The following is a 72,089-nucleotide window of genomic DNA, read 5'->3' as shown; positions in this document are numbered from 1 at the left end:
ATGAAATTACCATACAATCATGTCATAATGATAAAAATATTCTACGCAATTCTTATAATTACCTGGGTAAGTCAATAATTGATCATACAATATGTTATCGTAATATCATTTATATTAACCATACAATGTACTTCGCCACACGATTTGAAAATTTCAACATGATAATATGACAGTGTAAATGCATATAAGCAGGAAGGTTAAAAAACCATTGAATGAAAACCGAATTTTTGTCACGAGGAGGAGGAAGAAATATCAAAGAAATTCTTGATTTTATCATACTGAATTTTACCTTTCCCATATTAGTGTGACTCCAAGCGTCTGCTGACAAACCTCCAGAATTCTTAAACTGCAAAATATATTTATCTGACCGGTAAATTGTGTTCAAGAACATGACGTCACGAATTCAGTTCTTATATCCTAGATTGTCCAATCTGATGTACATATTTTTACTATAAACCCACATAGTTTTAACCAACATTGCACTATCCGTTTCTATAAACATTTATGATTTAGATACTCAAAAGCGACAGCAATGAAAGACCCGACTCTGAATTAAGCTTTATACATCTTCATTAATATATTCCACAAATGACTTTAGGATTCCTAAAGTTTTAATTGTCAAACAATAGTAGTTGAAAAATGAAATGGGTTAACCATGCTATATAATTTAAACATATAAGAATAAAATTTGTACGATCAGAAGATTTTTTTTGAGCGCTTTTATAAATCCGTTACATACAGAGTACTCGTATACAAACAGCAAGTGAAATTTGAGGTCTCAATTATCAATTCAGTGTGTAGTCTAGATATCTATTTTTCTATTGACCCACACGGATTTTAAATTTACTGTAAACCCACCAATTTTTGACCGGAAGTTCCACTGTCAACTGACAATCCAGAATATCTACCGATCCCTGAAATTGAATAATGACCAGTATAGCAGCTGGATAATGAATACCAGTATAGCAGCTGGATAATGAATACCAGTATAGCAGCTGGATATGGTAAATTTCGAACTAGTTTTTTTTTTTTAACTGTTATATGTAACAATTTGTAGAAATTGTTGATTTTCATATAGAATACAATACAGGGATATCTTGAGAGTATTCCTCTAAAATCTTTAAACTCGATAATTTTGAAATTGTGGAACTTTCGGTCTAGTGTTGTGTTAAGTCTCAAATTCTGTACAGACCCGTCTCGCTTCTCTTTTGTTTTTCTCCAGCGTCCGACAGACTTTTTTTCAAAGTGACCTGAATAGTGTAAAGTAGCATGAGAAGAAAAATATGTAAATGCATTTGAATGGAAAGGTAGAATAAGGGTCACTTATGACCCCTAGGAAAAGTCAGCATAGACAAAATTGTAGATCATTTTGATAACTCAAATAAAGTCTATCTCAAAGTATGGATGTTAACGTATGATAACGCTCATAGGAATGTCACAAAATTAATGAAAAATCAGAATTTCCTCATTTAGGTAAAATCGACAAATATGAAGAATATATTGCTTCAGAAAATATACAACATAGAATTGCTTTACTCTCAAACTTATGTAATTTGTACACATGTATCAGCTGCAACTCTGGTATAAAAATAGTACATAAACAAACGTGTGTTCTATGTTTTCCGAAGAAATATACAACACGTACAATGTATGTATGCAAAAAACAAAATAAATAATATTTTCTTCTGAAATCCTAAATTTGCTCAAATATGTGTCTGTCTTGTGACTTCAGACACAGTCATAATTGTGATTATATATATCTACTAAGGCATCATCAAGAAATATGATTTACTGGTTTCACAGTTTTAAATCTATTTGGAAAGAAAATAGGAACCTTATACTACCTTGCCCTTACAAAATTAAAAATACACACTTTTAACATCAATTACCACTGTTAAATGGATTCACAATCTTTATCATGCATGAAAATGATATCAAATAAACGTAACCCCCTTAAGTATGTGAGAATAAAGTTCATCATCGACATTTAAAGTACAAGATAAAAAATTCAATTGGGGTATTTCCCTACAAGTGATCATGTAGACTAAAAATAGGACTTACTCGCGGTGGCCTATTTTCTACAGCGCTTACACTCAGCGGGTTGGTGTGCTTTGGCGGAGGTGGAGGAGCTATATCAAACAAAATAATATTTTTTTCATTATTGGAATTCATAATTCTAATTTATCTAATGAGAAGACTGAATAAGAATTAACAATATTTTAGCCGATGACATAAAAAATTAACCCAATAAAAAAAAGCATAACATAGTAAGTAAGTTAATTTTTTTTTAAAGTCTGCACTGTGTACAATACAGAACAAATAATATGAGATCTACAGAGCTCTTAAACTGACTATCACTGACGAAATAAAATGCTAAAGATCGCAAAGGTAAGCATGCAGAACATATGATTATACATATTTACACGCATACTATATAAATAAACATTTTCAAAAGTTAAGAATTAAATACAAATCAAACAAAAGCATTTGCCTATAGAATTTAAGCACTAAATTTAAACCACAGCAGTAAGAATTGTTTAGTAGCACTCTACATGTAGCTGTTATCAGTAAAAAAAAAAATAAGGAAACAGATAACAATGGAAGGTGAAGATAACGAACAGTGATCAATTTCATAACCCCTATAAGCAATACAAAATAGATAGCTGGACAAGCACGGACTCCTGGACACACCAGAGGTGGGATGAGGTGCTTAGGAGGAGTAAGCATCCCCTGTCGACCGGGCACACCCGCCGTGAGCCCTATATCCTGATCAGGTAAACGGAGTTATCGGTAGTTAAAATCAGCGTGCCAAGAACGGTCTTACAAGCGGTATAAAACACGTCAGGCAGCATTTGACCCAACGATAGGTTGAATTGAAGAACTAGATCGTTATAAAAAAAATTGATATAGGTAAATAGCAGTTTATAAGAAAAGAAAAGAAAACCAAAGAAAACTTGCTTTAAGCAAACAATAATTTAGTTACAAAATATGCAAAAAATGGTTAAGAAAAAAAAAAAGAAACATGTCTTTGAATTTGTCAGCGAAGACATTAGGTTATCCGTATATTTGTTCCAGATTGATATTATAAATGTACATACCCATCCTTTTTATCACTCTTCTATCTATAAAAGCAGATCATAGGGACGAGTTAATTTTCTTAAATCTTGCTTCATGCGATTTCTATTTACACATTGTACAGGGGATGGAATAAGCACGGGGTTTACAACTCGAGTTCGTAATTCACAGACAGTAAGTACTCGAGTTCGTGATTCACAGACAGAGGGTATGCCGAGTGTAACGTTTGTGTTGTACGTAAAGGAGTTGGCAGAATTGAACTGCTTAAATCTATATCAAGAAGAGGAATCAAAATTGTGATGAGAAGCCTTTATTGAACGAAGTGAATATATATTGTCAGTTATGTGCAGTGTCTTTACCATTAATAAGGTTGTCGATTTAGATGATGACGAAATCTTGGAACATCAGTCATACTAAACTGATCTATTTTATCTAACAACATCAATTATTAATTCAATTTCCTGGATCGAATCCTATGCTTTCACACACATTTACTCATAAACATTTACATATACCTTTTACATATGTATGCATTTACACAAACATATCTACACATACACATTTACCTAATTTTACATGCACATTTGCACCTACACGCCTACACATACATATTTACAAATGCACATTTACACATACACAATCACAGATATAATTTGCACATGCACATTTACACACACACAATAATGAATTGCACTTACTTTGGAGATTTTCTGACTCCTTCTGGGATGGAATCAAAGGATCTAAATCCTCTGACAGTTTGGTGTACCCCATTCTCTGAGCCAGCTGACACGGAGTCTCGTTTTCTTTGTTACGTATTGTTATGGCGCTACCAAATCCATGCATTCTTTTGATAGTGTGGCAGAATTGTGAGAGTCCAAACTTTGCACCAAAATGTAATATGGTCGGCAATTCCTCGTTGCGTTTTTGACCTGTTTCAAGGTATTGTATAACATTTCATTAATGAAATAAATACGCTGCACTTTTTTCGTGTTGATATAGAAAATCTAATTTCAACTTGATTCTTCTAAAAACCAATCGATTGAAAACAAGATAAAATCTCGAGTCCTTATCAATAAAAACAAGATTCTCTTCTATCTTACCATGAAAATTGTGAGAAATAATTAAGTGTCACATTATAGATTTTAAATTTATTGAGTGCAAAATTTACAATAGGATAAAATTTACAATATGACAAAAGTCTAACATTCTGCTTGAATTCTTCTGGCCACGAACTGTGATCCTTATTTAGCTGATCTTGTTGGGGTTTTTTTTATTTGGGGGGTTGGGGTTGGTTGTTTGATTGTTGTTGTTTTTTTTATTTTGGTTGGTTTGTTGTTGTTGTTTTTTTGTTTTTGTTTGTTTGTTGGTTTTTGTTTTTTTGCTTTATGAGGCAGATTTTATTTAAGAGCTCCACCTGTGGCCTTAACTCGACATTTAGATACATGAATCGACGATATTTTAAATATTAACAATACTCATTTTTATTTTATATGTCAATTCGATATACCTCTGTGAACTCAAAATAAAAGCTATCACTGAGTCTCTTCCACATCTGCTTCATACAAGGCTACTGACAAATATGTTGATGTTACAGGGGTATCAACAGTCTCGTTTAAAATCCTATAGTAGTTATAATGATTTAATTTGTAAAAAAAAATATATATATCATTAGATCGAATGCTGTTTGACGTGTTTCATACCAATTGTTAGGGTGTTTTTACATCTTGATTTTGAGGCACCTGATGCCACCTCCGGTGTCCCCACGGATCCGTGTTTTCCGTACTTTGACGTAGATTTATCACTGTTCTTTATCTTCACTGTTTTATTCGAACACTGAAAAATGAAACTTACCGATCAGAAATCGATCATCAACGTTAGAACTGGGCACATCATCATCATCCATTCTTTCTGCGAGGTACTTGTCTAGACTCTCTCTGTCTTCACCCGAGAGCTTCAAAATCTGGCACAGAAACTCAGTGGAAGAAACGATATCGTCCATCTCGTTGTACAAGAACTCGAACTTATTGCCAACATTCAGGTAGGTGGTCCCTTCGTTTATGCCATCCACGAACACGTTGATTTGTACTTTTCCATCATGTATTCCTGCAGTCATGTGTGAGGTATACTAATATTTAAACATGCTGAAGACAAGATTTTCCTAATATATCTAATTTGTTCTGCATTCCAGTTATGGTAGAATGATGGACAATTATCAACAAGAAAATATTAGCCAATGAGCATGAAACAAATTTGGGATTTTATATACACGTTTCTTTTTTCATTATGAATTTTTTAGATTTTTAAATTGACATACCATAAGGTGAGAAGGAGAATGTGTACGGATTGTGGTATTTAGCATCAATCTTTCGGGTTTCAGCGTGAACAACCACTGCAGACGACCTGTCCTTTTCAGTTTTGAAAAGTATGAAAACTCTGTTTCTGTCCTGAATAATAACATTTATATATCTATATATATATCTATATCTATATATATATATATAGAGAGAGAGAGAGAGAGAGAGAGAGAGAGAGAGAGAGAGAGAGAAGTACAGTGTAGTCACCTTTATAGATAGCTTCAAAGAGATAAAATTGTGTAAAGAATTAAAGCCTTACGGTGGCAATTTGAGATGGCTCCAGACGATATTGCAATCTCATTGGGAATGACAGTTCCGATGTCTCATCAAGTAAATGCAAAATTTTCATCATAGTGGTCCGTGTATGTGACATTCTGAGAGTTTGCCAGGAACTGAACTCTGGTATCTTGGTCTCTATGACCGAGTTAACGCTTACACTGTCCATGTCTACAGATTCATGAACCAAGAGAGCGCACACTGTGCTCCTATCGAAACGTAAAGCCGGATGTGGGGATTCTACTGTGGAGTCTAGATATGAAATCATCTCTGGTGAGATCAGAAGGAGTATGACTTGGAAGGCAAGATTTCTGCTCTCTATTTCAATAACATCGCATATGTTGACTGTGAGTTTTAATTCATTGTTAAACTTTCTGAGATTTTCTTGGATGAATGCAGCAATGGGCTCACACTCATGGGTATGTATGATCAAAACTGAGTTCATCCTTTCTTCCATACCGTCAAACTCATCAGATTTCCATGGTTCTGTAAGAAGGGTAGAAAAGGTTCGATAGTAGAACTAAAAATGTTAAGCTACCTGAAAAGTGTAAAGTCCGATAATGAAAGTCTGGGCAAATCTTCAAAGATATTAATGAAAAAAGCAACAAAGGGAATCAAACGATGGGTCGAGATAATCACTGTGTAAAAGAAGCCATATGTATAATATATACTAATACTTTGTGTACATTCTTTTGTCTTGTGCCGAATATTTGTCCAGCTAACGTTGCAAATAACGGTTGGTTTACGATGATAGTAACACTTTAAAAAGCATTTGGAAAATTGAATACATTGTAATTCTTTGTATTAAGGAAGAACCTTCACGTGACTTTTCGAAATACCAGCGCAATTTCAAAAATGTGAAATGAATTGAATCTCGATGAAATTGACAGACGTCTAAGAATGTCTTAATTCGGCCATTTGTCCAATGATTTTTTTCGGTAAAAACAATTTGTAATGACATTCACTTTGATATTTCGCACATCAAAGTGATTGTCAAATAAATATTTCGTTAATTCGATATCCATTTTCTCTCACTCAATTATCTCAACATTGATTTTAACAGCTCTAATTCTGTTGTAAAGGTGAAAATGATAGTGATCAATCATTGTACTATAATAACAAGGATGTCGTCAGTCATATAGGTATGATCGAATATGACGCGGTTTATATCTGTGATGTCACAAGTGTGTGATATGCTTAAAATTCTTCTCAGATATTGTTGATTTTGTCGAAATTGAACACGTTTATCTACAAAGCTATATATCAATTTGTGCATGCAACAACCAATAGAGTTTGTGTATAAATTTGACATCTTCCAATCGTGCTGTAGATAAAACGTGTTAGCTGTCTTTTGTTCGCAGTCTAAATTAAAATGAATTTTTTCCCATATATATGTACCGAAAGTGTACATGTTTAGCATGCTTTGTCTGAATCTTGATTTACTTCCCATTCGCAACAATTCATTTCTGGTAGAGACATCATCAACTGCAACTTTTATATGAGGTGCAACAAATTTTGACCTTTGCATTACTTTCAGGGCCGTAGCAGGGAGGGTTCTTTATCGTGCTAACATCCATCGTGACACGGGACCTCTGTTTTTAAGATCATATCCGAGAGACCTGTGACTTGAATAGTAACTTTTATTTCTAATGACAGGTACTTGGTGAAGGAACAGTCACTATGTCAAACGTCTGAGGTTTGAAATGACGCCGCGATCGAGAATCGAATAACGAAGCGAACGCCCTATCCAATACGCTACTGCGACCGGTAATTTTCATGTCTTGCTACATTTCCACAACACAATTGCACGATTCGTTAAAAAATCATTATAGCGTACTGATTATCGTAGGTAAAAGTAACAGAAAAGTACAGTTGTGTGTCAATATCATTTTACGTAGGAAGACATAAAGTGTATTCAATTAGCAGACGTTGACAACAACGAGCATAATGAAAATGTATTTGCAATGCTTTTTAGTCATTGGCAGTACCTGCCATTGCAAATACACTTTCATGTTAAAAAGACTAAAATAGATAACTGCTCAAGTTTCAAAGATTAACATCTGCTGTTAAAAAGAATAAAATGTATTACTTTTCAAGTTAAAAAGACCGTAAAACATTGCTACTACAGTTTAAAAGACTGAATTAAAGATCCTAAAGTTACCGCTGAAAATAGGAAAAGTGCAATCCTGTACTGCTGAAGATATAAAGCCTTAATATTCTTTACTGCTAAAGATGAAAGAATTAACATCTCCTACCGTTGAAGATGAATAGGCTGAACATCCTTTACGACTGAAGATAAAAGACTGAACATGACTGAAGATGAAGGACTGAACATGACTGAAGATAAAAGACTGAACATGACTGAAGATAAAGGACTGAACAGGACTGAAGATAAAAGACTGAATATGACTGAAGATAAAGGACTGAACATGACTGAAGATAAAGGACTGAACATGACTGAAGATAAAAGACTGAACATGACCGAAGATAAAAGACTGAACATGACTGAAGATAAAAGACTGAAGATAAAGGACTGAACATGACTGAAGATAAAGGACTGAACATGACTGAAGATAAAGTACTGAACATGACTGAAGATAAAGTACTGAACATGACTGAAGATAAAGGACTGAACATGACTGAAGATAAAGGACTGAACATGACTGAAGATAAAAGACTGAACATGACCGAAGATAAAGGACTGAACATGACTGAAGATAAAAGACTGAACATGACTGAAGATAAAAGACTGAAGATAAAAGACTGAACATGACTGAAGATAAAAGACTGAACATGACTGAAGATAAAGTACTGAACATGACTGAAGATAAAAGACCGAACATGACTGAAGATAAAGTACTGAACATGACTGAAGATAAAGTACTGAACATGACTGAAGATAAAGGACTGAACATGACTGAAGATAAAGGACTGAACATGACTGAAGATAAAGGACTGAAGATAAAAGACTGAACAAGACTGAAGATAAAAGACTGAACATGACTGAAGATAAAAGACTGAAGATAAAGGACTGAACATGACTGAAGATAAAAGACTGAACATGACTGAAGATAAAAGACTGAACATGACTGAAGATAAAAGACTGAACATGACTGAAGATAAAGGACTGAACATGACTGAAGATAAAAGACTGAACATGACTGAAGATAAAGTACTGAACATGACTGAAGATAAAAGACCGAACATGACTGAAGATAAAAGACTGAAGATAAAAGACTGAACATGACTGAAGATAAAAGACCGAACATGACTGAAGATAAAAGACTGAAGATAAAAGACTGAACATGACTGAAGATAAAAGACTGAACATGACTGAAGATAAAGGACTGAACATGACTGAAGATAAAAGACTGAACATGACTGAAGATAAAAGACTGAACATGACTGAAGATAAAAGACTGAACATGACTGAAGATAAAAGACTGAACATGACTGAAGATGTAGGACTGACCATGACTGAAGATAAAGGACTGAACATGACTGAAGATAAAAGACTGAACATGACTGAAGATAAAAGACTGAACATGACTGAAAATAAAAGACTGAACATGAAAGAAGATAAAAGACTGAACCTGACTGAGGATAAAGGACTGAACATGACTGAAGATACAAAGATACTGTACTACTGAAGATGCATAGATAAGAGTAAGCATGAAGTAGATTACAAACAAATAATACTAAGTGATAGTATAAGCTTGTTGAAGACACAAAGACTTAACATTGTCTATTGCAGAAGATAGAAAGGCTACAACCCTTTACTGCTGAAGATAGAAAGACGTAAGCCTCTTTTATAAGTACATGGTACTTACGGCTGTATAAATTTTCTTCGCCTGCCATTTTCAACTTTCTTCACTTCAAATCCAACGAATTTGTGTTATAAACTTCCTCTTTGTCATAAATTATATGCTTCATATATATTTCTTATCACATGATACAAAAAAAATTAAATGCAGAAAAGTACGAGGGTTACTTGCTACCTGATACCCTGTATACACCTATAAGAAAAGGATGTTGGTTTGTTGTATATACAGTGTAATTTAACGACCCGCTCGAGAATTTTTCACACATACATGTATGGAGACATTACTATTGCCGATGAAGGTGAAGGGCTGTCAAATTTAAGCCTATGTTAGGCGCTCATGGCCATTGAGCAGGGAGGGATCTTTATTGTGCCACAGCTGCTGCGACACGGGAACCTGGATTTTGCGGTCACATCTGAAGGACCAAATGATATGTGTACGAAGAAAACCTAATTTTTTTTCATGCAATATTTGGCGATTTTTCATAGAGTATTTAGAGGACATGCCTTGGTTTTGGTGGAGGTTAGTCTGAAAAGAGGAAATGATATAATAACTTGGTTCAAAATGCTTCAAATTGAGCTGAATAATCGTTACTTCAGCTCATACGTTTCCATGTTTTGTTGGTTCATATCAGTACATATTTAGCTCATATGAGCTGTAAGCTTCAAGTGAGCTCTTATGATCACCTGTTGTCCGCCGTCTGTCTGTCTGTCCGTTTGTCTGTAAAAATTACACATCTCCGACTTCTTCTTTAGAACAACTGGACCAATTTCATTTAAACTTTTCATAAAGCATCCTTCGGTAAAGGGGGTTTTATTTCAATTGAAGGACCACGACCTTTACAAAATTGTTCAAATCACGACTCCGGAGATAGGATGATGCCACAATAGGGATTAAATTTTCACATAGGGATACATGATTGTGTACATAGGAAAATGTTTTAAAATTTTCATTTTAGGAACAGCAAGGCCTTGATTAATTTTATCAATATGCAATAATCCTCAGAAAATGCAAATTTATTCAATTTGTGGCCTTTGGCGTAGGGTGGGACCATAGTAGGGGATCAAAACATAGTGAAAAGTCTTTACAAATCCTCAAAATTAATTACAACTGGGGTAGGTTGGGACACAATAAGGGATTAAAATTTTGCATGAAAAGTTAAAGGGGAAAATTTTAAAACACCTCAAGACCAGCAGGATCCTGATTAGTAGCATCACTTTGCAGACATTTTCAGATTCCGGTTAACTGATTCTATGCACAAGTACTCATTTACAATTTTAGATAAAAAGATGCTCATTGACAAAATCTCTCATGATAAGGTCTTCCAACATTTTGTTGAAATTTTCATGGGCACATATTGTGCTGGATTATTAAATGAACTCTTTTTGTAATTTCATGAAGCAGAGTTTATTCAAAGAGTTCTACATAAGAATAAAACAAATGCTCTTGCTGTGGCCTTCCACTCAACATTTAGATTCTCATGTATCGACGACGTGTTATCAATTAACAATTCTCATTTTCATCCATATATATCCCAGTGAACTCAAAATAAAAGACATCACACAGTTTACCATATCTGTTGTCTGACTTGTTCATACCGATTGTTAGGCCGTTCTTGGCACACTAATCTTAACTGCGGATAACTCCGTTTACCTGATCAAGATATAGGGCTGACGGCGGGTGTGACCGGTCGACAGGGGATGCTTACTTCTAGGCACCTGATCCCACCTCTGGTATATTACGGGGTCCGTGTTTGTCCAACTCTCTAATTTGTATTACTTATAGGAGTTATAAGATTGATCACTGTTCGTTATCTTCACCTTTCATTTGGCTATTTAATTAAATATAGATATAGACAAACGAATATGACAACTCTATTGACATTCAAGATGATTTCAGGTTTTCCCACATATTATGTAGCAATATCCCATTATTTCATGTGCATCTGCACATGGTGTTTATGCTTCTCTACTGATTCAACACGTAAGAACTTGTTCTGCATGTAGTCAGTTTTTTAATGTAGGAATACTACTGACAAATAAGTTGATGTTGCAGGAGTTTTAACAGGCTCGTTTAAAGTCAGCCTTTCGTAAGTTATATGGTCGTTATGACAAGCCACCACTGGGTCAAAAGTGTCTGGCGTGTTTCATACCGATTGTTGGCTGTTCTTTACTTACTGATTTTGACTAAGGATTATTCTGTTTATCTTTATATCAAGATATAGGGCTCATGTCGGATATTTCCGTACAACAGGAGATGCTTACTCCCCCTAGGCATCGGATCCCACCTCTAATATGTAAAACTTATACGGTACCAATTTTGATCACAAGATGCGCATTTCGACAAATAATGTCTCTTCAGTGATGCTCAACCGAAATGTTTGAAATCCGAAATAACTATGAAGTTTTAGAGCTATTATAGCCAAAAAAAGCGTGCCAAAAAAAGTGGAGTCAAATTCGTCTAAGGATAAGAGCTATGCATGAGGGAGATAATCTTTAATTTTGAAATGAATTTCTAAATTTTATAACAGCAATTAAATATACATCCGTATTTTCAAGGTAGTAACGAAGTACTTAGCTACTGGGCTATGTTCAGGGGTCAGGTATCTAATTCCACCTCTGGTGTGACCAGGGGTCCGTGTTTGCCCTTTTCCTAATTATTATATTCTTTAATCACTTTTCGTTATCTTCACTTTCAAAATCCAAATGTTCTGATTTCAGTTATTTATAGACCCTGGAGTAAGGATGGGTTGAAATCGGTTAACAAATTTTACAAAATACATGAATATATCGTTTTCAGAACAGCGAAGCCATGTTAGTCATATTGAAGAGGTGTCTCCGTGTTGTGTGGATTCGTGTTCAGTTACGTCACAACCCCGTACGACCGGGTGAGTGTCAAAATTCATCAGGGGTTTGAAGAGGGAACATACTTTATAAAAGTGTTCCTCTGTAAAATAGGAGGGCCAATGCGACTCAGGTGAGCGTTTTGGCCCTTGTGCCTCTTATATCATGAATAAAAGGGATAACAATCAACAACAAAAACTGATGATTCTGAAACCAAATTACTTTGGGTTATGATCAACTTTGTACAAGTATGTGAAATTTCACAGTAAAACCGGCACTTGTGAAATGCCGTTCATGTCAAGGAAGAGTTTAATTATATCAAAAAAGCATAACTCAAAAAACTATACGTCTTAGAAGCAAATACATGTACATGTACTAGTAAATTTGATTTAACACTATGCTCAATTTTGATAAATATTAGTTCATCTTGTTTTATCTTAAAACGATGTTCGTAGTCATTTATAATGTATTCCATTGGTTAGCTTGACAAAAACTGCTCTGGGTCTGCTGTATGTATTACAACAAAGTGTAACTGTTATCTTTATAGACCCACAAGGCGGCAACATGTTGACCTTGAAATAAAAGTTTATAGTTGATGTATGAAAATGTCAGATATTGTCGTTATGGCCAATTTCCCATTCATGAAATTAAATACGTTTTTGAAACGGTGGATTTATTTGGGTTTTTCCATCATATGTCATTTTTATTTTCATTCAGTGATAAAAATGTATGAATACATATTTACTAGGTTGACGGTAAAATAGTTCTTCGATTAATTTCTTTGATGTTTCTATAAAACGTATAGGCACAGTAATTCTTTATCGTATCGTCACACTTGACTAGATGACGAGTGACATGCTATCTCTCTATGATGGGGTGTTAGTATGATATCGGTACTAAAGAGGAACAGGAAATTCATGGAGATATGGACAAGGTAGGAATGAATGTGATACAAATACTGAACACCCTTCCAGGATTGATTGTATAACTAGTCTGAAATGACCACTTTATCTGCCAGGGATTGATTATATAATAGACTGACACGACCAATTCATCTTTCATGCACTGGGTGTTTAAATATTGTTATAATACAATACCACTTTCGAGACGTGTGTGCGAAGTTTTGGCGAATTTCTTGAGTTGAAGCAGCAAGTGAGAGAAGCACGATTGCTATACACATAAGGAAAGTTCACTTCACTAGACCTTTGGATCAGGAAAGATTAAAACGAAGATTTAAAGAGTGCAATTTTATTGTTCAAATGGCTGGCTTTGTCATGTATTGTATGTCATGGACTACATCTAGGAAAGGAAAGGGAATATTTGTAACTTGTTTTCTTTATTTTGTGGGGTCAAAATTCAGTCATTTCATTCGGCGGCCTGACATTAATTGAGGCACATTCGCTTTTGTCCACAGGTGTTTGTCAGTTTCGTTGGACCATTTAAACATGGTTCATTTTATCTTCCTAGTTCTTTTCCGACTCCGTAGCGATCAGAAAATAGGCGGCCAAATGTTTTCCCTTCGTTATCAAAACAAGGACTAGCCAGGTACACCTCTATCTAACTTCCTAAACCAAAGTGAAGTTATATTTCCATACCAGTTCGTGATTTCACAGCATATATTGCTCGTTAATTACTAACACATGTAATTGTACTTCAAATTGATTTTTGAGGAAACAGTAGATGTTCCACACTAATCGTCATCATGCAACTTCACAGTTGCAAATTTGTTAATGCAATTAATCAGCGTATGATTTTGTAATCAATCATTTTAGAGTCAATCATACCGACCACAGAAGGTCAAACAAAACAGTACTGAAATAATTTTTTACTTTAATTTATTTATTTAGGAATAGGCACATATACAATATACATGAAAATACAAGATAAAATCACAGACGAACACATAGTTAAAGCAAAAAATGTATTTGTTAAATACATAACATAAAATCGAAGGAAACAATGTCAACACACAAGTAGGAGAAGATAGCGATACCTACATCAAGATAAAGACTAGAGAAAGTTGTGTCATATTGTGATATTTTAAATTTACGCCCACTCAAAATATTCACAAATTACAATGTGACATTGAATGCAATGACAAGATACAAGTCGGAAAAGTTAAAATGCAACATTGAAATGTCATGATACAAACTAGTGAAGGTTAAATGTAACAATAAAATGTCAAGGTACATACTAGTGAAGGTCAAATATAACAATAAAATGTCACGATACATATACTAGTGAAGGTCAAATATAACAATAAAATGCCACGACACATACTAGTGAAGGTCAAATATAACAATAAAATGCCACGATACATACTAGTGAAGGTCAAATATAACAATAAAATGTCAAGATACGTACTAGTGAAGGTCAAATATAACAATAAAATGTCAAGATACATATTAGTGAAGGTCAAATATACCTATAAAATGTCACGATACAGATTAGTGACGGTCAAATATACCAATAAAATGTCAAGATAGATTAGTGAAGGTCAAATATAACAATAAAATGTCACGATACAGACTAGTGAAGGTCAAATATAACCAAAAAAATGTCAAGATACATACTAGTGAATATCAAATGTGATAATAAAATGTCAAGATACAAAACAGAGAATTGTGTAATATTGAAAATTTAGGTTACAAGGTGGATGTAAATGTTGTATTTTTTTTTTTATTTACTTTGTACACCTACTAATGACAGTGGGTGCAACAGTGTCAAATATAGACATGAAAATAATAACAGGATACAAACTGGAAGACGTCGAGTACAACAACGATTCTGTAGAATGTATATCGGAAATAGTCTAATGCCACAGCTCATTAGTACGGAAGCAACAGTTAAACGAAAAAGTGATGATAGCAAACAGTGATCGAACTCACAAACAGTAAAAAGGGTTGAGTGCAATAATAAAACAGGGAGGTGTTGATGAAATTTTCGCTGAGAATATTATCCAACAGTAACTGTGGGACAGAATGGTTAGAAAGCGAATAAGTTAGTTCGACTGGGGCTGAAAATGGTCAAATGGAATGTTGAAATAGAAAAATGCTGACTGCAAAAAAAATGTTGGCAGCAACTCTAGAACGGTTGGTTGGTTGGTTGGTTGTAAATTGTTTAACGTTCCATTCAAGAATCTTTCGCTCTAATGGAGACGTCACCATTGCCGGTGAAGAGCTGCAACCTTTAGGCCTGTACTCGGCGCTTACAGCCTTTGAGCTGAGAGGGATCTCTATCGTGCCACACATGTTGTGACACGGGGCAACGTTAAGATATGTAATATGAAAACGTTAAATTGTAAAATGTGGAAATTGTAACATTCAGATAAGCAAGGGTTGAAAGCAAAAATTCGACAACTATATAGTGGTATGATGTGCAGTGGACATTATCGGAACACCAATGATACCAGTTAATCTATTTTACTATTATATGATTGAATAATTCCTAGCTCTCTAATTGGCTGAGATCCAACAATGTAGAAATCATACTACGTTATGTTTACCTGCACGTAACCTTCCAGGTGAACATAAGGAATTATTTTTTCCACATAGGACCAAAAATAGGTCAGGAACATCCAATTTAACGCGATCGATTATTCTTATTTTTGCCGTCCAATGAAATTCCGCGTTTCTCACTGGGTTCGGCTAAGATTTCAGCAGGTTTGATTTCCGGTCGTCACATTAACAATCTTGAAGGTTTTTTTTTAATCATATAATAAAACAATTATTGCTGTTTTTGAGGTCAATACGATGATTTAGCCACCTTCGAAGTACAATATTCACCTCGCCCTTCGGGCTCGGTGAATTTTGTACTCCTCAGGTGTCTAAATCATCGTATTGACCTCAAAAACAGCAATAATTGTATATTGATACATAATTGGATTATATATTTAAATTAAGAATAAATTCTTCTTTGATTTCCACAGCACATGTTATCATTGTACTTGATGTGACTTTTTCATGATTTAAGAGAGCCCTGTGCTGTCTTTTTCTTCTATTTTGCGAAATGTATCGTTATTAATTAATAATATTTTCTTTCATATGCAAAAAATTATCGTTATCAAATAATATTTCATTTCGTATACAAAAAAATAGTTGTTAATAAGGTATAGCATTTTTCTTTAAAGATACCAAAACTATCATTATTAACTTATAGCACTTCTTTTTATATACAGTAACAACTGCATTGTTATAACCTTATAATAATTCCTTCCATGTAGAAAAACTTGTTGGGAGGGGGGTACAAATCCAGTTCTTTAAACAAACTGTGCACTCTCCCGATTGCATGTTCATATGGTTATACGAGCAAGTTTTCAGTGATGCATTGAATCAAAGCGGTGAGTTTATCTATCTTGGGATCTGAGAGAGCATTTGCCTACCTACTTACATTGTCAATTCTTGTGTAAGATAAAGATAGAGAAGAATTAATTGACAACATATTGACATCGACAGATCTCATTAGCAAATTTATTGAGATGTAAATTTAACGACTTATTATTAACACCTATTAAATTATATGAAATGTTTATTTATCAAGAAAGACAACTCAAACTATAAAACTTGTGACCGGGCTCATTATGTTGTCATCAAAAGAAATTTAAAAAGAAAAACATCCCTTGACTTCAATAATTATTCTCCATAGGCTATACGGCGGTTCTTATCGTGACGTTGTATGTGCAAGTTGTACTTGGCATCTTTGTGATTCTTGCTAGACTCCGTTAATAAATACAGTCTTGTTTTACAGGGATCAATTAATGAAAATTCTCAGATGATTATCATCTTAGCCATTTACTTCAACACAGAAATGGTGGTTTAATAGACCTATGTAAGGAATAATATATAATTCCCGGGCCTCGACAGGCGTTCCAATGTTAAGGAACCCTCCCTGTTACGGCCATGGGCGCAAATTTGTAATACTTCACCTACAACTGGTGACGTCTCCATATGAATGACACATTCTCGACGGGACGTAAAACAAACATTAATCAGTCGGCCTGATTTCTCTGAAAAATGCTTTATTTTATTTGAAATCCCCTGTGATTAAGTTTGCATCTGTTTTAAAATTTTACTTGTTATATAAAATAGTTACCATCTATTTTCATACTAAAGAAAAGTAGTAATTTTTACATTTTGAATACAAGGACTCTCTACAAATACAATCAGAAATACAGCGTCTAAGAAGCCACCCATAGTGTTTCCATTAAGGGCACCAGGTTCTTTAAATACTTAAAATCAATTTAAAATATGTACATTGTATACTATTTTTATGAACCAGGAAAATTTATTTACTAGTGCTATTAAAGGAAATCATTAAAATAGCAAAGATTTTGGGGTGGTTTTTTTTTACCCCATATATAAACTATGCGGCCTTATAACCCTAGTGTCATCGGTAAAACACTTCACAAGAGCTAGTATGATATTGCTAGCAGTTGATTCCCTGTGTCGCACAACGTACACGTCCATTAGTGACGTGTTTAAATGCTCTCTTTTTATTGATTGATCGACATATCTAAAACTGCAGTGAAGGAATGCTCACAAAACGAATTCTTATTGGTAAATTGGGTCATAAGTATCAAATATCATGTTTGTACTAAACTTAATGCAAATAAAAATAATTGATAAAAGAATAAGTATGAATATGTTGTGGATACCTTCCTATTTTGACAGTCACTTCGACACTGTCCTTGGTTTTTACGTGAAGGTCAACTAAATAGCGTTGTCGAAAACATGTATAAATAGATTTCATTCGTAGATTAAAAAATATCAACAAATAACGTTTTCAATTTTCATAAATATTTTTTTATTTAAAAAACCAGAACTGCTGAGTCGTTTAGGCATGTTGTATTAGATATTCATACCATGCACTAAATCACAACGAAAGAATTCACACGCTTAGCGCCATTCAGTACTTTTGAGTAGCTTATAATGTCTTATTTAGGAAAACGCAGACATTTTTTTATGCAGAATGAATATTGATTTTAGATATTGCTCTATTGTATGCTAAAATTATGAACACGTGTTTCAACATGTTGTACAAAAACACCACAATGAAATAAGGAAACTTATGATGGAAATTAAACATACAAAGTAGTTTCATCTTGTAGGTATTTATTCTAAAACCCCATTAACTTTATGAAAATTTATTATTACGAAAACATTGAGATATATTTATAAACATTCTTTTTTCCTTACATCTGTTTACTTCTCATTATTTCGTTTCAAATCCAAATCATTAGAATTAGGCAGTAAATTTAATGTATGGTATATTTCATAAAGCTTTACAAGTGGTGTTTATATTTGGAAAAAATGTGTATGACTTAAGTATTGTATGTTAAAGGCAGCTTTGGAATCCCTCCTAGTATTTAAATGACAGGGGTGGATCCTAAACAAATTTTAAAGGGGAGGTTACGACTCAACTATGGTAGCTTTTCCGCCTTGAAAGGGCTATTGAAGAGCGCAAAATGACAAAAATTGAATTATTTTTATTTGATATCTTCACCAAATGGGAGGGGGTTGCAACCCCTTAACTCCCCTTTATATCCGTCACTGGTGAGGGTTCAAATGAGGAAATGATTTGCCACATTTTCTCTTGATTTCATGGCTTGTTGTTTAAATCGTACTTTGCTAAGCATTCAGCTGGCTAGGCTTTAATTTCGCGATCTACAACTGCAGAGAAAATAAGACTCTAAACAGTGACCGGTAGGTTAATACCAATTTCCAGTCGAGATGGCATCGAAAAATGACATTGAAGGTAATTTACAGATTCTGTAAGGATACAATCTTTATACCTTAACTTTCACTTTATCAGCAATAGCTCGTGACAAATCTAAATGTATATAAAACGTCATTGGGGAAACCCCCTTCGACAAGGAAGGTTTATATTTAAATACTAGAACATTTCTGTTCATACCACATTCGATCGATGCAGATTGTTGACGATATGTAGTTGAGGAGTTGGGGGATGACTTGTTAACATACATATTGGTGAAACAGTTAATCATCATGTCGCTTATCAATCATGTACGTGTACCCACCCTGAAGGATATGGAAAGTGGAATCCTTGAGACAAAACATAATGTTGCTTTGTTCAATGCTTATCTTCTTAGTTTGATCGAAAGGGCAGAATTCGGAGATGGCTTGGACAGACAACAAGAGTTTGACAGAGTTAATATTAACAAACTGATAGAAAAGGTCTCAGGACTTGTATTGGAGTCGGATCGACTGAAATTAAACTTGCAGAAATTCAACGACATCTGTAAGGAAGATTCAAAACAAGGTAAAGAAAGGAATATCAAACTAAAATCATTAGTTAATAAGTGCCTTCTGAGTATGTTTGGGGGGGGTAGGGGTCAAGTTAACAATGTTTTTATTAAATACTAGTATACAACATATAGTAGCTACATAATGGTAAATAGTTTGGGTGTTTTAAAAGAAAAATCATGTATAATATGTTTTACAGGTGAAAGAATTAGCAAACCTATCCAGGAAGTAGGATCACCGACCCAGGTACCAATGATATACAATCAAAATACTCGTGTTCTTTGATTTGGTATTTAATCGCTTTGTGTTGATTTTTAATTTCGTTTATACAGAGGGATAGCGCAGAGATGGTCACAAAAAGAGGAAAACAGAGTAAATATACTTTTTATAACATACTTTTTATTAAGAAAGGATTGACTAAATATCTTAGTCGAATATGCATCTGTAGTTACATAGTGTCAGCTCTTAAAATAACGTCTTTCAGCGTCAAAACATCCATCATCGAAGACGGACAGTGGTATCAGCATGGACGACAGACTGTCCAGACCAGGTAATTAAATATCATTTGATGATAATGGTAAATATGACTAGAAGAAGGAAAATGATAGACGATGATTGTTTTCTTTACTTTACAGATTCAGCTGCTTCTAACCAGTCTTTACCCCCCACAGCAGAAGTAAGTAATGTGAGGTGTTTCAAGAACTTGTGCTATGATCTTGGTTTCTGATTCTGTTATTAAGTAATTATCTGTCTGTTTTTTCAGGCCTGTGAAACAGATGATTATGATAAGGATCCTCTAGATCCCAGACTATCAATACGTACAGAGAATCTTTTAACCACCCAAGCAGAAACTGCTTCTAGTCGGCGTGTCGGCAGAACTCATGGCCAGAGAGAGACACATAAGCCAACGAAAAAGGCTTCAACATTATAATGCAGAAAACCTATTCTCTATTGTTGGTAAATATTTTAAGCGTAATTTTCGTAGCGAGAACTTTTGTAATATTCCCGCCATATTTCTCAACGGTGGAAAGGTGAACATTCCGTGTTTGTTTCCTACGCATGATTACTTACCTCCAATAATAATGATATTATAGGCCAGTAATTGGATGAAAATAAGGATATCCAATCATGGAAAAGTAATCAAGGGTGCTACTCAAATTTGATACTGTCGATGAAAAGTTCATTTATTTCAATATTATATCATTTAACATGGGTTTCAACATAAAAAATATTGACCAATTCTGTTTGATTATTGATTGTTGAATTACAACATTTGTTTCATCAGAATGATAACAATTTCTACATGCTAATGAGTTACACTCGTTGAATACTTGTTGGGCTGTTTAAAAGTTGTGTATATTTTCATAAATATTACGACTTAGTTATTACATTTGTAAATATAATTGTTTTATTATCTGTAAAAAAAAAAAAAAAAATGCAATGTGATATAATGTAATGTGCAATAAATTTTCGTTAAGATTCATTATCATTATTTCTAATTTATTTTGACATCACAAACAGTATTTACTTTATTCATTGAAGAGATAGGAGTATACAGCCTGCAAAAAGAGATGTGTTGTCAAAACTCTTGTTTACATACATACCTGTATGCATTCAATACCATAAGGGAAGTTTTTGTGTTGATATTTAACAATGATATTACACCCGCACCGGAAAAAATATATACAATGTAGTTGCTTTTACGGGGAATAAATAGAAAACCAAAAAATTTCATCTATCGAAGCATTTTCGTAAAACAAGATAATCGTTATTACTTATCAAGGAAGATTTAAACATTGTGTGAATAAATAGGATTTAAATGAGCAAGTCAAGCACCGACAGACGCTCGAGTTGTAAAAGTAATTTTCCTGTTCGATCTAAATTCTTAAATCCCACATGATATTAATCTACACTGCGGCAAGTTTAACATGTTTAAAAGATCACTATCAATTTTCGAATGAATTTTCATTCAGAAGATACCATTCTACAAATACTTTATTATCATTTGTTTTGTGTATTTTACTTCACATCTTTATAAAGTCATGCTTTTGAATGTAACACAATATCTTTTAAAGATGTAGGGAAATTGTACATGTTCCTGTACATTTCAAATGTCAATTTTGAGAAGCAATAAATATGTTCACGGTATTGTGCATGCGCTTCATTACTAAATATCTACTGAAATTTTACGTCCTCGCCAGATTAAATGGTCTGAAAAGACTTCAGGAAGTTTTTGTATTATTATTATTCTAGTAAGATTAGGGGAAACTTACATACTTGAACAAATCTCACAAAATGGTGGTCATGAAAAATGCTATACCCTCAATTGAGGATATTGAAAAGAAATAAATTCCGATTAAGCAGTGTTTCTTTGAACTGCGATATGGAAACATTAAAGGAGAAGAAAGACACGAAGGCTCATGGAATGAACGAAGTTGAAATTGTAAAAGTTCTGGACAACACCAAGGGACTTCAAGAGGAACTTGAAAATTTATCCTGAATCTAAAAAGATACCAAGTACTTACGAAGCATAGGAGATAGAGTGGTATATCTACGTTTGTTTGGGGTTCGTGGTGGACTTTTTTTTTGCGGTAAACATTTATATTTCTATATTGTTTGAACAATATACATACATATTTTAGCCAACAAATAAAGGCAATAAGTTGTGTTTTATCCCCGAAAACAGTCAAATTTTTAAGGCAGTTTCCTGGCGCTTGTACAGATGTAACGTAAGAATATTTATGTGGTAATACCTACAAAAAAAGTATTTTACGTAAAAGCATTTAAATTTCCTTGACTTAACAACTACATTTCAACAACTGGTACCGATTCACGAATATTTTGGGTTTCACATATTCTAACTCCCACGAAGATAAGTTTTTCTGTACAAATATAGGTCTAAAACATGTCCTACAAAATCAAAATACAAATTTCTTAAAGCCATGTGGTAAAACGATTGTGAAAGAGAACTAACAGAAAAATAAAGGAATTATTTATATTTCGAGATGTCGCCTGCAAATAATTTCCCATTGACTATCATTTTTGAGATATGGAAAAATATCATTGAAAGGAAAAACATCAATTTAGCCATCATCAATAATGTAATGGGTGTTTGGCCAATCAGGTTGGAAAAAAAGTTTTTCATTGTTGACAATCATGATGCACTGGGTTTAGAATTTCAGTTATGCATTTGAGATACATTATAAGTAAATTGTACAAGATGCAATCAGTGAACACAGTTTTCAATTTTTGCAGATTGTTTGTCTCAATAATCGCTATATTAAAGACAAATGGAATCCTTTCATTTCATTTAGTCTATTTTAGTTGCATCATTTATTTTTATAAGCCCAGTCTGTGAACAAATCACGTGATCAAATTGACAACTATCCACCACCCAAGATTGATGATGTTTGCTTGTAAATTACATTTTTTTTTTTGTGGTTATTGTCGTTAATGGTCATATTTCTGGTATGTTTCCCCAAACGACAGAAACATTTGAAGTACAAGAAAGGTATGAAAGATGTACTTTGTAACTTTCTCTGACCTATTTTTATTGTCCTTCCGAAATCACATTCAAGCAGAAAAGTATATCAAGGACTGACAAGTCACGTTCACACTTCACCATATAAGGAAGGACGGGTAAATTGATACCCAGTAAGACATTTATTTCCATATCCATTGCATTTACTTTGTTAGGTAAATCCCAAGATGTCAACGAAAATACTTACTCAACCAGAAGAAGGTGTGTGAAGCATGTATACGTATAGGTTTTAATTTCTATTATCTGTAATCCCAAAGTCTCTTTGTGAACGACACTTGTCACTTTATTTTTGTTGAATTTCTTGATTTCTGTCTCTTGAAAAACGAAATTTATAAATGACAATAAAGTACTCATCGGTAACGATTTTATCAAATTGATTTATTAATCTTTATGCAGTTGGACTTCAGTTTCTTGTGGTCAAAATAACAATTCTGTTACTCATTTGTCTTCGTAGATTGGGTTGGAGAGGAAATTGGATATTAAAATGCAGTGACACAATGAATTAAAATTGCATTTATTAAATGAGATAAGTACCATGTATAAATTATAATAGTCATATACGAACTCCTCATTGTGTAAACACTGATAAGTCATTGTATATTCACAATGTGTAGATGGATTGACTTGCACTAAAACGATTATTTTGAAATCATCTCTTCACCATTCGTTTTTCATTATACCTCTACTGATTTTTCTCTATATAAACGCAATATGATAAAACTGTGAAAGGTGAAGATAACGAACAGTGATCAATCTCATAACTCCCACAAGGAATACAAAATAAAGATTTAGGCAAACATGAACCCCTGAACATACTAGAGGTAGGATCAGATGCCTAGAAGGAGTAAGCGTCCCCTGTCGACAGGTCACACCCACCGTAAGCCCTATGTCTTGATCAGGTAAACGGAGTTATCCGTAGTCAAAATCAGTGTCCCGACAACGGCCTAATAGTCGATATGAAAGACGTCAGACATCATTTGACCCTATGATACATGTACGTTGTATTGGCAAACTAGATCATTATAACGACCATAGAATTGGCGAAATGCTTACTTTAGTCAAGACTGTTGAAACCCCCTGTAACATCAATTTGTTTGCCAGTAGCCTGCCTCGATTTAAAAACTGATCTACAAAGAACACAAATCTCTTGCGTGACGAATCAGTTGAGAGATATAAAGTGATAATGGAATATTGCTACATAAATATGGGAAGCTGACGATGGAGAATCTGAACTCATACCGCCTGTCACAAAGTTGAGTTGTCAGTTTGCCGTTAATATCCATTTCAATATAATGTCTAAGTACGAAGCAGATGTGGAACACTATGTGGTGTCTTTTATCTCGAGTTCACAGGGATATATCGAATCGACATATCAATGAAAAATGATTATTGTTAATAGGTAAAACGTAGTCGATATATCTAAATGTAGAACTGAAGGCCACATCAAGAGATTTTTTCTTCTCATGTAGAAGCTTTTGAATAAACTCTGCTTCATAAGAATATAAAAACAGGTCAGTTAAAAGGGAGCAAAATTCGTGTGCATGGGAATTCCAACAGACTGTTGAAAGACCTGATCACCAAAGACTACGAAAATATCGTCAATGAGGAACCCCAGCATATTTTTTTTATTTCAACTTAAGAGTACTTGCGCGTGGAATCAGCGTGGTGTTTAACAAAGTGATATTTTGGAAGACTGGTCACTAGATACATGTATATGAATATTTCCTTTTTCCATTTTTGTTGACGAAGTAACTGTCTATGATGTCAAAAAGTCTAGTCTTTAATTCATCGTGAGGAATGGTCGTGTAAAGTGTTGAAAAGTCATACGTATTGATGTTGTTGTTAAATTGAGAAAGGTGTTGTGATTTCAAATCTACTCAAAGTTCTTTGGATTTTTTTTTTAGAATCCACATTTGATTTACACCACTTCTGGTGTATGTTTTGGCACAGAGTTTCTCATTCACAGCTGATAATATTTTCGTGGGGAGCAAAGACAGGGGTTTGGTAGAAAATGTTCTCGATCCAGCAATGTATAGATCTTTCTTTTTAAGGGTTTTTGTGAAGTTTAGGGATCCAGTATAGGTATAGTAACTCATCTATTAACAATAATCATTTTCATTCATTTGTCGATTGGACATGGTAACCCTATGAACTTGAAATAAAATATACCACAGAGTCGTCCACATCTGCTTCATACTTAGATATTTTATTGAAAATAGATATATACTACTCCTTGCAAAATAAGTGCTACTCCCTGGAACTACTCTCTCATTAATATTCATTGATATTTTAACCAATCAAACTGATCTGTTGGTAAAGCGTTCTGGGAATAGTGAAATCATTAGCAGACGTCATAATAGATCAACTGTAATGATGGCAGATATTCTCCACTAACCAAAACTAAATTTTGCTTCAAGTGTGAAGGATTTAGCCAGTGTAAAATTTGTCTGATAAACAAACTCTTTACATTGTTTCGGTATGATAAAACAGTTAAAGAATGGGTGATTCTGTAAATAGCAAATTTATGGTTCCTCTCAACAAGAAACCTGCTAGGCTATGTCGCCTCAGGAAATAGCTTTTTATTCTTTCGGGGGAACGCAAAATGTGCTACTTCACTTATACCCATTCTATAACTGTATATTATTTTGTTTTTCAATCCAGTTATTTAGTGTCGATCAATGTAGAAACACAAACATCGATTTTATACACATCTCATGCAAGAACTAAAGAGAAATTGACATGTAATTTCACAATCAAGTGTAAATTAATGTTTGATTAATGCATAGGAATTTAAAGTAGGTATTTCTTGTCGTTTTCAAATATATGATTTTGCAATATAGATGATTTAGGCATACATGTTTTAAATTTCTAGTTGTCGTCGTAAAACCAGTTATATTACATTGTCGGGTTAATATACTAGCGGAAAAAAAGAAACTGCATTATAAAATTTTGTATAATTTTTCTATATTTATTGTTTATATTTCTAAAATCTAAACAATCGATAAATGTGATGTTTTTGAACAATATCGGATAGTACCCGACTCAGATGCACGGGTTTTTTCATGGTTAGTGTACACATGTTGTTTATTGAAGTGTTCGTAAGCACGAGTTTTACTGACCAATACTGTTTGGAAAAAGAAGTGTAAAAAGTTTGCTTGGACACTATTCGTTAAGGAAAGCTCTTTGGTTTGGACAAAATTTACCCTTCTGTCATGCCACGACTCAGCGAGAAATCCTTTCCAGACAGCAAGTTTGAATGCTCGTAGCATTCCTGGACTTCGACCAATAGCCCAAGAACTGTGCGTAATCGTCTGCACGAGCACAACTTCAGACCAAGACGTCCAGCGGTGAGCCCAATACTGATTCAACGTCGTCGTATCGCTAGACTAGCGTGGTGCAGACGACATTTGCGATTCAGCATAAAGGACTGGGTCAATATTCTGTTCACTGATGAATCCAGATTTCATTTGGATGGCAATCACTGCTATACCAGGACGTTTGTGTTGTGCAACGTCGACCATTCGGTGGAGGTAGCGTTATGGTGTGGGGTGGAATAACAGCACGTGGAAGGACCCCCTTACAAATTGTCGAATTGGAAATATCACCGGCCTACGCTATCAAGACGAAATTATTTAGCGCCATGTGATACCCTTCATACAGAGACAGCAAAATCACATCACTCTGCAGCAAGACAACGCAAGACCACATGTCAGGGACTTTTTTGTTCAACAGAATGTCGATGTCAGCTGTTTCCCCCCATTTATCGCCGATCGAGCACGTCTGGGATGAAATGGAACGACGTCAACGCCGTTTACCAAATCAGCCAGTGACATTGGCAGTGGAACAACATGCCTCAAGGATTTCTGAACATTTTAGTGGCATCAATGAGGCGCCGTTGTCAAGCATGCGTGAATGCAAATGGTGGTCACACGCGTTATTAACTTTGTTAATTCAAGTTCGAATACCAGTGTCTTTCGAGTGTGCTGAAATTAACGTTATTCGACGTTAACATTAATGGATTTTCCGCTATTATATATATGGGATAAAAGCGTGTTCTGCATTTATATGTTTACTGCGCTACGTCTTCGTTTTGGGTTTTCTTGATATAAAATATGTAACAATAATTCTAGGAATTTTTTCTTCCTGTTCAATCGTAAACATCTATTTATTATATTTATAATGGTCTATTGAATTGATTTTTGGACTTCCTGTTTTTAAAAACTTATTAAGAATCCCACACATACATGTACCATTAAATGCTATCCAATATTAGTAATTATCATATTCACCATCCTAAAAACAAACTTAGAATAAATAAAGCATTTAAAATTTGTCATTTCAAGTGTTTTACATTTATTCGTACTTTTATCACTTTGTTTTTAAAACCAATATAACTAGCAAATAAGTGTTTACACACACACACACACACACAGAGAGAGAGAGAGAGAGAGAGAGAGAGAGAGAGAGAGAGAGAGAGAGAAATTTTAATGTACAATGAAAATCTTTAAAAAATTATTTTCAGGAATGGAATGTGGGAGGGGGTAGAGAAGATAACACCTGGTCTTACGATAATGCAGGTTTAGGTATTGTCAATGAATTTAATTATCATGGTATATTGTTTGATTATATAACTATTTTCATTAGAAAAATTCGTCAAAACACAGAAACATACTGCAGAACAATGGAAAAAAGCATTATTCTCGATTTGAAATATTTTGGGGGAAAACATTCCTTGAATACAGAAATACAATGTTACATAGTTGATACTATGTCAAAACTGTTTTATCATACAAGTACAGTTCTGAATATGGGGTTTTCACAATGAAATGTTGAAAAAGTGTATATTTAAGCTTTTGTAAAGATATCTCAATAATAAAACCTGTAATAATTTAGTTCATTGCGAATTTGGTAGAGTTCCTTTAGCGATTAAAATAAAACTTAATTACAATTTCTAAGAACTGGCTTAAGTTAAAACAATCAAATAACTGTATTTTATGAAGGACGAGTTTCCTAAATGATAGTTGGAGTGTAAGCATTCAGAGAGAACTGGCAAATACAGGTTTATCTTGTCTTTGGAATGTCTCAAATGTAAATAATAAAACTTACAAGTTAATCGAACAACGTGTAATTGATGTCTACAAACAAACCATTTTAGAAGAAATTTCTAATTCACCAAAAAGTTCTTTTTTATATCAGCATTTGATCGATAACTTTTGTTTACAGTTTTACTCAAGAAAATCTGTTCACTTTGTCCACAAATCTTATATTACTTGAATGCTGGTCAGAGAACGACGGTTATATACTGTTTGTGATCTAAATAAAGTGAAGGACGAAGTTTCGTTTTATTCTAATAAGCCCTTATAACACATCTTCGCTAGCCAAGGGTTTACGATCCACTCCGCTTCTCTGCAACCCATGGCTGCGTTAGCACGATTTTCTTGACAACAATTTCCTGCATATGATTGGATGTAGACCAAGTCCCTATTCTCATTAGAGAAGTCGAGAGGCATAGCCTTCATCGACTTCTCTTAGCAAGCATTCATATTTTGATTCTGGTAAACGTGTAAATGCCGGAGTCGGTGACGGTTTATGCTTCGACCAACGTTTTGAGTCAGTTGTGCCTGGATTTACGCAATAGGCAACTTATTTTCAAACATTTAACAGTAATGCACAAAACTGTCACAAGGAAATCAAAATTTACTTGCTTTTAATCCATTTTCAACATGTCCCCTGTACCGGGTTTACATTAACTGGTCTTGGGAGCTGACACAATAGGGGACCAGTTAAGAGAAAAGCAGGCTGACGTAATCAGAGTTGTGATTGAAACCCGGGACAGGGGCATGTTGAAAATGGATTAAAAGCAAGTAAGTTTTGATTTCCTTGTGATGTTTTGTGCATTGCTGTTAAATATTTGAAAACAAGTTGTCTATTGCGTAAATCCAGGCACATCTGAGTCGAAACGTCGGTCGAAGCATAAACCGTCACCGACTCCGGCATTTACACGTTTTCCAGAATCAAAATATGAATGCTTGCGAAGAGAAGTCGATGAGGGCTATGCCTCTCGACTTCTCTAAAGAGAATAGCCAAGTCCCCAGCAGAGAGCATGAAAATTACGTCAGAACATGTGCATGACGAAGGAATATGTAAACAATTAGTTATTGTCTTCAAAACGCTTCCATTTAATCAGATTTTCATAGTCTCCATACAATATGGTGGTGTGTAAACTGTGCAATGAGGCTTTGCCTAATAAAATAAGTTTATTGATTTTAAATGATTTACATATGAAACAGGTTGCAGCCATTTTTATTTTAACAACACACAAAGTGTAGTTGAAAAACGCATTTTTTTTTTTTGGTTGAACATGATGTAAGCCAAACAGTTTGTTTTCTTCATCCGCTAGAGGACGCCACAAAAAGCTACGAAAATCGTGCTGGTCGTAGAGAAGCGGAGCGGATCGTAAACCCTTGGCTAGCGAAGATGTTTATAACACGATCGACTTTGGAAAAAAAAAATGATAAAAAATTTTGCTATACAAACCCCAGTATTTTTAAACTTATCAAATTAATTAGTGTCAAAAATACTAAAGAACTGATTAATTTGGGGAAATTTCGAGAAACAGGGTGAAGTTTCACAAAGTAATTTTTTATTGACTGATCACTTGATTATATGTGTTTAATTTAAATGTAACATTCCCATCTACTCGCTCTCCACAATACCATGTCTGTTTCCATGTATATTACATGTAATGGTTGTATTTGTTATCCAATAAACCTGCGGCTCACGAAAACTTTATTTATTCTGTAAGTCTTATCAGATTATATTAACATAAAACAGTTACATGGTAATTAATATAATATGATTAAGAAGTAATGGGTTTTACATTGAATATACAGAATACAAGATTCTCCAATAAAAAGCAATGCACATGGTTAATAGCGCTTAGATAAATACGTACATACGCTGAAAAAAAATTACATATAGTTTTAGTAAAATTTGTAATTTTGCATACAAAGAATTTATTCAAATCACAACTTTTTATCCTTTTGATTGAGAAGTTGATAATTTCGTATACATTTGGTTTAAGTAAAGAATCTGAAGCCCTGATATATAAGGAAAGAAAATGTTTGGAGGTGGAAATAAAATAAAAAACACACTTTTGATTCCGTATTGTGCTTTTAAGTAGAACGACACTATTGTTGTTTGTTTACAAAATGATGATAATGATAGGGAAATTAAATTTAAAAACCCAGTAATATATATATATATATATATATATATATATATATATATATACACACACACACACAAAGCACTAAAATGACCAACGACACGAACAATCTCGTTGTTCGTGTCGTTGGTCATTTTAGTGCTTTGTATAATTTTTTGTATTTGACCTTGTATCCATGTTGTGGATCCGAACTTTAGTGCTTTTATATATATATATATATATATATATATATATATATATATATATATATATATTCCTTATTATTGACGAGAACAAATACCCTAATAGCATGTTGTTTGTTATTGTACGCGGGGGAATTCCATTCATTTACTTCTAAAATAACTTCCTTATTTTCTTTACTTATAATTAGATTTGTAATATACATGTATATGCTGATTGTATACTTCTCAACTACTCTGTACACATGTACCATATAAATATATTGTATAAATCTATTGTAATAATGAAACAGAACAGAATCCTGATACCATCGTTTTGTTTGTTTGAATATCATTAAACTACAACATGGAATTGAGTCAGGCGCAAGAAGGATTTTGTTCAGTTCAATTTATTCTTGGTACACAAGGTACAATGATAACATATGATTGTACATTGCTATCGCAGGCAATCATGTCGCTTGGGTTCGAATTTACTAAAAAGAGTAAAGGTATAGAACTCTAAATATAGGGTACCCAAGTTAGCCGATGTAACAACAATAAACCAAATGGTATAAAATTCTACACTGTATTCTATTAATTAAAGAATCCACCTGATAGATAAAAACAAAAACAAAAAACAAAAACAAAAATGGCTGTAATAACATGTCCATGACTCATTGCAGTGAATAACAGACACAAGCAACGTTTACCAATTTATTCATATAACAGCAATGACACATTCGGGATATACTAAAATGGACAATATCGGCCGCATGTGAAAATTTTGTGGGGTAACTGGGGAGTCGCCCAGTGAGCCAGTTTAACTTAACTTGTAAGGGGTACACTGGGGGGCCCGAGTAAAACATTCAGTGCCCAGACCTGAACGGACGCTAGCGTTCTAAGGAGGTAAGCGAGACCCGCCCTTCTCACCCTGTCTCCTGCAGTGCTACCTGGTATGTATATTATCATGTTGGACATAAGCCCCTAACATGCATCAGACTGTAGCATCCCCTCACTGAAGTGAGGTGGATGTGGCCCCAACTGTCCCCAGTGGTGGCCGCACTATTAGTTTACTTGTTTTAACTTGTACGACTTTTAGTACTGTAAATTGCCCCCTGCTTTAGAAGCCGGTGGGAGGAAACAACCAGGTTTTGGAGCAGAGACAGTCATCACATACCATTACCGACTCCCCAGTTCGGCCACAGACATTGGAACAATGTCCACCACAAAAACCTTGAAGAATTTTTAAAAAAATGAGTGAAACTCAAAACACAATAAAGAGTTACATGGATAAGAATAAGCCTATTAACCAAACCATAGTACTTGAACCGAGAGTTGCACAAAATTACAGTAATGCACACAATTGACAAACAACAGAAAGCATGAAATGTTAAATTACTTGTGCGGCGGGTAAGAAACACCTTGACGTTTGAAAAAAAATATCTCAAGGCCGCTTGAATATTGTTGAGAAATAATTGATGCTCAAATATCGGAGTATGAAATAACATCAAAACAACTGACTGTCTATAAGACGAAATCAATGATGCTCAAATATCGGAGCATGAAATAACATCAAAACAATTGACTGTCTATAAGAGGAAATTAATGATGCTCAAATATCGGAGCATGAAATAACATCAAAACAACTGATTGAAGTCCAACAAAGAAACCAATCGCGTTTGAACTTTTTAGAACGACTATGCTGTTAGAAATCCAAATTGCCATCTCGTTGTCAATGTCTATAATTGTATTGACACTGCTGTTACAATTGGTATTATTGTGAATCCACTGAGATCGCAATTTAAGAAAATATTGGATCAGAAAGCTTTAAAAAAAAAACAAAAAAACTCGTGTTGTGACAGTGAATCGGGAAGTGACCACAAGGTAGGGAATTTTAAAGTTAAAGGTCATTTCGATCTTCCTGGTCTTATGTTCACCAAGTTTATGTTCTGTCTAATATTAATGAATTCAAAACTATACGCTATGACATAACCTTAGTACCACAAGTGCAGTTTACAGACTAAATCTCGTCCCGGATATTTTAGATTACATGACAACCCAAATCTCACCAGGAGCTGAGTTCTGATATGCTTCTGGAGCTGGTCAATGGTTTTGGTGATTTGAGTCTTTGATACATTTACAAACATGTTGGGGTCGGACAACCAAACAAATGACAAGCTACATGTATTGGTGAAGGTTTATTGCTCGTTTGGATACGACCAATTGTGTCCCATACGTCGACCGACTCTCTCCCTCTCTAATAGAGAGAGAGAGAGAGAGAGAGAGAGAGAGAGAGAGAGAATACACAATAATGTCTGGTCAACGAAGTAAACAAGGTTTAGAGAGAAATCATATAAAGCACTAAATTATATAAAATGACTCAACGTCATGGACAATGAAAATGCAGTTCCTACCTCAGGACAAAAGCGTGGAAAAGGTTCAAATGAGCAAAAACTGTGCTATTTCTAAGTTAAGCCAATTAAAACTAGTATTTACGGTACACTTCTATATCTTTACCAGTTTGGTTTGATTTGATAATGTTTAACGTCCCCCTGGAGAATTTTTCACTCATATGAAAAAATTTAGGCCTATGCTTGGCGCTTACGGCCTTTGAGCAGGGAGGAATCTTTATCGTGCCACACCTGCTGTGACACGGGGCCTCGGTTTTGTCGGTCTCATCCGAAGGACCCACCCATTTAGTCACCTCTTACGACAAGCAAAGGGGTACGGATGACTTATTCTAACCCGGATCCTCAAGGGACTCTTTAGTACTTGAAATGATAATAATTTCCTCATGAATGAGAACGATGTGGGTATAAATCTTGATAAATATAGTACGACTATTCTTACGGCTGGGGATTCTCCGACTGAACTAAAAATAGAATTTAGATATAAGAAATCCATTTCATTTTTAGCTCACCTGAGCTAAAAGCTCAAGTGAGCTATTCTGATCACCCGTATTCCGGCGTCCGTCCGTCTGTAAACTTTTAACATTTTTGACTTCTCAAAAACCACTGAGCCAATTTCAACCAAAGTTGGCACAAAACATCCTTAGGTAAAGGAAATTCTAAATTGTTAAAATCAAAGGCCAGGCCACCTTTCAAGGAGAGATAATCAAGAAAAGGTAAAAATAAAGTAGGGTCATTAAAAAATCTTCTACTCAAGAACCACTGGGCCAGAAAAGATGAAAATTATAGATAAGCTTTATTAGGTAGTGCAGATTCTAAATTGTTAAAATCATGGCCCCCCGGGGGTAGGATGGGACCACAATAGTGGATCAAAGTTTTACATACAAATATATAGGAAAAATCTTTAAAAATCTTCTTCTCAAGAACCACTGAGCCCGAAAAGCTGAGATTTATATGAAAGCTTCCTGATATAGTGCAGATTCTAAATTGTTAAAAGCATGGCCCCCGGGGATCGGATAGGGCCACAATAGGGGATCAAAGATTTACATTCAAATATATAGGAAAAAACTTTAAGAATCTTCTCCTCAAGAACCATAGAGCCAGAAAAGCTGAGATTTATATGAAAGCTTCCTGACATAGTGCAGATTGAAGTTAAAAATTGTTCAAATCATGGCCCCCGGGGGTCGGATGGGGCCACAATAGGGGATCAAAGTTTTACATACAAATATATAGGAAAAATCTTTAAAAATCTTCTTCTCAAGAACCATTGGGCCAAAGAAGTTCACATTTACACGAAAGTTTTCTGACATAGTGTAGATTCAAGTTTGCAAAAACCATGGCCTCCAGGGGTAGGTTTGGGGCCATAATAGGCACTACGGTTTTACATGCAAATATATATATGGAAAGTCTTCTGATATGGACCAAGGTGACTCAGGTGAGCGATGTGGCCCATGGGCCTCTTGTTGAAAATACATGAGGATGTGAACAGCAACACTCCATGCAGGCATACAAAATATACAGGCGTAAAGTGTCGCAAAAGTGAAACAATTCTTAATTAACTGAGCATAAAGCAAGCACATCTCTCTGTGTATCCTTCTCTGGTTAAGGGGAAAATAAATACAACAAGCGGCAGCATCAGTCCATTCCAAGATTTTATGGAATGGATATACATGGAGAGAGAGAGAGAGAGAGAGAGAGAGAGAGAGAGAGAGTTGACTGTCGTCGATGTTACACTCAGTTGCCTGCCTGTCTGTCTGTTGACCACCATAAGGCACTTGGTTATGCGTCAATGTATTCTCGCTAACATGACAGACACCGATGTTACATACATGTACATTTATACCGGTGTTTTTATTCCTAAAAACGGAAAACTCACTTTGAACCTTCATATATAAACTGGGAGCCCTTCTGAAACATTTCAATTTGTCAGTTATTTATATTGTTTAAAATTTAGGGATATGCCGAGCCCTTTGGGAGGAATAGTTAAACTTCAAGTACAAGAATCATCACCCCAACTTAGAAAATATTTGATCAACGTAACTTTTCACAGGAATAGCGACTTATTTCTTTATGGACACAGTCTCTGAATCAGATTGAATTCTACTGTCAATTTTTGCCATCTCAGAATCAAATAAAACCACAAAAAATTTACTGCAAGAAACTAAGTTATAGAATATTTAAGGAAACTCTTTTTCGGCAATAACATACTTCAGGTAAACTTTATCAACGAGTAAAGTGCACTTAGAAAGAGACAGAGGAGAAAAGAGAGTGAGAGAAAGAGAGGGGAAGAGAAAGAGGAGAAAAGAGAGTGAGAGAGGGGAGAGAGTGAGAGAAAGAAGGATAAAGAGAACAAGGTAATAATGTTCAATTTGCAGACTACTGTAAATCTAGAATCGTTTGCCGATGCTTTGTTTTGCGGAATCAATCTATCATCACTATATGCGGGAGATGGGGTCACTGCTTGTCCTTTAGGGGTATCAATCTATCACCACTATATGCGGGAGATGGGGTCACTGCTTGTCCTTTAGGGGTATCAATCTATCACCACTATATGCGGGAGATGGGGCCACTACTTGCCCTAGTACCTAGAATGACAATACATGTCAGATTTATACCGTAAAGTAGCTGGTTACACAACTTGGATTCTTTTGTTTTGCACCATACATGCTCCTTTGTATCATTGTAATTTTTGTTAGAAAGTGAGTTGTAGGTCCAATGAGCCGGGTGTCCCAAATATATACTGTATACAACTGAATAGTATTATATATACTGATGTTTGTACCCAAGTCATATATAATAAATAAATTACTTACATGCACTCATATAATCATGCTACCTACTTGAATGTAAAATTCATTACAAAGACAATGGTTTCGGCATTACAATGTAAAATTAAGTGTTATTGCGACAATATGCAACAAAACTCCAGTATCCTAGTTCATTCTCCCTTCCTAGTGTATATGTATATGAATAGATAACCATCCTCTATTTCGTTTACATTTGTACATGTATTCATTTGTATCTCGCATGTCATATCTGGGGCTCCAGAGAAATAATGAATTTGAACTATACTTCACAGAGAATCATATTGATTGATTTATTTTATCAAAATTGCAGTATGGTGTGGATGCCTGCTCAATAAAGTATTTCAAACAAAATCGTAACTAGTCATCCTTACTGCTTGTGATCATTTTGACATATCAAAGAAAGACCAAACACGCTATTTTTAGTTCATTACGTGTTAGAAGATGTGATTGTCCAATGCGTTCACCAATCAGCGTTCTTCAGCAGGAAAGGTAAAACACAATACACTGTATGGAATAACATTTCACCGAGAGACGAAATGCTGTGTAATTGTTTTTGTCCTCCCGTTTTCTTATCATCAGATTTTGCACAAAAGAATTAATTTAGACTTGGTATCTGGCACGTAGACTCAGACAAGTATACATAACCATAACTGATAATGAGAAGAATTTTAAGGACAATATACAATTTATTTGATAAAAACGGGCAATAAAACGGTACACATATTTAGTGTCACAATATATGTTTACGCCAGTACATTTTGTTTTAAATAACATTCAAGCACGTGGTGACAGCAGTATGAAATTCAAACTCCTAACCAGGAAGGCTTCTCCTATCTACATCTCCACAATCACAGTAACCGCAGATTCATCATTTTTATGTAGGTAAAACACCAAGATTTCGAATATATTTCCTCGGGCATTTCCATTCCTATTTCAATATGAAATATTCAGTTTAGGTTTTGAAAAAGAATTTAGAGTGCAAGTTGGATTACCAAATGTGGAAATAAAGCCATGTGTTAAAATACGATTGTAATATGAGACTTGCAAACGAAGAAAATGTTGTATTCCTCATCTAACATATCTATGCATGATTTACATCGGTTGGCGTTATATTCCACGCGTGAAATGAATAGGCGAATCCTTTATGTAGTATAAGTCTCAAGCAACCAGACTACGCCCGACTGTCTTCGTAAATCTCCCTCGAGCAGAGATCTGATCGTCAGAGGTATTCGAGCGTCTGGTTGAACGGCAGAAGGATAGTTCGTACCCTCAAGTAGGACCCGGGGTCAGGTTGAACGAGACTTTTGTGTATTTTTTATTATCAAAGATGAAATGCAGAAAATAACTACGGGGAATCACCCAATGAAAAGATGACTACGCAACATATATTTTGTAAGTTTATTGGCGATGATTGGCCATGGCTGCTTATAAATGTGGGAGCCAGGCATCAATTTTTGCCTTAGAGGGCATCCCTAAAAACAAGCAAAGTATTTTAGCCCTGGGAACAGATGCTCAGATTGCTTGCTCACCTAGTCCATAATAGAAAATGAAAATGTCAATTGAAGTAAAGTTAACATAGAAGCACTACTGGTAAGCCAGAATGCCGCCACGAGACGATGCTGTACATCGTCTGCGCCACCAGTAGAGCTATGCCCCATGTTGTGGGCTTTCTTTCTATCAGAGGCCGGTGTTCGAAGCAGAATGAACAAAAATGTGAAATTTGGGCGAGCTTTTAAAACCAGCTGGTAGAGCCCCCCCCCCCCCCCCCCCCCCCCCAATGAGAAAAAAAAAGACAACCAAAAATCAAAACCCCAACAAACAAATGATATGGCGCCCCTACATACATATTAGTTTGTAAATATGTGTCTATATATAAGTATAGACTGACGGTTTAATCCCGCCTATAATAGTCAAAATGGAACAAACAGATAATCTACATCCGTCATAGCGGATATATTAGATATCTGGTAGACTGGACTAGGTGAAAAGAAAATCATATATCAGTGTCAAGTATGACAGACTATGACCCAATTAGTCATAGCGCAGCCATGGCCCTTCTTCCCCGGTTTTAGGAGATGCAAATACAGTTGAATCGGACAAACATGTTTGCAAAGCTTGCTGTAATCTGTACAAAAACAAGTCATTCCCGAGATTGGAAAGGTGAACTTTGTCTGACGAGAACAGATCAGGACAATATGAACGTAGCTCAGGGTATCGAATGTATTTTCCACCCGACCTCTTTAAAAAGGATGCCACAGCCCTATTTGTCCGATTCCTGACTCTCTCTAAAGCCACATGATTACTCTCACCACTCCATTCACCCCGAGGCAAAATCTGAGACCAAACTAATGTAGTGGATGGCAAAATTTTTGAAAGATGCTGCAGCGTTTTTATTATGTTAAACTTAAGTTCAATGTACTTTCCCTCTTGCATTGAGATATTATTGCCCCCACAATGTAAAAGTAAAATTTCGGGTGGATCTTCCAGCCGAAGCAACAATTTAACTTTTTTATAAACTTGCCCCCACCTCATGCCCCCTTGTCCAGAAAATGGATGCATTGAGTCTATCTAACTGCAGGTTGGTACCAAAGAGAGACTTTCTTGCATGACAAAAAGCATGTTTAACAATGGATGACTCGACGATCCAGATTCTTCTGTGCTCTAAAATGGGTAATAAACAAACTAACATTAAAAAAAACCCAAAAAACAAAAACAAAAACCAACAACAACCAAACAACTAATTTATCTGGATGAGCTAATTCCTAATATAATTATGCAAGCATTGAGATTTCCATCTACCTACTGTAGCAATATACTGCTCACTAGCTCCGGAAGCCCATGCGTTAGAGGCTGCACCTATACGGAACGAGTGCGTTTTGTACGCCCTTAGGTGTACTGTCTAGCCCCAACTCATGGATTGACATATTGAAAACTGATACAACCTGGTATCTGGTCACAGGGCTTCCTGACAGGTGACAAAAAATGATCCCCTACGATTAGGTCTTAACTCTAAGTATAGCCGAATGAAGGAGACAGGACAAATGGTCTTGTGAGTAGGTTTTAAGTGAATCACTACCCCCTCCTGACGGCATTGTCGTGTGGCGAGTATAGAACATTTTGAACTTGAATGGCATGGCCTGCATCATGTTTACTGTTCTGGACTAACTCCCCCATTCGGAAAAAACCCAAAATATGCTGTCACAAATATGGTTGAGAATAGTGTAGATTCATAATATGACTGGCATATCTTTGGAAGTGCCTGAGCCATGCCAATTAAAATGTCAAAGGTGATTGGTTTCCTTCCATCATTGTGTAGGTTACTACGACTAAAGCCCAATAAGACTTTCTTGAGTAAAATGAATGTGTAGTGTCAGGAAAACCGTGCAATTTGTTGTAGTAAGAAATGCCTGCAATGTATGATTTTACTGTGTTAGGTGAAAACTTCGTGAGGGATAGGTATGACACAAAATCAACCAAAGTTGCAGGGGATGGGGGCCAGACTTGCTTTGGGAGATAACTGGAACAAAACATATGATATGCCTTAACTGCAGAGTCATACAGGTTTTTGGTATTGGCTGACAAAGCACAATCTAGAAGCTCTTGGGATCGAAGCTGTAAATCATGTGTAGAAAGGATGGGGAGATTGGTGATGATTGCGCATCTCCCTCTGGGAAACTGGACCTGAAGCGCCTCCATTGCTGTCGGGAGAGAGAATCCGCTTTAATATTATGTATACCAGAAATATGTTCGGCTTTAAATTGTATATTGAGTAGTAAACCTTGGAGAACTATTCTCCTGAGCAGAAACATCACTCTCTTGGACTTGGAGGTTTTAGAGTTAAGAATTGAAACCAAGGCTACGTTATCAGTATGAATAATGACTCGTTGACCTGACAAACTACTGCCCCAAACCTCAAATTCCAAAAATGTTATGTCGGAGAAAATATCTGACCCCATCCACTGGTCTGGCCAAGCTAAATAAACCCAATGAGTACCAAATACAGCTCCACATCTTAAACTGGCATTGCCTGCACTGTCTGTAAACAACTCTAGATCAAAATCATTCAACCAATCGGCTATTCTATACGAGGTAATGCCATTAAAATCATCTAAAAGTGCAAGCCAAGTGTATATACATTTCCTTGGTGATTCTACGCCTGTGATACGGACGGGAAAACTCACAACATGCATCATACAGCCGCCTAACGAAAGCCCTACCTGCTGGGATAGCACGAATGCAGAAATTGAGTAAACCAGTAAGTTCTTGGAGGTCGATCAGAGTAACCTTACGTTTTAGCAAGATCCGAGACAACTTGAACCTGAGCTGCTCAATCTTATCTGATGGGATCCTAACTGTCATACTAAGAGTATCTATTTCCAAACCGAGATATACGAAACGGGTTGTCGGCCCTAGTGTTTTTTCCTCAGCTAAGGGGACGCCAAGCTCTGCACAAATTGCTCTAAAAATAGACATGAGATCGACACAGTCTTGAGTACCTGCCCTCCCAGCGAGAAGAAAATCATCAAGGTAGTGTACCACATTAAAACTAGTTGCCTGTTGCTTAACTAACCACTCTAAAAATGTTGAAAATTTCTCAAATTTCGCACAACTAACAGAACAGCCAAATGGTAAGCATTTGTCTATGAAAATCATCTCCAGCATTTTGAATCCTAATAACTCGAAATCAGACTTATGGACTGGCAGCAACCTAAAGGCAGATTTAATATCCAGGCAAGCTATTAAGGCGCCGGGACCAAGGTTAGCTAGCATGTTAAGGGCTTCATCAAAAGAAGAATATTTAACTGTGCAAACATTTTTGTCAATAAAGTCGTTAACACTAGACCCATGTGGGTATTATAGATGATGTATAAGTCGGAATGAACCATCTGTCTTTGGTATCATACCCATAGGTGACAACCTAAGGTTTTGGAGTGGTGAATGAATGAAGGGACCAGCAACCCTCCCTAAGCTTATTTCTTTGTTAATAGTGTGCATAGCCTCCTCTTGCAAACTGTGCAATGATTTAAGGTTTTTACAATTCGATGCCACCCTTGGGCCTTGGTAACAAAGTTCAAAACCCTCTCTAAACCCCTGTAATAATTCTAAAGCTGCTAATTCATCTGGATTGTTAGCCAAATATCGAGATAAAACGGAAATACTAATAGGGGAGGGGGCAATATCCCCGAGGTCTAAATTGCTGGGTTGTTTAGGGGGCCCTAAAGCGCTGGGGTTGTGGGGGTCTAGTAATGGTAGCTGGGGTGGGTGGTACTCTGGGCAAGCGAGGACGCCAGGATGGTGAACCACTGGGTGGCCTGCAAATTGAATCAAAACCTTAACCACGTCTGCATTTGACATAAGGATGATTCAAGGAACACAAGATACACTCGTGCTTGTATTGACATGCAGTTTTGCTACATTGACCTTTATAGTTGAACTCATAACATCTTAAGCGAGTGGCTTGTGACACCGACCCTTTGACAACGAGTGGGCTGTACATGTATAACAGCCACAACTCTTGATCAACAACAGCAAATGACATACCGGGGTTGCGTTCTTTTTTCAAACGGAATTGAATGTCGTAATCCCTCCAGCCAAGTGCCTTGGATCGACTGACCCCTAGTCTGATAGTATGCATGTATTTAAACAGGGAAGCACTACATTCTGGGTGTGCCAATACGTAAATTGAGGCATAGATAAAAAATGCATCGGTCCACACCTGAATATCTTAAATGACCCTGGGTTTGCATTTTGATGATAAAGTTAAGTTGCCTCCTTGCATAGAAAAATATTTAGTATCATCATTAGGATCAGAATCATGACTCCGATCGACCAAAAGCCCTAAATTAATGTACTCGCCATTGGCAATTTTGAGTTTGAGATTATTGGAGACATTATGCCAAAGTTCATTCTGATAACTCGGCACCTGTGAATTGTTGGAGGTAGCTACTGTGGTTGATAAATCAGTACCTGAGTGGTCGCTGTCTGTTGGTGCCTCTTGGACCATCAGGGGGTTAGAGGACTCCATCCTCTGAGAGAGCACTGCGACTACCGCCTGCGTCACCTCATTCAGTTGCTCCCTGAACAGAGCACCAGTTGGCGCTGCGTTGTAAAAGGACAATGGAGCCTCTTGTTGTAAGGGGTTCGGGGAGGGTAGGAAAATCAGCAGTTACATTTTGCTCGGGACCATCCGTGCTGGACGGGGTGACGCGCCTCTTTCCACGTGGTCTCTGCACGGCGCGGGTTGGGGCATCTTGTTGTTTCCTTTTAGGCATTTTCTTTCACTTCTGAATTTTTCTAGCTGAATGTGACGATAGCACAATATGACGTCATAAGAGCTTACCGCCGACAGTTACGGGCAGCACTAAAAAAACCCGGTAACGGCTTGTTATCGTCAATGTAGCAGAACGAGTGAAAACGAGTGGATACAAGATTAAATAATCTGAGAATAGATAGAATCATGAACGAGCAACAAATCAATATACGTTTCCCTTTGATAAATGGATTTAACCCCAAGTGGTTAAATCTTATTTAAAGAAACTCATGAACTCATTCATCTATCTATCTATTTAGTCGTATTACTGTTCTAAAAATTTAAATGATTTGCTAAAACCTGTTACAATAATAACTATACCATTTATTTTTAACAAATTAAGTTTTTGAATTACAAATTGCACGTCAGAGTCTTATATTTGTGGCAGTCAAATTTGAAACTTGAATAACTAATGAAGCAACAAATGGAAATAAAAAAAATGGCGGCGACCAAACGACTCATACATTTTTCAGTGAACGTATGTAGAAATTATCCCTTTTCTTTTGCAAATGTTGACTATTTCCTTTCACCTTCACCAATCCGAGCTTCGCTCAGTACAAGACTATGGCGTTCATTTTGAAATATAATCAGTCAATTTCTTCAAAATGAACTGTATAATGAAATAGTGAAGATAATGAGCAGTGATCAATCTCATAAATCCTATAAAGAAAACAAAATTAAGAGTAGGACTAACACGGGACCCTGGACATACCAGAAGTGAGATCAGGTGCCTAGGAGTATGGTAATCTAATTAAAATACTTTTTAGATCCGCGCCGTTTGCAGCATTCCCTGTCGACCGGTCACCCTCGCCATGAGCCCTATATCTCGATCGGGTAAATGGAGTAATCCGTAGTCGAAATCACTGTGTAAAGAACGGCGTCAATTGGTATGAAACATGTTAGACAGCATTTTTTCCCAATAACAGTTTGTATTGGTAAATTAAATAGTATGGTCAGTTTTAAATCGAGGCAAGCTACTGACAAACAAGTTGATGGTAGAGGGGTTTCAACAGTCTCGATTGAAGTCAGCATTTCGCAAATTTTATGGTCGTTATAACTATCTAGTTCGTCAATACAACCTATCATTGGGTCAATTGCTGTCTGACATGTTTCATACTTATTGTTAAGCCGTTCTTGGCACACTGATTTTGACTATGAATAACTCCGTTTACCTGATAAGGATATAGGGGCTCACGGCGGATGAGACCGGTCGACAGGGGATGCTTACTCCTCCTAGGCACATGATCCCACCTCTGGTATGTCCAGGGGTCTGTGTTTGCCCAACTATCTATTTTGTATTGATAAAAACGGGCAATAAAACGGTACACATATTTAGTGTCACAATTTATGTTTACGCCAGTACATTTTGTTTTAAATAACATTCAAGCACGTGGTGACAGCAGTATGAAATTCAAATTCCTAACCAGGAAGAATTCTCCTATCTACATTTCCACAATCACAGTAACCGCAGATTCATCATTTTTATGTACGTAAAACACCAAGATTTCGAATAAATTTCCTCGGATAAGGATATAGGGCTCACGGCGGGTGAGACCGGTCGACAGGGGATGCTTACTCCTCCTATGCACATGATCCCACCTCTGGTGTGTCCAGGGGTCTGTGTTTGCCCAACTATCTATTGTGTATTGCTTATAGGAGTTACGAGATTGATCATTGTTTGTTATCTTCACTTTTCATTATACAACGACCATAAATTTTGCAATAATTATCATTAAAAGCTTTTAGCAAACCATTATATAGAAAAATAAGAATACAACCAAATAGAAGGACGAATTCGTGAGTTTCGACTCGATATGAATTAACTTTTGGATTAGGCTGTTAAATAAACAAAAGAGAGGCGGACCAAAAGTCGTGTTGGAAGATGTAAAATACATTTTGATCAACCCTATGTAAATAATGGTACCGAAACATCTGAGCAAGTAATCTCAAACTAGATACTTAAACATCTCCTCAGTCCTCAATGTACCCACAGGGGCTAAGCCCGTTTTGGGCCTGAACTCTGTGATACTATCACAGAGTTCGGGCCCTAAACGGGCTTAGGCCCTGTGAATGTACCCTTTTCCAGTTACATATGATAGCCAATATAGATAGATAGATAGATAAATACAAGGCCAGTAAAGAAATTTATAAAAGCACTGAAAAGGCCATGACACATATTTATATATATATAAAGCACTAGAATGACCAATGATATGAACAATTGGAATTGTCAAATTTTCGGGACAACCTGTCCTTTCGTCAGGACGGGAAAGGATTACATTATTATGCATTATTATCTGAAATTTAGATTTTCAATAGTTTGATCTAGGGGAGATTACCACGATGTACGGATTAATTGTTTCACCTTTTGATCGGCCGAGTTAGTTCATGGCGCGTAAACTAGCGAAAGAAAATATGCATATCGCAAGATTTGAATTTCATCGCTTTCAAACTCGAAAACTACGCAAAATATTTCATTTAAAACACATTTAAAGTAGTTTTAGGCATAAAAAGAGTTAATTTTGCTGAAAAAATGAAAAAGTTTAGAAACATGCGTTGCGTCCTTTAATGAATTTCACACTTTACCGACTGATACCACAGTGACCAGACATGATGAGTTCACGCTCTGATTCTTATTCTTTTTTGAGTTAATAACAGAGCCTGCAACATGTAATCCGCTGGAAAAGTGTTTAGCTAGTTTTGTAGTGTAGCTTTAGTGCTTATTGTTAATTATATTTGTGTTTTCTCCATAATGTAATCATTTCCCGTCATGACGAAGGGACAGGTTGTCCCGAAAATTTGACAATTCCAATTGTTCATGTCGTTGGTCATTCTAGTGCTTTATATAATTATTATCCCTGACCATTGTATCTATTTATATAGATCCGACAGTTTTGGATACTGAATGTTGTTGGTTCTTCAGTGCTTTATATATATATATATATATATATATATATATATATATATATATATGGGAATCAAGTTTAAAACTCGGATAACTTGAAGCAACTAACGAATCGATTATTCAGAGCTTCTTGTGTGGCTTCGTACGATAGACGAGGATATCGTTAGTTGCACAAAATGGCGTCCCCCGTACAGCTCAGAATTTTCAGTGAACGTATGTAGAAATATTCTCTATTCTTTTGCCGATTTTGTTTGCTTCCTTTCATATGTATAACGTTTAGAACCTTGCTTCGTTCGGTAGAAAGCACAAAGAATTCCCTAAATAAGAATACCCACTTCCATCACTACCATAGTTTGACTCACGACCTGCGGAACCAATTCTTCTAGTATCGTGTGACGCGCGCTATACCGCTCGACCAAATAGGCAAGTCAAAAAACTTTAAATTCATTCTCGCCACGCTGTCACACTATACACGGTCATTGAGAATAGAAATGGGATACAGTCATTTGGCGTCTATTATAATTGGTATAACGGCTTGGGGAGGTTGGACTTATGACCAAATACTGAAGAAAATCTTTTAATATCTACTTGTGATATACCTTGTTTTTAGTTGACATCATTAATACCACAAGATTTAATGAAAACATATTTATTGCATTAAAACATAATTGATATACACCGTACTAGCTAAAGTACATAGACAATAAGTTTGCATGAGTAGTCATTACACTGCTTGTTTTAACATCATGTATGTATAATATATTTAGAGTCATATCTACATAGAAAACATCCTGTAATAAACAGTTAACTTTGGCAAGAATACATCGTAATGAACTTCATGACTGTAGAGGTCACAGACTTCTAAATGCAGTAGTAAGTCTGTAGAATGTCTGTCTTTCTCACATTCGTGTGCTAGAACCATAGAAAGCGGGAAATGGCCCTTCGGGTAATTCCTTGCTAACTCGTTGTCGCAGCTGCTAAACATAGTAAGACTGTCGTGATTGTATTGAAATTTTTCGGAAGATGTATAGGATCAAATTCAGTTTGGTTTTTATAAGAACTTTACTCTTTCTTGGTTTTTATAAGAACTTTACTCTTTCTTGGCTACTCCTTTCGTCCATTTCTTCAAGCACGTTTGAATCAAATCCTTCAAACTATGGAAGAAATCCAAATTAAAGAAATTAAGTCTTATTTCAACTCGTACTGCAATAACTTTCATTGACTGATGATCTTCCTATTTTAAACGTTAAAACAGTCATTTTCAAAATATGTCCTTCAATTAAATACTTTCACAATATACATGTAGTTTCCATTTGCTGTGATATGCTTGGATTAGGTTTTGTATTTCAACATCTATAATAAAACTCTAATACAATTTAAACACATGTAATGCATGCTCAATCTACTTCTACTTTCTGTTAGACCCTGAATCGCCTACCACATCGGATCTAGCTGAAATGCCGCTGTCCCTGGACTGTCCTGATATTCTGAACAAACCTGTAATAAATTCATTCCATATATATATATATATATATATATATATATATATATATATATATATGTGCGTGTGTGTGTGTGTGTGTGTGTGTGTATGTATATATATATATATATATATATAATGCTCTGTTGATATTGACCACATTATGTAATTCTTTTCGTTTGTCCCCGAAAATTTGACAATCTCGTTGTTCGTGTCGTTGGTCATTTTAGTGCTTTATATATATATATATATATATATATATATATATATATATGGATACCCACTTTCGTCCCTACCCGCTGTTGAGCTACGACCTGCGGAACCAAATCTAGTCAAATGACCAGCGCACAAATTGCTCGACTATGGAAGCCCATTTAGGACCTATCAAAAAATATTTTTGAAAATTTGAAAAAACGAATTCCAGAATTCGTTATTACAGATTTAATTTGTTATTTCAAACTTTTAAATTCGTTATAACGGATTAAATGTTATAACAAATTTGTTGTAACAAATTTCAAAATTTATATTAACGAATTAAATTTGAAAACACGAATTTTAGAAATGGTTATATCAAATTGTCAAATTCGATATTATAGGGTTATTGAACTTATATTGGTAAATATTGGCACGAGTTGGCTGTCAAAATGCACGAGCTTGCGAGTAGTTGATAAAATGTAGTCAGATGAAGATGTCGCAGGCACCTGATCCCACCTCTAGTATATTTACGGGTCCGTGTTTGCCCAACTCTTAATTTTGTATTCTTTATAGGAGTTACGAAATTGATGACTGTTCGTTATCTTCACCTTTTCATCAGTACAAGTTTTTAAAGAAAATTTGTAACGAATTATGCAATTTGAATTCGTTATTTCAAATTTTGAAATCCGTCATTACGAAGTTTATAAATTCATTATAACGAATTTAATCCGTTAAAATGAATTTTAATGTTTGAAATAACGAATTAAAATCGAAATAACGAATTCTGAAATTCGTTATTTCAAATTAGAAATGTATTTTTGATAGGTCCTAAATGGGCTTCCGTACTCGACTGGCATCTATATAAAAAAAACTTGCTTTCGATGTCGATGGAAGCCACGCTGTCACACGCTACACAGTTACGATAGAGAAAATCGCTATATACCCACGAGCTCCCATACCCGGAGTTGAACTCACGACCTGCGGTACCAAATCTCCCAAATGTAAATATGAGAAAAATTTGCAGGTTAAGTTGATTACTGTGACAATTTTTTTTTTTTTTTTTACATCTAATACAAATTTGGTTTTTTCGACCCCTGAGAGAGACAAAATGTTTCTAGCTCTACTAACCGGTCGCAGTAGCCCTGTAGGAGAGCGTTCGCTTCGGAGGTCACGAGTTCGAGCCCCGTTCGTGTCATGACCGCGTCATACCTAAGACGTTAACGTAGGTAGTGATTGGCAATTGCTCCTTCGCCAAACGCTCTTGATTTACAGTGAGGATAACGGGTCTTTCGGATATGACCTTAAAACGGATGTCCTATGTCTCGGCAGGCGTTGGCACGTTTAAGAATCCTCACTGCCTGCTACGGCCCTGAGTGCTAAGCATGGGTTTAAATTTGTGGTGCTTCACCTACAGCTGGTGTCGTCTGATTATGAGAGAAAACTTCTCGACCGAACGTTAAACAAACAATCGAAAATCCACCTTTACCTGATTCATTCCTCCTTCTGTGGATCTGTGTTCTTTCTTCACAAGAACGTATTGACACAAACTATATTAGAATGATAAAAAATACATATCAGGAGTTCACTAGGAATATATATATATATATATATATATATATAAAAGCACAAAAACTCAACAACACCCTACTTTCTTAAAGTGTCCGATCTGAGAAGATACAAGGCCATTAAAGAAATTTATAAAAGTACTAAAGCAGTAGCATGGCCTTTTCAGTGCTTTTATATATATATATAAAGTTCATACTGGATTATTTCTTAGTTTTAAATGTGTTAGCTGGGGAAAACGCAAACTTTTTTTTTTTTTTTTTTTTTTTTATAATTTATTTATTTTTTTGGTTTCATACAATACATCAAACACTTACACAAACATACCTTTCATACATGCATACATCTCCCTGTGGTTTAGGTTACTTGCTGTACAATAGTGAAAGTAATAATAATAACAATAATACATGTACTAAAAATAATGACAAGTACATGTAGTAATAATTAATCAATTGCAAAAATATTTTCCCACTTCATCCATATTTTATCAAAGTTATGTATTTTAAATGCTTGAATTGCAGCATATTTCTCTACATGATATTTAAACTTTAAGTGACATAGTAATCTAACAAGATTTGGTTCTTTATTCTGCATTAAACAGATAAATATGTATTGTTTAGCATATAAAATTATAAAGTTTATGGCTTTATTATTTAAAGACAGTGGAATTTCACCAAATATTATATTTGACACATTAAAACCAATTCTTTCTGAAATTTTTCTATATATATGAAGACTTAACTCACTCCACAATGTTTGGGTCTTATTACACGAAGTAAAAATATGTGTTATTGTTTCAATATTACTTGTACAAAATCTACAGAGATCATCTGTTTTAACACTAATGTTTTTCAAATAATAACCAACAGGAAGAATTCTATGTAAAATTCTAAACTGTAGCCACTGAACAGAAGAATCACTAGATGTTTTGAAACAAATTTTAAACAGATCTTGCACTGAAATATCATCTACTCCATATGAAGATAGTTCAGTTTTCCACTTGCCCATAGAAGTTGGGATATCTTCTTTTGCATTTAAAATATTGTAAATAATATTAGAACATCTTTCATGTAATAAAACTGGTTCAAAAAATATAGGCATACATGGATTAACATTTTGTTTGGTTGAGTGTCTATCAATTGACAGACGTTTTAAATATTTTGAAATTGCAGTAATAATGCTATTGTATTTCATTACACATACTACTTGAAGATTGTATAAACACTGAAATTTTTCTATGGTATGGAAGTTACAATCAGTATCAAAAAAATCTTGAACAGCTTTAATCCCCTTTTCATACCATTTCTCATAAAACACAGGTTTTCCCGCAATTCTAATATTAGAATTGTACCACACTGGAATATTATGAAAATTATTTTTAATATTTGGAAGATTTTGACTAGTCTTCAAATAAAAAAACCAAGCATTAAAAACATCCTTCCAAAAAACATTGCTTTTAACACATAATTGTTCCACAATAAAACTATCTCCAAAGTCATATAATTTCTTTAAAATATCATTTCCATACATGGCAAAAAAAATATTCATCCATGGTTTCTGACAGTTGGACCTAGTAAGCCTTTTAATCCAAGAGCATTTCAATGATGTAATAAAATTGCTTATATCAACCATCTTGATACCACCCGATAGATAGTCTTGTGTTATCACAGACCTCTTAACTTTATCTACACTAGATTTCCATAGGAATTCAAAAATAATTTTGTATAAATAAGAGATTGTTTCTTTCTTTGGAGTAGGAAGTGATATAAACAAATGATTCAATTTTGGAATAAGCAAGGTTTTAATGACAGTAGCCCGCCCAATGGGAGTAAGAATCCTTCTTTTCCACTGTTCAGTAAGAGCAACGATTTTTGGTATTTGAATTCCGAAATTTATATCTTCAATTTCTGTAAGGTCAACTGAAAAATTAATACCCAATAAATTAAAAGTTGTTGATCCCCAATCTAATTTCCATCTTGTATGGTGAAAAACTTGATCTGAAAATTTCTTTGAACCAATCCAAACAATTTTTGTTTTAGAAGAATTAATCCTTAGACCAGAGAAACTGGAAAAAAATTCTATCGTAACTAGAGCTGCAAAAAGCGATTCAGGTGATCCGTCAAGGGCTAGTGAAGAATCATCTGCATATTGCGATATTTTGTGTTCTGTGTTTTCTATACATATGCCTTTTATACTTTTGTTTTGTTTAATTAATATTGCAAGAATTTCTGCACATAGGATGAATAAATAAGGTGCAGTGGGATCACCCTGCCTACATCCCCTTTGTATATCAAACTGTTCAGATAAGAAGCCACTCTGTAAAACTGAGGCTCTGAAATTTGTGTTTAAGATTTTTATCCATTGAATAAAGTTTTCCTCAAAACCAAAATACTTTAAAACTTTATATATGAATGACCATGACATTGAGTCGAAGGCCTTTTCGAAATCAATGAGAACTAGAAGGCCTGGGATATTATTTCTTTCAGTGTATGACAATATCATATATAAATCGAGTATTCTCCCCTATATATCTACCTTTTAAAAAACCAGACTGTGTATCGGATATTATATAATCCAAAACTTGTTTAATTCTAAAGCTGAGACAACCAGATATAATTTTGTATAATACATTTAAAAGTGTAATTGGTCGCCAGTTTTTTAAAAACTGTCTTGGTTTGTCCCCTTTAGGTAAGCATGAAATGATTCCTAGTCTTTGCGAAATAGGAAGTTCCCTCTTATGATATATACAATTAATAGCTCTAACAACATAATATTTAATGTCATTCCAAAAAAATTTAAAGAATTCAGTTGTATAACCATCGCTACCCGGGGATTTGTTGTTTTTCATATTTTTTAATACTATAAGAACCTCTGCTTCTTCAATATCATCCTCCAGTTTTTTGGTTGCATGTGTATCTAACTTGGGAGAATTGTAATCTGAGATGATGCTTTCCAGGTCGACATTAATTAAGTTAAAATCATTATTAGTATATAAGGCTTCATAATATTTCTTGACGCCTTCTAATATATCTGACTGATTGTAAATTGTACCAGTATCCAACTGAATTTTTTTGATAGTTTTATTTAAATAATTTCGGGATTCTAAATTACAAAAGTATTTTGAAGGTTTTTCCCCTTCATCTATCCAACGTGCACGAGACCTTATCATGTGACCTTGTAGCTTTTCTTTTCTAATGTTTTCAAGAGCTGCTCTCTTCTCATCTAGAATATCAAAATCAATAGGAGAGTCAGACTCTAAAATTTCAATTTCGTCTAAAAGTTTCTTTTCTTTGATGTCTTTTTCTCTTTTCTTAAATGCTGAGTATGATATAGTAATTCCCCTAATTTCCATCATTAAAACCTCCAGAAATAAACTTTCATCAATATCGTTTTTGCACTGAAAATTTATATTATCTATGTTATCCAAATATTGGCTAGTAACAGATTGAATAGTTTCTTTGACCTTCATAACATATTTTTTGTCTGTTAATAAATTGTTATTAAATTTCCAAAGGCCACGCCCTCTTGTAAAGGGATTAAATTTTAATTCAAGAATAACAACAGAATGATCAGATCTATATCCTGGCTTTATGGTACAGTTTTCAACCAAATTTGACAAACTATCAGATACAAGAAAGTAGTCAAGGCGACTTTGTTTTAAGGGATTTTTTTTCCGCCATGTATAAGCTTTTTTATCTGAATTTAGCACTCTGTAGTAATCTAAAAGTTGTAAATCGTCCATGATTTCTAGAACTTTAGCACGTGCTTTGGGATTATTGATTCCACAATAGTTATAAGTATCCAGTGAAGGGTTTAATGTGAGGTTAAAGTCACCACATAGAATAAAATATTCATTGTCATATTCCAAGAAAATATTTCGTACATTTTCGTAAAATTGAGGGTTATCAGTATTAGGCCCGTATATATTAATAAGAGTTACTTTGTTTTCTTCAATTGTCATATCAAGTGCAAGTAAATTACCTTCACAATCCCTTTTTACACCATGAGTTTTAAACTCAAAATTATTATTGAACAAGATGCACACACCCCTTGAGTTTGACATATAAGAATTAAAAATACATTTGTATCCCCACTGTGATTCAATATATGGTTCACATTCAGAAATAAAATGAGTATCTTGTAGACATATAATAGAAAAACGCTTTTGTTTCAAGTAATTAATAACATCTTTACGTTTAGATGGAGTTGCCAGCCCCTGACAGTTCACTGTGGCTATTAAAATATTTTCAGACAACGACATCGCAGAAAAATAAGTAAAACAACTAAACATCTAGACATTTTCAGCAAGTAACTTACCCGTCCATCGTTTACCCATTCACACACACTAACACTCACATAATAACACAAACACATGTAAACAATTTGTATCGGTTCGATGATCCCTATCCCGGTCCTGTCGCTCATCAGATAATGGTATTTCAAACCCGATCCAAATTTGTTGCTCCCGCATGTAAATTTAAAGTTTGTTTAGCTTTCTACAGGGTAACAGGCTGTGTCCATAATATCGAACTTGTGTCGAACACCTTTCTGGTCCAACCCGAAAATTTTTCCGTTGTAGTACCAGGCACTCTGGATTTTCTCGTCGTTGTTGAGATCTCTTAGTAATTGAGAGTTCATCTGTGTTATATGATCGAACATCTTGAATCGTTTTTTGACTTCTTCCTTAGACCTGTTTCGAATAACTGTAATTTTAGATTCTGAGTTTTTGAATTTTGCAATTACTGGTCTGATTTTTCCTTTCGCCCCTGGAATTCTGTGAATGGCTAAAATATCAGCGGGGTCGATGGTCACTTTCGCTGCTTCCTTCATTATGACACACAGTTCTTCTCGAAGGTTTTCTTGTGGTTTCTCCTTCCATCCCAGAAATTTTACATTGTTTTTCTGAGAGTACTGCTGGTTGTGATTAGCGAGGGTCAACGCTGATTCCGTCAGGGATCGATATCTTTTCATCGTGCTCTGTAATGATCTCAATTCTTTAAGGTGTTCTTGAAACGTTTTTACTTTTTGGTCGACTCTGCTTTCAAATTCGTCTTTCACCTGAGCTTTCACGCTTTCAATGACTTCTTTTGTTAGTGTCTCTTTAACATCCGAGATGATTTCATTTTTTATTTCTCCCTTCATTTCTGACATAATCACTGCAACTATGCTTTTGATATCGTCTTTCTTTACCATAGATTCCCTGATCTCTGTTAGGCTTTCATGAATTCTTTTTAACTCACCCGATATGTCGGCACCTGGAGACATGGGTGTCGTGGGTTCTGCGTCGGAACTACTAGTCCGTTGTTGTAGCCTTTTGTCCGAGACATTCGTACTTCTTAAAGTTCTTATAGATGATGGTACCGAATCTATCTTCAGTTGACTCTGTACCAACCTTTTCTCCAGAGATTTTCCGCTGCGATCTACTTGTTTCTCATTCTTTTTCTCTGTTTTCTCTTTCCCGTCCATGTTCTCCGATATTCCAGTGAGTAGATCTCTGCTCACGATGATTTTTAAACTTCAAGGAATACAAAGTCAAAACCGCAAAGAATACCACAGAAATTCCACAGAAACATGCACAAATCGGTCTTTTATTTGATTAGGCGTCTTTTGAAGCTTTTATAAAGTTTTTGAGAAACAAAATCGAATTTTTAGCGGAGCGCTCAAAAGTACGTCAGCCTACTGCCATCACGTGACCGGATCCCGGGAAAACGCAAACTTAGTCCGATGCAAAATAAAATTTGTAATTTCGAATGATAAAATCTAGTGTAGGTATAGAGCGTGCCAACTTTTAATGAAAGGTGGAATGCCTTCCCATAAATTATTGTTCCCATCCCATGAGTCAGTCACATAGAGTACAGCGAAGTGTGAAACTTGACCCTAGACATCACGGGTATTCCCCATACATACCGAGCTCTCGCTGTCGGTTCGATCACTTGCGCTTCTCTGTCTGCTCCTAGGAAGCAGTGGCGGGCCTATAAATAGATTTCAGTCATATGATGAACTGTAAAATAAGAATACTGTAAACTATGCTATAAGATCATCATTATCCAGTGAATGCTCATCATATAAAGAAGATTGGGGCAAACACGGACCCCTAGAAAAACCAGAAATCAATGAAATCAACATTTATTAAGAATTTAAGTAACAATTCCAACGATAACGGTATCTATACAATCAAGAACAACAAACAGAGGCAAAACAGAAAGGTGCGGGACAAAAACTGCCTTCTATTAATCCTGAACGCATTTAAATATACAATATGTGCCAGTATTATATGCTATATGATGGCACCGTTTTACACATGTAGACGTATAATAGAGTCTTTTTGATAACTGGTGTATATATATATATATATATATATATATATATATAATATGAAATATCGAACTTATGATGTAAAGAGTGCATCCAATCATTATAGTATCTCTCCATTGATCTAAATTACACTGCAGGTTAGATGTAACACCTTTCACAATCTATTATTGCTCAACATATAGCTATTGGTTCCAAGCCATAATTCATATAAAACAAAACATTGAGATTACAATATTCCGTCATACTAATGTATATGAACAATAATTATGTGTTAAAAATCCGCTCAATTCTGCATATTCTGTTATGATCTGCTATGATTACAAGTAATAATGATAGTTTTTAGTAATATTGTTTTAAAGTGATAAAAATAGTACTCACTTCCCGTGACGCTGCGATTCAATCTTGCCAGACTGTCTGTTCCAAATATAGCATCAAAAGTTTAGATTACTAATAAACAACACTTAGTTTAGCAGTGCTGCCAGCAATATGCGGCTTTAATAACTCGGTTTCAATTTCTAAACAATACTTACAATTAGATGACATGAACTGTGAAACATCTAATTCTCTTGAGAGTTCGCTGAACCCCATTCTTTGAGCTATTTGACTTGGTATTTCATTGTCTTTATTCCGGATGGTTTGGGCAATTTGAAAACCAGGAACTTTCATCAAAACTTTGCAGAAACAGGCCAATCCAAATTTGGCTCCAAAATGAAGCATTGTCGGTAGTTCTGTATTAACCTTTTGGTCTGGTAAAAATAGAATGTTTCAATTCCTCTAAATGCCATTAGAAAAAAATTCTATTGCTTTGCATGAAAGTTTTAAAAAATTTATTTAAAATAAACGTTTCATTTCAAAAGACCACATTTATGCATGTACAGTATATTGGTATTGTTAAGGGGACTAATATAGCTCACCACGCCAAGAAAACCGTTGATCTAGACCATTCATGAATCCGAAATTGGCGATGACCTGATCATTTATTCTGTCTCCCAATTCCCTATCCAATTGTTCTCTGTTACTTGTGGAAAGCTTCAGTGACTGGCAGAGAAATTCCACTGGATTATGAAGGTCTTCGATTTCTTCGTAAAGGAAATCCATCTTGTTTCCGACTGTTAGATTCGTTGTACCCACAGATTTTCCATCAACGAAGATATTCACTGGATTTTTTCCATATGGCAAGCCTTAGATAATAAATATAAATAAATCGATAAATAATACCTAAGGAGCATTTAACACTTTATATAAATGAGAAAGGTGATAAACAGTGGTCAATTTCATAAATCATATAAAGAATACCAAATCGAGATTAGAGCGGTTGGATCAAATGTCCATTAGGAGTAAGCATTTTTCGAGTCACAGTAAACTGAGTAATTCGTAATCAAACTCAGTATGTAAAAAACAGTCAAACAAATGGTATGAAACTAACCATTCGATAGTAACGTTTAAAAGACTAGTGAGAAAAGGCAAACAGAGAGAGAGGCTAGAAATATTTAGTGGATGGTATAAACAAATCGTAATAGTGTTAAAAAAATAAGATAAATGGTATCAATTCACAGGAACGAAATATTGTATGTACATAATTAAATGAATGCAGTAAAATCAAATTTAACGATTCCGATGATAAAATGAGTACATATTGACCAAATTACCGTTTGGGCAAAAAGAGTATGTATAAGCATTGAGGTGCCTGGTATCCATCTTCTTTCTGTCTACATGCACAACCACCGAAGAAGTCATCTTTTTCTCAGATTTGAACAGAATAAAGACTTGAGTTTTGTCCTTTTTAAAATAGAAAGAGTACGCATGTATGCTCAAATAAGACGAAATGACATCCTGTAGCACGGTGAACTGTGCTGCCATAGAGGTAAAGCTTTATAATTGCTCCTTCTCTATGTTTTTTAATGTACATGAGGTTCGTTTTGATATGTTTTAATGTGTATCGAACATTTTCAATTATGAATATTGTGGATATGCCTCCACTTACTGTTACGATGTAGTTCGGCTCTAGGTGGTATTGCAAAGTAGGCGGGAAGGACTCCTCCGTTTGATCCAGCAAATTCACAATGTCAATCACTGTAGATCTCACAGATTGGATTTTCAGGGGTTTCCAAACAGAAAAATTCGGAATCTTGTTTTCCAACACCGTCTTGACATGTTCATCTTCAATACAAACAGATTCGTGAACCAGGAAAGCACAGGTCGTGTTCGTGTGAAATTGAAGAGATGGACATGGCGAGTCTGTGATTGATTCCAAATGGGATATGGTCTCTTTGGTTATCAAAAGAATGGTTACTTGGTAAGCCAAATTTCTGCTCTCTACTTCATTGACATCACATGTACTGACATTGATATGGAACTGATCATTAAATCTCTCTAGATTATTCTTAATGAATTCAGCGATTGGTTCGCCTTCGTGTGTGTGTATGACAAGGATAGATCCTCTCTCTAGTTTAGGACGCATAGGAAGATACAGATCTGTATCAGTTTCCTCTCCCACGGAGGGATCTGCCAAACAAAGAACTTCATTATTTTCACGTTAAAAAAGAGCAAAGTCCGGTGTGTAGAATCAATATGAACATAAAAGCTATTGAAACCAAACTAGAGATGAAGAAAAACTCAAAATTCAAGACATTTTTGAAAAATTAATCCCAAATATCCCTCACAAAATAAGCAACAACTTCATTAAGAATCATTTCTACTTACGAGTATACGGATCTCTATCATCCTCCATCTTTGATATGCAAGACTGAGGCAGGTTCTTTAAATACACTTGCAGATGACTTCCTCTTCCACACGAATGGCAGATTTTTAAAATTCATTTCGTCAGGGCATGCGATATCGCCGTGTGAAATTGACCTACATTAGTTGATATCATATTTATATAAACACATATGGGGGTCTATTTTACCTACCCTACGAAAGAAATCTACCTAATAAGCTCAAGTGTTCGTTAAAAATAGCATTTTGAACTTTGAGGGATTCCCCTTCTTTTACCATTTTTCCAACATTAAAAACTATACCAATTTGCAAAATCATTGAGCTCCTTTTTATTGCACGATATCTTACTGTGTGTATATCGTGTACAGTAAAAGGTAATTAGAAAGTGTAAACCATTGGCAATGCTTTTGATCCGCCTCAAAATCATTCATTCTACCTTGGTCAATGCCCATCTTTCCCCATATTGTATTGTCTTTGTGATCGTAAACTGAAATGAATGCTAAAAGTCAAAAGGGTACAAAGTATATGTGAGATTGTAAACAAAGAATGACAAATGCAACAGTTTGTCACATCATTTTGTTATTATTTTTTTTAAAATAAAGATGCAAATTGCTTCACGCTTCAGATAGCCATGAGAACTCTGGAAATCACCTTAGTCTTTGTTGAAATCTGATCTTTTATGTATCATATGTGGAATGTGTTCATCCATTAAAATGTACTCTTATATTAATTTGTAGCGTCATGCTTGTCGTGTGAATTTACAAGATGGTAGTAAATGCAAAAAGTGCATCTGTGCAGTTTATCTGACTTTACTCTTTATAGAGATCTGTCAAATACTTCTTATCGCAATAGAACGAAATAAACTCTAGTATTTCTATTAATGGAGTTGAATAAAACTACTGAATATTTTACGAACATTTACACGATTTTAGACTTACAAAATTCTGAAATTTCAAGTCTTGAGACCTGGTTAAAATAACAGTGTGATAGACTGCATTATTCCTCACGAATCCATCTTCGCTCTACCGTTGGCCATCTATAGGATGGTCAACTGATTGTTAGAATAACGTACCGCTCGAGAATTTTTCAATCATATGGAGACGTCACCATTTCCGGTGAAGGGATGTAAAAGTTAGACCTATGCTCGGCGCTAGCGGCCTTTGAGCAGGGAGAGATATTCACCGTGTTACACCTGGTGTGACACAGTGCCTCGGCCCCTTTTAGTCCCCATTTACAACAAGCATGGGGTATTGAGGACCTATTCTAATCTGTATCCCCACGGTATTACGAGCCGTCAAAACGTTTTATAGAGTGACTTTATAGCAACAGTCATAATTTTGGGGCAATAAAAAATCAATTTTCTTCACTTCACTTTATGTGAGAAAAAAAAGAAGGAAAGAAAAAACTGCATAGTACCGTATATCCGCGGGACACAAATCTGGTGGATTTGGGTCTACAAGGTACACCATTAATTTTGGTTGATAAAATTTTTGTTAACTTAATGGGTAGTAGGCGTACCGGTCTGGCCACTCAACCGAGATTGCTTTATTGAAAGTGCATCACGGCGTAGTTGCAGCTTGGATAATAATTGTTGTTGTATTCATGTGGCCATTGGTTCTGAATTATCCGAATCCCAAGAAATAGAGATTGGTGTCCCGCAAGGTTCCGTTCTCGGGCCTCAACTTTACTGTCTGTTTAGTAAACCCATCGATCATACATGTGATATTCACAATATGGATTATCATTGCTACGCTGATGACAGGCAGATTTATATCATGGTTGAACCACGTGACAGCTGGGAAGATATTTCAGAACGACTTGTGGCATGTCTAAAGGATATTCGCAACTGGATGGGTTCAAACCTATTAAAGCTGAATTAAGACAAAACAGAACTCATGGTGTTCGTTCTGAAACGAAGTAGATCTGAAAATCTTGACTGTCACATTTCGTTCGGAGGAAACATAATAACTGAGGCCAATTGTGTGCAAATTCTTGGGACAATTTTTAACAAGTCACTACCATGGACAAGCAGTGTAGTTCCATTGTAAGATCATGCTACATGCACATCCGTCGGATAGGTAGCATTCGTCCATTTATCTCTGAGGTTGCATGTAAGATACTTGTGAACTCTTTGGTAACACCGAGGTTAGATTATGGAAATGTCCTATTATATGGAGTGAACAAGCAATACACGAACAAATTTCAGAGTGTACAGAACACTGCTGCCAGAGTGGTAATGTGGACAGAAAAATACGAACACATTACACCTGTTCTGATCCAGATGCATTGGCCTCCAGTCGGGTACCATATTCAATACAAAATTCTGTTGTACGTTTAGAAGTGTCTTCACAACCTGGCTCCTAGATATTTGTCAGAACGCCATACATACCGGCGAGATCGCTAAGATCGGAATCAGCCTGTCTCGTTATGTACAGTCCCTGTAACCAAGACATGGAGAGAGGAGGTTTGACATGGCGACACCTTGGAACGGTCTGCCATGTGGACTTAGAAATGTACATTAACTCGACTGTTTTAAAAGAAATTTAAAGACCCACCTATTTCGTCTTGCTTTTAATGTGTGATCTGTGATTCTGTTTTTATGTGTATTTATTACTTTTTCCCAGAAACATTTATGCTAATAGTGTTTTAGCTTTTAACATTTTAGAATTCTTTTATATACTTTGCATGGTGTTCTACCACACTAAAAAATACTTTAATTATCGATCTTGATAATAATGTTTTATTTTGATTATTTTATAGATGTAAGATTTTATGTCATACTGTCATTTATTTTCATTTAATTGTATTTTTATTGTTGCATTCCTCACCGCTACCCTTGTAAAGCGCATTAGAGTAATTTTATATAAGGCGCTATATAGATTTCATTTATTTATTATATTGATTTACTCATTTTCATTTATACATACAATATATATTATAGTGATGCGCTTAAATTAAGCTCTTTTTATTTTAATGAATCATTGGAAATCGCTAAAATAGGCCAAAAATTATATACTAGTATAATTCCAATATCATTTATTACAATTGTTTTGATTGGACAAAATAAAGCTGAACAAGAGTTTACACATCAATAAATCCGAAAACGCGATGTATTCATACACGCCTGAAAACAAATAACATAGTGCGGGGAAACTATTCAAATTTTTGCAATTGTTAATAAAGTGAACGAATTGGAATTATAAGAATCAAACATTCTTTTAGAAGAATTTATCGATGTGTAAACTCCGGACATTTTACTCACAAACTTAACATAAAAGTGCTTCGCACTTTTATTCAGTTTGTGAGTAAAATGTCCGGAGTTTACACATCGATAAATTCTTCAAAAAGAATGTTTAATCCTATATTATTTTCCGTAAATACATTTCGCGGGGTTTTGAGCTCATGCACGAGCGCTTTTGCGTTTAGTATATATACCACTACTGGTCAGTGTTCGGGCAGTGCGAGGTTCGTTACAAGCAACAAAGGTCGCTTATGTATTTCTGTGCCTTAGCTTTCCCTCCCACCCAGCCCATTTTCAGTTTTGAATTCATATGTTTTCATTAGTGATTTTTCAGCTTTGTCGATTTGATGTTTGCTTATTAAAAGCGATCTTGTGACGAACGCAACCAACCTATTCACTTTTTCTGTTTTGTTTTATTATCAAATAGTCAAGAAAATATTTATTTTCGGACGAGGGCACTGATATTTAGGATGCCCCCACCCCTCCGAACACCAATGACAGTCTGTCATCGTCTTTCCATGGACGCAAATCTATCAATTACTGTCTAGGTGCTGACAAACAGATTTACGGACACACCGTGCCATTCATATGTGACGGGTGTATAAAAATTGGTCATTTTCTACATTATCAAAGGACATAACTCAGGAACAACAAAAACACCCAATTAGGCCTGTTCTTATTGGTATCTTAAACATTTTTTCCAATTTATACAGTAATCTACTTGAACCTAATTGTTTTACAGCTGCTCGAATACCTGTCTTCATCATTAACAACATTATTACATTTGATAAATATTAATTTTAGTATGAAGACAATAAATCAAATTTTCTACCATGCTAAGCGCTGGCTCTTATGTGTGTTAAGAATCTACTCAACAGATAATTTTTATTGCTCTTGTATAATGCACCTTTCTCCCATAGTTACTTGGGGGTACAACTTTTCTATATTTAGTCGCGTATTGCTAAAAATATAACAGAATATTCAAAGATTTTTTTAACAATTCAAATACATATTTTAGACAAGAAATGCAATTAAAATCTTAAATATTTTGTCTTATAATTGAATTATACTGATCGAAAAAACGAAACACATAGTAAAATTTCAGAAAAATGAAGAGTAATTTAGAGATTGATTTGTTGAAAACAAACAAATATGAACGTTAGGAAACCAACCACTGCAGAATTTTACAGCCAGTAACAGTTCAAGGCCACCAAAGATCAATATGTTGTAGCCCCCCATGAGCACCAAACCTCTCAGTTTTCTGGATCCAGTTTTTCTGCAAAACGTTTCTTTGAGGGCATACTATAAAACCTGGCCTGGCCCCATTGGCCTGGCCTGGCCCCAATTTTGGCCTCTAATTATGCTCCATCCCAAATTTTGGCCTGGCCTCAAATTTGGCCTCTAAAATTTTTTTTGACCTCAACCAAAAAAAAATTTAATTCAAAATTTTTATTGATTTATTATTGGTTTTTAAGTTTTTCAAAGTCATAGCAGATAAATTATATGTTTCTGCTGTTTTGTAAATGTGCACTTTAAAATAATCATGAACTACCACCAATCTGATTGATTTTATTGAATATCTATTGATCAGTTTATTGAATAAATCATTTCCTTTTCCTTCATATCTGTATGTACTAGTACACACCAAAACAGATTGCACAACTAATGAAATAATTGGCATATTGATGGGTTTTTTTTCAGCATTATGATTGATTTCATTGATTTATTATTGGTTTTAGTTTTTCAAAGTTGTAGAAATAAAATGATATGTGTACATTAGAATAAACATGAACTACTACCTATCTGATTGATTTGATTGATAATCTATTGACAAAATTATTAATATTTGCTTTTCCCTTCCTAACTTATGTACTAGAACACCAAAAAGTATAGTGATGAAATGATTGATTTATTAATATTTTTGTATTCAATAGAATTCAATTTGATATCAATTTACATATTATAAAAGTGTTATCATTACAATGAATTTGATTTTAAGAGCAACGCACATTCAGAACAGAGCATATGGTCTTAATGTTTTCAATGTGCAGATAGCATGCATTTAGTATTACTTCTTTAATTTCCAAAGCATGATAAATGACATTTTAAAAAAAATCAAAATAAACACAGTGAAATGTTTGCTATCATAAAGATAATAGCCAATAAACTAAGGATTTTAGATTTGTATTTTAGTGTTCATTTATCTATACATTACATAGAATGAACAATGTACATGTAGATTAAAACGGATATGATGTATTATAAACATTTCTTTCTTGATTTCATGATTAAGTTTCAATACTCATTGCAAAAGTGAAAGTTCCCATGCTTTGAAGGCCTGCCCTGTCAGGATAAAGGGAATATCTATCACCATATTAAAGGATGGTGATGGAAACATTTGCTGAAGTTGGAAATTCCATTATACAGAAACAATGGAGCAGTCCAACATTTGCAAATAGGGTGTGTTTGATACAACAGAAAATTTTAAAACTCATTTTATGATTGTGCCTAAACTACATAAGGTATTCACAATTGTCTGTCTGAATTTTCAAAATTGTATTTTTTTTCCCTGGTTTTGTAATAAAGCAACAGTAAAACAGAACTAATTACAATTATTACATTGAATCTGTCCATCCTCTTATTCTATATCAAAACCTGCATTAGTTAACCAAAAAAAAATCGTTTGTACCTCTATCTAACCACTGCAGCAGCTATATCTAAGCAAATATCGGATACATGTAATGCTCATAATATTGTTTTATAATGGATAAAAATGGTTTATGTATCTACAAATTCACAAAGTGCAGCTTTAATTTTGTGCTTTACTTCTTAACGTTTTTAGACTGTCATTAAAACCATCTTCCATTCTGATAATTATTGAAAATAAACCTTCTGTGCAGAGCTGTGTGACATTTCAAACCCGTATATCATAGATTTACCTCAACCTTGACTTCCTGTCAAGACCCGTGCTGTAGAACCCTGTGTTAAATTAATATGTTGTAATATAAAACTTATACGGTACCAATTTTGATGCACCAGATGCGCATTTCGACAAATAATGTCTCTTCAGTGATGCTCAACCGAAATGTTTGAAATCCGAAATAACTATGAAGTTTTAGAGCTAAATATAGCCAAAAACAGCGTGCCAAAAAAGTGGAGCCAAATTCGTCCAAGGATAAGAGCTATGCATTAGGGAGATAATCCTTAATTTTGAAATGAATTTCTAAATTTTTATAACAGCAATTAAATATACATCCGTATTTTCAAGCTAGTAACGAAGTACTTAGCTACTGGGCTGTAGAGTGGTGTTTAACAGAGTAAGTTTTTGAATGACTGATCACTAGATATGAATATTTCCGTCTTCCATTTTTGTTGCAGAAGCAATGGCATTCATTTTTGCAGTTGTTTCCCTTGCGGCGGAAGTAGGTGGCGCCTTTACCGATGGGGTCCTAGCTCAGAATAGATTCCATTAGCAAAGCAAACGAATACGTAAACATTTCATACAGTTAAAGTATTGTAGCATGCCCTCATCATGTTGTTGTGTGCCTGGGTGCGCAAACAGGGGAGGACATCGTTTTCCAAAAGACGATGCCCTTCGGAAGCTCTGGATTATTGCTATTAAGCGTGATCAGAAGCCAGGAAAGTTGTGGCAACCTTCACCTTCCAGTGTTGTGTGCTTTCAACATTTCGAAAGTACCGACTATATCAAGGAAACAACTCACGGTAACATCGCAGTTGTTTTAAAGTCTGTTTCTTTAATATTACCAATGTTTTATTTTTATTTGTTATTTTGTTAATTTGCAAATTACGCAATATACATCGAACGATACTATAGTAAAGCTGTAGTACCAGGAACGTGTAATCGTGTATCTGTCCCTGTCAATTAAATCATATCAATGCATTACTGAAGTAGTTAAATAATCCATAACATTGCTATGATGACATATTCTACACTTGTTTAGTCATGGATGTCCAAGGTACGAGTCTACTACAAGATGGGACAAACTTTGCAACACCCTTCAACAGCTCACAAGGAAACCAGGGAGTTAATTCATTAATTCTATTTTTACATTTAATAATATGAAATGATGTCCAACTACTATTTGAGTATCAGTGTGCGAAACTTGCTTTTGAAGAATCTACCACAATTTCAAATTTTATAGGCCCAACTGATTATTATAGGCTAACATAGAAGTATCGAGTTCTAATTGTACTCATTATTTGTATTCGCTTTTGTTTTGCAACAGACTTTATCACTTAATATTGAATATGCATAGGTCATTTACAATACTGTTTATTTCTTGGTGATAATATCTAGTGTCTAATTTGTGCAAGTAGTACTAATAGGGAAATAAAATTGAACTACAGAATGCCCAAAATGTGTAAATGTCTTAAAAGTGCATTAATTCTCTCTATAAACATATTAGTTCAAAATACTCGTCTCGCTACAACAGACTGTGGGGTGGGGGTGGGGGGTAATTCAAGTAGATTTTGTCTACCGTTGATTTCGCACACTGAAAAAAGTTTTTCTACTGGTTTTATACTGCAACATAAAATGTTCACACTTTGGTATGTGGGTTCGATTCCCACCCAGGGCTTACTATTGCAAACTACATTAACTTATCTGAATAATTTTATAACATGTATTACATATAAAAACAATAAATATTCAAGTTTGAACCTCGCCACCTCAAATGTTCACAAATTGCATAATGAAATATATTGAGTTTTTGTTTACTTTTTGTCAAAATTATTTTCTGCTTTTCTTAATTGTTGGATTTCTTGTGTTAAAACAAATTCTATGTTAGTGTAGTGTGCTGTTGCTGGTGCTAAAGGAGGATATACTGCCCTGTGCCTCCACCAAAGTGTTCCTTATCAATAAAATTCATCCAATTCAAGTTGTAATTTTCATTTTAATTGTAGATTCAGATATTATAAAGTAAACTATGATCAAGAACACTACTATAAACAATATCAATTGAATGTACATTTAATGCTTAAACTTCAGAATTGTTAAGATTTCCATCCCTATAATAGGCACTACACCAAGAAAGAAACAGCTAAAAGACCATGCTGTCCCAAGTATCTTTCCATGGCGACAATGTAAGCAGTCATTCAAAGAATCTGAAGATGGCACATTGAGGTCTGGAAGGGGGTACATCAACACTGGCACAGCAGTTGAGGACATGGGCGGTGAAGCTGATGGTGCATCTTTCCTTCCAAATGAAGATTCTGTGTGTAATGTGGAGAGTGAAGTCACCATTGAGACAGATGTTCATCCTAATGCACTACTCTCCTCTTTTGCACCAAGTAACTCCAATTTCCCCCCATCATTTCCGGTGAACTCCAGCACACAGACGCCACAAAGACCCATTTTTAGTATTGAAAACTTTGTCAATGACAATGCTGGTATTATGTTTTATACTGGTCTTTCTTCATATCAAGATTTTTTATTTGTCCTGTGGACACTTGGTGAAGCTGCATACAATCTTAATTATCTATATTCTCAGGTTGATAATGTGAGTGTTCCTGATCAGTTTTTTTAACACTGATCAAGCTTAGACAGCATAAGATTAACTTTGAACTGAGTAGGCTTTTTAGCATTTCAGAGTCCTCTGTATCCAATATCTGGATTACATGGGTGAATTTTATGTTTCACCAGTGGAGAGAAGTTGACTTGTGGCCAGAGAGAGATCTCGTCAGGTATTATACACCAACTGACTTCAACAGGCAGTTTCCTACTACTAGGGTGATCATCGATGGGACTGAATGTCCTGTGATGAAGCCAAAACCACCCAGAGCACAGCAGAGCACCTTTTCCACCTATAAAAATAGAAACACAGTTAAAGTTTTAGCTGGAGCAACACCGGGTGGTTTAGTTTCTTACCTTTCCCCAGCATATGGGGGTTCAACTTCTGATAGGCAAATAGTTGAAAGATCAAGACTTACAACATTATGTGACAAGGGGGACAGCACAATGGCTGACAAAGGGTTTAATGTTCAAGACCTTTTTGCACCCTATGATGTTACTGTAAATATGCCTACTTTTTTTAAGAACAGAAACAGAATGTGTGGGAAAACTATTCAAAGAGACCGCAAAATTTCAAGTAAACGTGTACATATTGAACGAATTATTGGTTTGGCAAAGACTTACAAAATTCTTACTCAACCTCTAAATACAACTGAAACAAAACTTGCCTCTGAAATCATATTCAATTGTTTCATGCTTTGTAATTTCAGGCAGTGTATTATTCCAAAAAATGCTTAAGAACATGTACCAACAAGTTCACTGGTAATCTCAGTTGAGATTCCACTCAGCTGATATTTGGACTGATGCCTTCGTCAAATCGTGGAACAGCCCTTCGTAATTTATGTCTGGAAATAATTCCCCAACATCTATACATTATTGCAATTTAATTAACAATTTTTTAAGGACTTGCCTAGGTATTCCCAATTCAGTTCTCATTTCATGTGTTTCTTACCCTTGCAAAATTCAAAACTAAACAGGTTTCAAAACTTGATATGAATTTGGCAGCTATTGCATTCATTTCCAGTGTCAGACTGGAAAGCTTTGCATCAGGGTGCATTCACTGCATAGCACCTTTAAACACTGTTTTCATTATTGTCAAATAACTGCCAAATTCATATACAAATTTTGCATCATATATACATCAGCTGAGTCAAATCTCAACTAAGATTACAACAAGCGACACTTTACAGTAACCACAATGTCTGTCAGCCAGTTGACTACTACTAGTGTACCTATGTGGGAAATACTAACCTTTGAGAAGTATCATTGTTTTGATATAGTACTTGTTTGTTATTTTTTTTTAACACGAAACTTTTGTATTTTGTGAGTAAGTATTTTACAGCCCTCTAGATACTGTACACGAAAAGTTTGAATTTTATGCATTCTCTTCCAATGTAATATTTCCATCAATACTCTCTGAGTAAGTATTTGATAGTTGTTATCCAAAGTGAAGCAGATATTTTAAATTTTTAGTTCTATCGATTTTAATTGTAGATTTATCTGATCCAGTACATGGAATTTGTACATAGGGTATTCCATTAGTAAATATTCTATTGCTTACTGCCTGTTCCTTTTTACTGACTTACACAACAGTTCATCCAGAAACTTTGTTTTAAAAAGTCTCCTTATCACTATTGGATGCTTTCCACAGGTCGACATACAAAACTTTCAGATTTCTGAAGTTATCAACTGAGAGACAAGAAAAATATGGATTTCATTAAAACTATATATTTAAGTCATAAGATAAGTAGGTTTAACTGCATATTCCGAATTTCAATTCAACAACGTCATCTTCATAAAATAAACATCACAATTCAAAAATGTACAAAATAAGAGAAAAGATTCACACACACACACACACTATATATATATATATATATATATATATATATATATATTCTATAAGGGTAGCTTTGGGTACCTACAATTGCCTATGCTAAGAAATATATATACAAAAAGAAAAAACAAAATTCTGATAATGTATGCAACATTGACTCATGGTAAAATAAACAGATCACAATGGCAATTAAAGTATACTTCAAATTGATATAAACAAACAATGATAAAACTTTATTTTGTCTAATCTTCTCAAATCAAAATGTAAAATTGCTATACTGCTTGAAGTAAAACTTCTCTAGAACAGCATTCTTGAAATGTGACTGAAAAAAGTGTTCTCGTTTTTCTAACATCTGTTCTATAAAAACCTCATCCCTCTCAATTTGAAATATCCTGATATCTTGAAATGTATAAACAACAAAATCACATCTTTTCCTTTCACAACAAAACAACTGCCCCTGAACTTGATAATAATAATCATGTGTTGGGTCTAATGTAGTTTGACCATTAATAACTTTCAAATAAGGAACTGTTTGTGTTGTAACAAGTTGAGTTCTGGAAGAAAAAGGACATTTAACTTCTACAAGTTTATCTTGTTCTACAATAGAGTCTGGACTAGCTGCTAAAAATGGACAGATTTTGCTAACAAAAGTTCCACAACTTCTGGTGACTTCACCCGTTACCTCAAAATATTTCTGAAGAGCAACAGACTCGTACTTCTTGCCATGAATTATGGGAGCTGATTTGATATCATGAACAATTGTAAGAGATTTTGCCAGTTTATCTTTATCTGTCCTATCTGTACATTTGCAAATTCGACCAAATTTTGAGGAATGTAATCTTTTACATCTTTCTGAGAGCCATAGTTTATTTTTTGATTGACCCAGAGTTTGTTTTTCTAAGGAACAAATTTCTGCATTGCTTATATTTGTAATATTTTGTTCTCGAAGCCAAATGTCAGAGAGTTTTTCAAATGAATAATCATGGTCAAGGTCAACTGCATATGGGTTTGCTGGAGTAAATAACTGAGAAATAGGAAGGCGGTTAATTGGAGCATAATTAACACAAGTATTTCTAAAATAATCATTGTAACCTGTGCTTTTTCTGAATTTAGTAGGCCTGGGATCAAAATTAAAAGCATTGGTGTCTTGTCTAGCAAGTTGCAAATCTTGAGCCTTGATGGGGCTTCCAGAAAATGGCTTACATTGATGAAAAGTTTGAATTTTCTGAGTACATGTTTCTTCAGTTACAATTTCTTTTGAAGACGAAAACTTGCATATTGCTAACAGCAAAGTACACACATGTTTACAATGAGCTTTAGGTCCCATACCAGCAGCACACTCACATTGTGTTTCTACAACACAACCATCTTGATCAATGCACACATCAATCTTATAAGTCACTGACTTTTTCATTTTGGCACGACACTCACTTCTGAAGAAGAAAAAGTTATTGAAGTTTGCCAAACGAATGTACTTTAGAAATCTGTTCGAGTATAAATTCTGTGGTATAGTGTCAATTCTTTTATTTTCTTGACTAAGGAAAAACTCTACTGCCGTCATCTTCACAGTTGCACACACACAATCTTCATTCAAATCTTTGTATATGTCATGATCAGGCACACTCATTACATATTCTTCACTCTCTAACTTCTCTCTACCAAAATCTTTATTTCTATCATATGCTTCCAGTCTGAAATAAATCATACTTTATCTATTCACCGCATGCATATATCTAGCATTTAGAAAAATAAATCATTAAACATACAATTATTTAACAGACAAGTCCAGTACTCTTCCTATCAAGCTAAAGGGTTAACTCTGCTCACTAGCTAAAACTAGGATGAAGGCTAAATGTTCCCTTCCAGAAATACCCGTGCTTGTGTGACAAAGTTCTGGGGACAATCACACCTGACAGAGAAGATACCCCGAGTCCTAATGTGGGCCCCATTATGAGTTTTGATGCATGGATGATGTTGACAAATAAGTGAAATGACGATGACTTACAATTACAATGTTTAATTCCATTGTTGTCAATAAATAATGAATTATTAGTCATCGTATTTATCACTATTGATCAACAATATTCATAGGCTATCAAACACCTGCTAATCACAACAACACGCACCGCGCAGGGTAGACTACGTCTTGTAGTACTTGGGGCCTAGTACGTGATTCTGTCAATTCTAACGACTGCTCAATAAACATTTAACGGTTTCAGACATTCAATTAATTCAACAAATGTGTGAACTTATCATATTTTCGTGAAAAAAACACAAAAGAAAACAAACAAATCCATGTGTTACGATTACACCGACACACGGTATCTATAGTCGTTTTGTTGAATCATGTAAACAGTACGATTTATATCAGTAAAATTGGAACAATACCGCGATACTGTATGAATAATGAATGAAGAAAGTCCTTACCGTTCTATCAATTCTCTCTTCCTTCCTGAAACTCTTGCACCTCGCTCTCGCAATTCATTTCTAAGCTTCGGGAGATCCCATACACCATAACTATTACCGGGTTTATCCGCCATTTTTGTGAGCTGTTGGACCCCATCGGAGCGTGCGCCCCCTGTAGTCAGGGGGAGATAACGTCGTCATTACTGTCCGCAATGAATGCCATTGTCTATGATGTCAAAAAGTCTAGTCTTTAATTTATCGTGAGGAATGGTCGTGTATAGTGTTGAAAAGTCATAGGTTTTAATGTTATTGATTTGGAAAAATTTCTGCGATTTCAAGTTTACTAAAAGTTCTTTAGAATTTTTTAGAATCCACATTTGATTAATCGATTTGCTAAGGACGAATGGAATATTCTATGCATGTTGTGATACAAAAACAAGATGAATGCTAAGGATAGCATCTTAAAAAGAACCCCTGGCTGTCAAGTTAACAAAATATCGGAACTCCTGCAAGTATGTCATTTACATATTGTAAAAATCATCCAATCCGACTTATAATGTGGTGTTCCTCTGTAGTGGCTGCTGCGTTGGCATTTGTTTGGTGCCCGGTGCTTAATTTTAGAGATTTTAGAGGATGTTTAATATCTGGTGCTCTCTCCAAGTAAAGCCAACCCGTTTTCTTTCGGATATGCACCATGTAATGCACATGAACTGTCAATATAGTGCCCAACACTGCCATTTTACACCGCAATGGTGAAATTACATTCGGATCGCCGCCATTTTTCATGCTCCAGCGTTCCTATTTACGGCACGCCATCTAGCGATTCCAAGAACGATAACTGAAAATCTCTATATTAAAACGAATATCGTAACATTTATAAAATCGGAATTAAAAAAATCCACACTTTTGAAGACTGATCATGATAATTGAAGACTTTATCTTGAAATATGTGTAAGTGGTATTTTATTTCAGTGTTGCTGTTTTGAGTATTTCCCATTGATATTGCCGACAATTTGTATGAATTAGTACATGGTAAAAACTCTTTGTTTTCTGTCATGTAAATTATACCGAGTGATGCAAGATCAAAATAAACAGATTTTTAGAGACTATACACCCAACCGATTTTTCCTAACAGTATGGCCCATTTTTGTAACATTGGATTTGCCGCGGAAATTCAATTTTTCTTTCGTGGAATCACACTTGATAACTCTAAGAAATTAATTGTGCATGTCCTGGAGACAGTGAGGCAAGATTGAAAGAAACGGGGCTACTACACAATGATACAACTTTATATTCTGATGTGTCACTCTCGAGTCTGATACAAGGAGAGTTCTATATTGACCTTTCTAGGTTACAGTCATGGGTTATAGCAATATGGCGGGAAGAAACAAAATATAGATGAATTTGTATTTTATCTATCTTTTGTATTCATATATTTTTTACATTTAATTTCATTTCCACTTGCAAAATGTAAAATCAACGTGCTCCACATTGACTTTAATGTGAAAATGGTCTTCGTGAAATGAAAAGATTTGCCATCCTCATTGTGCCTACGCCCAGTAAGTAGAAATTCATATCTGTGGTTTACACCCATATCATTTGCTTAAATGTACCCTAGTTGCCAGCTCTTCAAAGGAAAACAAAACAGTTCAACATTTTTTCACTACAATTCGGTCATGCTTCATACATGTACCATTGTTATTACATGTACATGTACATCATAGCATTCCAGTGGTTTTGCCAAAATTTTAAAAAAGAGGTTTTGATGCATGCTGTTTATGAGATGCAGCTCCTGTGAACATTTTCAAATGTATTT

At 35.0% G+C, this 72,089-nt stretch overlaps 3 protein-coding genes and 3 pseudogenes across 5 annotated transcripts in view; 2 read left to right on the top strand and 4 right to left on the bottom strand.

The window, feature by feature from the left end:
* Nucleotides 1-9,630, bottom strand: part of LOC125670927 (uncharacterized) — a 10,826-nt gene extending 1,196 nt beyond the window's left edge. Inside the window, exons 1-10 of one of the 2 annotated variants that reach the window (XM_048906372.2) lie at nucleotides 9,536-9,630; nucleotides 5,689-6,191; nucleotides 5,390-5,519; nucleotides 4,927-5,178; nucleotides 3,774-4,004; nucleotides 3,099-3,122; nucleotides 2,062-2,129; nucleotides 1,193-1,250; nucleotides 859-914; nucleotides 290-346 (exon numbers count right to left, since the gene is read on the bottom strand). In XM_048906372.2, coding sequence (XP_048762329.2) covers nucleotides 290-346; nucleotides 859-914; nucleotides 1,193-1,250; nucleotides 2,062-2,129; nucleotides 3,099-3,122; nucleotides 3,774-4,004; nucleotides 4,927-5,178; nucleotides 5,390-5,519; nucleotides 5,689-6,191; nucleotides 9,536-9,563 — 1,407 coding nt within the window. In that variant the 5' untranslated portion in view covers nucleotides 9,564-9,630. The remainder of the gene's footprint in view (nucleotides 1-289; nucleotides 347-858; nucleotides 915-1,192; nucleotides 1,251-2,061; nucleotides 2,130-3,098; nucleotides 3,123-3,773; nucleotides 4,005-4,926; nucleotides 5,179-5,389; nucleotides 5,520-5,688; nucleotides 6,192-9,535) is intronic. The other variant, XR_007368445.2, reaches the window with a different exon arrangement.
* Nucleotides 9,631-19,226: 9,596 nt separating this feature from the next.
* On the top strand, nucleotides 19,227-21,114 carry LOC125669083 (uncharacterized). Its single transcript, XM_048903529.2, has 6 exons — nucleotides 19,227-19,647; nucleotides 19,831-19,877; nucleotides 19,964-20,003; nucleotides 20,116-20,181; nucleotides 20,267-20,307; nucleotides 20,395-21,114. The coding sequence occupies exons 1-6, from the start codon at nucleotides 19,374-19,376 to the stop codon at nucleotides 20,560-20,562; spliced, it is 636 nt and encodes a 211-aa protein (XP_048759486.2). The 5' UTR covers nucleotides 19,227-19,373; the 3' UTR covers nucleotides 20,563-21,114.
* A 17,352-nt stretch (nucleotides 21,115-38,466) lies between these two features.
* On the bottom strand, nucleotides 38,467-39,567 carry LOC125669276 (uncharacterized; annotated as a pseudogene).
* Nucleotides 39,568-41,105: 1,538 nt separating this feature from the next.
* On the bottom strand, nucleotides 41,106-42,045 carry LOC125669082 (uncharacterized; annotated as a pseudogene).
* Nucleotides 42,046-45,621: 3,576 nt separating this feature from the next.
* LOC125669275 (B-cell scaffold protein with ankyrin repeats-like) lies at nucleotides 45,622-57,464 on the bottom strand. Of its 2 annotated transcripts, none has more exons than XM_048903723.2 (11): nucleotides 57,245-57,464; nucleotides 56,526-57,046; nucleotides 56,191-56,320; nucleotides 55,456-55,722; nucleotides 55,072-55,287; nucleotides 54,920-54,955; nucleotides 54,134-54,198; nucleotides 48,150-48,210; nucleotides 46,427-46,485; nucleotides 46,083-46,142; nucleotides 45,622-45,962 (listed from the first exon to the last, which is right to left on the bottom strand). In XM_048903723.2, the coding sequence occupies exons 1-11, from the start codon at nucleotides 57,270-57,272 to the stop codon at nucleotides 45,888-45,890; spliced, it is 1,518 nt and encodes a 505-aa protein (XP_048759680.2). In that variant the 5' UTR covers nucleotides 57,273-57,464; the 3' UTR covers nucleotides 45,622-45,887. The 2 variants fall into 2 exon arrangements, with proteins under 2 accessions (XP_048759680.2, XP_048759683.2); XM_048903726.2 differs by having other exon boundaries at nucleotides 45,823-45,962; nucleotides 46,055-46,142; nucleotides 57,245-57,393.
* Nucleotides 57,465-65,368: 7,904 nt separating this feature from the next.
* LOC130054243 (uncharacterized) lies at nucleotides 65,369-67,233 on the top strand (annotated as a pseudogene).
* The last annotated feature ends 4,856 nt before the right edge of the window (nucleotides 67,234-72,089 follow it).

Source organism: Ostrea edulis, chromosome 4 (assembly GCF_947568905.1).
Source record: "Ostrea edulis chromosome 4, xbOstEdul1.1, whole genome shotgun sequence".
Lineage (NCBI taxonomy): Eukaryota > Metazoa > Mollusca > Bivalvia > Ostreida > Ostreidae > Ostrea > Ostrea edulis.
The sequence above is the reverse complement of the archived record's forward strand: the minus strand, read 5'-3'. Positions and strand labels throughout refer to the sequence as shown.

What these genes read in the sequence shown, in the direction of transcription:
- LOC125669083 (XM_048903529.2), top strand. Translation starts at nt 19,374, where the DNA reads ATGTCGCTTATCAATCATGTACGTGTACCCACCCTGAAGGATATGGAA. An exon ending in TAAGGAAGATTCAAAACAAG is followed by an intron (nt 19,648 to 19,830) that starts GTAAAGAAAGGA and finishes TATGTTTTACAG; the next exon opens with GTGAAAGAATTAGCAAACCT. An exon ending in CACAAAAAGAGGAAAACAGA is followed by an intron (nt 20,004 to 20,115) that starts GTAAATATACTT and finishes AACGTCTTTCAG; the next exon opens with CGTCAAAACATCCATCATCG.
- LOC125669275 (XM_048903723.2), bottom strand. Translation starts at nt 57,272, where the DNA reads ATGGAGGATGATAGAGATCCGTATACTC. An exon ending in TCAACGGTTTTCTTGGCGTG is followed by an intron (nt 55,288 to 55,455) that starts GTGAGCTATATT and finishes TATTTTTACCAG; the next exon opens with ACCAAAAGGTTAATACAGAA. An exon ending in ACAGTTCATGTCATCTAATT is followed by an intron (nt 54,956 to 55,071) that starts GTAAGTATTGTT and finishes TATTTGGAACAG; the next exon opens with ACAGTCTGGCAAGATTGAAT.